Genomic DNA, 72,089 nt, shown 5'->3' with positions numbered 1-72,089 from the left:
GGCTGAGCGACAAAAAAAACTCAATATATTAAGTACACTAAAATATAATGAGTGAAATAGAAGAGAAAATAAAGTTCAGTTACTAAATTTGTAATTTACCCTAAAATTATCTATTTATTTCACTACAGGCATACATTGGGCCTCAATTGAGTTATTTTTTTTAATTAAAATTACATGTTTGTGAGTTATTTGGTCTTGTTTGTTACTTGGATTTAGTTAGCCTGTGTTCATTAAGGTCAGAAAAACCTCATAAACAAATGTGTTTATTCTAAGTGTAGAGGAAGGTAAAAAAAAAACTAATATATCAAATAAGTCTTTACATTTTCTCAATTTATTTAAATAAGCTCTTAAATTTTTCTCATATTCAAATAAGTCTTGGTTTATATAACCTTGAATAGAAATATTAATATAAACAATATTTCATCTGAAATAAGGAATAACTCAAATACAACATGAATATAAAACTATACGTTAAGAACTCAAAAAGCGTACAAACCACTTATTTCAGTAGTTAAAGGAATCGTTGTTGTTTTAAGATGTCACATGTTTGAGCACCAACGACTGCAGTAGGGTGATTGAGCGTTAGTTAATTGCACTCTTGGCTTAGCATGGTGGATGGATTTCCTCTTAGGCTTGAATTTGAAAATAATAATAAAAAATAGAAAACAAGAACAAAAGAATATTGAAATTAAAGAACTCGAAGAACATGATATATGTATATTACATACGACGACATCTCTTATTAAGACGTTTTAAAAAGAATAAATGACAAAGAATATCTTAATCTAAAGATATTCGAATCTCATCACCATGAAGTTCAAAAGCTCTTTAATTTTTTTTACCATAAATATATTGAGAGAATCTCTCCACTTTGTTGTTTATTGAAGTTGCAGTTGAATGAATGGTGGAGTGTACTAAGTTCTTGTTTGACATAAAAAAGCAAAAATCGAGTCAATAATTCCTTTTTATTTCGAAAGAGAAAATTCAATTTAATGTGAGATTTGCATCTAGGGATGGGCATGAGACCCGAACCCGATCCTATTGGGTTGGGTTTTTTTTTAAATTCGGGTTAGGTTTGGGTCGGGTCTAGTTTTTTTAAATGTGATGTTCGGGTCGGGTCGGGTCGAATTCAGATTTAGGGTGAAAATACTCGACTCGACCCGACCTGGAAAAAAAATAATTTTACGTTATATATTTAGGAATAATTATAATAATACCCCTCTATATATTATTTTTTCAATTAAATCATTGTTTTTATTGAATAAAAGAAATGTCCGTCCAGCTCAGTTGGTAAAGCACAATGCTCTTAACCTTGTGGTCGTGGGATCGAGTCCCACGGAGGGCATTCCATAATTCGGAGGTCTCCACGGAAACTGCTCTAAACCTAGCGTTGGGGGCAGCCTACTATCATACCTCCCTCCTTACCTCATTAATATATGGGGAAAAAGGGTCAGCTAATTTAATTTTTTTATTGAATAAAAATAATATATTTTATTATTTTGGATCGGATCGGATCGAGTCTAATTTTATTTTAAAAAGTCATGTCGGATTCGGGTCGGGTGGAGGATATATATTATGTGGGTCGGGTCGGATTTCGAGTGGTGGAGTCATTGTTCTCAGGTCGGGTCAGGTGGACAAAAATCTGACCCAACCCGACCCATGCCCATCCCTATTTGCATCATAAAAACTAATTTATAGTAATTTCTTTGACTAAAGGGTTATCTACTTATAGGTTTAGTATTATGCCCTGCCTTGCCGTTGGCATATTTCTGTATACGGCATGTCAACAAAGTGGCGGAAAGGCACCCCAATGCTCGTATGAAATATAAAACTTCAATTATTTGATAATAAATAATCCTACATCTCTATAAACGTCATGTTTAGACTCGAGATCTGAAGGGTTAACAATCAAATATTTATTTTTGAATAAGGAAAACTTTTACTTGTTGGATGAGTAAAACGTTTTTAGAAGTCACTTAGTTTATTAAAAAAATAAAATATTTTGAATTACAATAGAGATTTAAAATTATAATTGTAAATTAAGCATATAATAGGGATATTTTTCTAAAATTATTGACACAAAATTAACAGCTTAAGATCACATAAAGACCATACAAGGAAAGATTAAAAAACCTAACTAAAACTCGAACAATGATAGATACAAACAAATGTAATCACATCGGAGATTGAACTGCAAAAGGGGATCAAACTATTGAAAGATCACCGATAAAACAATAAATCAAAGTCGAGCGACGTGAAAAAAAAAACTATCCACGAACATAATTCAAGTATCCAAATCTAATTTGAGGGTCTAAAGTAGAAAAGATCGGTATGATAACAAATAAGCGTCATCTTGATCAATCGTGATGATGTCGAATCAACTTTAAAAAAATTAATGAAAAAAATGTCAAACGACAGAAAACGTGTCAAAAGGCTGAGAAAAACATACCATAAAGACATGAAATCGAGTCACAAAGGTAAACTTACTGAAAATTAAAAACAAGAAAAAAAAAATAAAAATATGATATAAAAAAATAAAAAAAAAACAATAAAAAATACCGACGAACGGCGACCAACGTCAAGATGGCCAAATCAATGAGGATTATATGAAATAATTTACATATATCTTTTAAACACATCATTAAATATAAAATAATATTTTAAAAAGCCACTATCCAATTCGAATGAAATAATAATAAAAAATAATTTTAAAGAACTATGATTAATTTAGTCGGCCGATTCTTTCACTCGATGAATATTAACCTTTCACTCAATAATAAACTCAAATGCAATAATTTATTGCAAAAATGTTTGTATGGATTGATTACGTTGTCTGTATGAGTTTTAAAATTAAATAAAAAAAGTGGGAATGGTTGTCAAAAAAAGCATAATGAAGGTGCTTTGTGAATGTGCTTACTTCAGCTGTGAATTGGATTCTGGTCTTTCTTAAAAGGTATTAATTATAATAATTAGGTTATGCCAAATATTTATTTATTTTACCAACCGGGTTGGTTCAAGTGATAAGCAACTTAATATCGCTTGAGCAAGGTAACGAGTTTGAGTCCTTGTGTATGCAGAAAATCTCTATTAGGAGACTCACCCACCAAAGGCAGGTATATGACGTGGGTCGATTCGAATTAGTCAATACGAAACCTAGGAACAGAGAGGACAACCAAAAAAATATAAATTAATTTAATCAACTTTAGGCTCCACTTCATTCCAAGCAAATATGGCCTACTCTTGCTTAATGCTCTACACTACTAATCAAAATAAATAAACACATTATTAAAATAATAAAATTGTATTATTATTCCTTTTAAGTGAACAAAAAAGTAGATTTCAAAATCAAAGAAATCAGATAGATTCTGATGTAAATATTATGCTTCGATTTGACTTTTTTTTTTAAATAATCTTCAATGTACTATATAAATTCATAAAGCTTTTAATTTTAGTAAAATTAAGATCTTAATATTATGTAATCTAAAATTAATATTATATAAATAATTATCGATAAAATATTTAAAATAATATATTTTTTACTATGAAAATCTTTAGAAAATTATCACAATATATTGATTTTTCATTCTCAACCTAAAGTTATAAAAACATGGACGAAATCATGATAAAATTTCAAGAGGATATATATAATAAGTAAGCATAAAATCATTATCATAGTCTAATTCTTGTGTCCTCATTTTAAAGTTAAAATTGAGTGGTTAAGATCTAATTTATCTAACTTTAAAATTGAGAGGGGACTAAAAAATATTTAAACAGAAAAATTGGGAGACTATGATCTAATTCACTTAATTTTAGTTTAAAAGGGCCTAAAAATTTTATAAATTTCATTAAACAAACTTTTAAAATTTTGGGTAAAGTATACAAATGTTCCTTCGAATAGGATACTGCTTTATTAGGTCCCTCAATTATTCAAAGTTATAAAATGGTCCTCTGATTATAGAGTGTTGTTTTGTTGAGTCCATCTACTATTAAAAGTTACAAAACGGTTATCCCACTATTCATTATGTTCTAAACTCGTCTCTTTTCTGTTAAAAAAATTGAATGTCGCCTGAGTTGAACGCTAACATGATGACTGTGATATGATAGTTGTTTGAGATTCTATGATCATATTTTATCATATCACAAGCAACATGTTAACGTTCAGCTCATATTGACGTCAATTTTTAACAGAAATTGATGAATTTGGAACATGATAAATAGTTGAGTGACTATTTTGTAATTTTTAATAGTCGAAGGACATAATAAATAATACTCTATAATTGGAGGATCATATTGTAACTTTAATAGTTGATGGACTGACCAAAATATCATCCTACAATCGAGAATCATCTTTACTTGCTTTATTACATAATTTCTTTTCCTAATACGGAAGTTCCATAATATTTATATATCAACCACCCTTATTAAAATGGTATATGGATTCCATAATCATCACCCAAAAGATGTAAATGAGTTGAGACATCTAAACTTTTTGCCTAGTAAATCTAATTATTAATAGATTTTTTTATTTATCTGATGCGATTATAAAATAATATATATTTATAATTTTTTTAATCATCAACAATACACATACACAATCAATTATTATTCCAATTAAATTGTCTTCAAAGTTCAAATCTAAGTTGTCTCCTAATATATGGAAAATGATTGAATTTCACCTAGGGGTGGCATGACCGGGTTGGGTCGTCAACCTCACCTGAACCAAAATTTACGCATCCTCCATCCGACCTGAATTCGACCCAAAATTATACACTCTTTATCCGACTCTCCCTTGCCAGATATAATCCGAATCTGATATGAAATAATATTTTTATAAAAAATAGTTTTATTCAATAAAAATATGGATTTAATTGAAAAAAATATGAGTTTTATTGTAATTATCTCTAAACATATAAGGTAAAATTATATTTTTTTGGGTATGATCGGGTCGGATATTTTTCATCCTAAACCCTAAACATAATCTTTAAACAATTCCGATCCGAACCATTCTTTTTTATTAAAATCTGACTCGATAAAATCGATTTGGGTTGAGATCCGTTGAGTTCATGTACTGTGCCCATCCTTAATTCCACCGATTCTGCCTGCTTGACAATCGCCGTAATATTTGTTTGAAATTTCATATAAAAATTGTAACCTTTTGTATCAAAACATCCACCACACATTTCATAGAAAAGTTATATGACTCGATTCAACTTCAAACGTAATGAGATTACACGGTCTAGGACCAATAGAAAAGAGACGACAACATCAATGTCAGTGCTGAAATTCCCATCGTACTTGTCAGGCACAATCGAGCATAAAACAGCAAAGCAACAGCATGGGGCAAAAATGTGTGCTTGTTCATGCATGTGTGATAAAAAAAAGGCGACATGTGAAAGAGCCGAGGCAGCTTTTCTATACCAGGAAACCCACAAGCCGCGAAACCCTCAAATGGCAAAGACCAGCTTGTTTTGCAACCTCATGGAACCCTATTTTGCCATTAGTTTAACCATTTATAGGGTAGGTCGTTTGTTGACCGCCCACATGGCCTGGGTCATTGAGGCAGATTCTATATTTAGCAGTCATAGGTTAGCGCCTAGCGGACAAAGCTAAAGGGGTGAGTTAGTGGAGAATCATGCCATTTATGGCCCGAACATGGTTTTCCTTTTTCTGTTCAATGAAAAACCATAGCCAAGGACCAAATAGAAGAATGATGCTCTCAACCTGGTGTTGGAGGTAATCTATTATCTTACCTCCTCTTACCCTATTACATATGGGAATAAGGATCAACTAATTTATGCTAACTAAAACCAAACTCAACCAACCTTAGACTAATATTTTTAAAACATATAGTAATATAATTTGATCTAACGATTTTATTAATATGGGATGTGATTAGCGTATACCAATGATTTGAGGTGAAATTGAAATATTAAAATTTATAGAGACTAATTTAGAATAAAATCATAGTTTGTAGATGAAATTAAAATATTTAAAATTTTAGGGACTAATTTACAATAAAAGTAATAATTTGTGGATGAAATTGGAATTCTAAAAAATTTAAAAGATTCAATTGCATCAGGGAAACAACTATGTATATTTTTTTATTGTCGTCCTAGTTCTCGATGCTTTCTGGATTTACTCGCGTCGTACACGTGATTTTGATAGATTAGTCTTCTGACGAAGCTTTTTTCATTACACAAAGACTCGAACTCAAGACCTGATTAAGCGATATCAAACTACTTAATACTTGAACTAACCGGTTGATAACTGAATATTCTTTGAACGTATGCTCCATTGATAAGAACTGTAAACTGCGAAAAATGTGGAGTAACATGACCTAATTTGAATAACTTTTTGTCTTTGTGGGACTCACAATTAGATTTGCCATTTGTTTAAATATTTCCATGGTTGGTGCGGAGGCTGTCGGTCCAAACACCTTTCGAGGATCTCAAACTTTGATGATTTGACAAATTTACCCTTCATCGTGTGGGTATGCTGGGGCCAGGGCGTGGTGTTTCAGCATAAAGAAATTGTTGTTTTGGTCAATCCGCAAAATTTATTCTTGCTATAATTAATGTCCATTTCTGCAACTTTAGCCCCTGGAAAATCCAAAGGCTGTGGGCTAATGGTACGGATGATTATTCCTCTTTTTTTAATGCGATCAACTTTGGTGTACTCGTAAAACATATGAATCATACCTGAAACAATTGGTTATTTGTGATTTCGGTGTTCAATAAAATATTGGGTAAAATACATAAATTGTCCTCTAACTATAGGATATTATTTTATTAAGTCCTCCAATAATTAAAAGTTACAAAATTGTCTTCCAACTATAGGGAGTTACTCTGTTGAATTTTTTTACTATTAAAAATTACAAAATGATCAATCAATTGTTCATTATGTTCCAAACTCGTCCTTTTTCGTTAAAATTTGAAGATTTTGTTTTTTGGATAATTTAAAATTTATTACCCAAGATAGCAGCGAACCGCTACAAAAATACAGACAAAACCAAGAAGGGGATCCTATTTACAACAAAATTAACTTATACCTCAATGTTCACAAAGATCAGAATCAATCCTATCTAATCTATTAACATTTCTATTGCTTAGAACAACTCCAACAATCTACTTAATAGTGTTAATAATATCTTCTTCAGTTCTGCAATTTCCTTTGAAGATCCTTCGATTTCTTTCCTCCCATATGATATAATTAAATGTGCACCAAGAGAGCTTCAATACTCTAGTGATCAGTGATTACCTTTCCAGGTATTGGATGCCCATTCCAACAGATCAGTCCAAGTTGAAAAGGATCTGTTAATACCAGACAGCTGTAGAATTGATTTCCAAATGGTAGCAGTCTTCGTGTATTCAAGAAAGAGATGGTTCCGAGATTCTGTTGTTACAGAGCAGAATGTGCAGGTATCATCGATAACAAGGCCAAATCGAAATAATCTTTCTTTGGTAGGCAGTCGATCCAAGATAATCATCCAGGAAATGATGTTGGGCTTCGGTATATGGAGGGGGTACCAAATCAGATTTTGCCATGAAACTTTAGCATCTTTGGGTCTGATTTCTTCCTATATTTCTTTCGTGCTTTTTGCAGCTGTTGCAAGGACTGGTTGAGCAATACTTCTTAATTTCAGTAAACGCCTGAAGCTCCAGCTGAATCTCGTTGAATCATCCATGGTCCAGTAGTCTTGTTGCTTGATTATGTAGCTATGAATCCAAGCCACCCATAAAGAGCCTTCCCCCGCAAGTAATTTCCTGGTTAGATGAATTAGGCAGGCATTATTCCAGGACTTAATGTCTTTCAATCCCAGACCCCCCTCTGATTTCGATTTACAAATGTTACCCAAACTCACCCTTGCTCCTTTAGTAGGAATATCCGAGCCTTTCCATAAAAACCTTTAGCACAATTGCTCAATTTTCTTGATTATGGACTGTGGCAGTACGAGTTGTCTGCACCAAAAACTAGCAATATTATAGAAAACCGTTTTAATTAGTTCAACCCTACGTGCATAGCTCATTGTCTTCCTAGACCATTGATGGAGTCTGTTCTTTATGTTGCCTAGGAGAGCATGACAATCTTTATCGGCTAACTTTATGGTGACAAGCGGTACCCCAATATATCTAACAAGTAAATTACCATGTTTAAAACCAGAAGATGAGATAATAGAATCAAGTCTTTGAGCAGGAATTCCAGCAGTGAAAACCTCACATTTACCTGCGTTTAGCTTCAGTCCAGAAAATTCATAAAAACAATCCAAGACAGTGATGATACCCAAAACAGACTCAATGTTTCCTTTGCAGAAAATTAATAAATCATCCGCAAATGACAGGTGGGTAAGTCCAATATTCTTACATTTAGGGTGGAAAGCAAAAATCCTTTTAGAAGCAATATTGTTGAGAATATTGGAAAGGACGTTCATGACCAGGACAAATAAAATAGGGGAAAGTGGATCCCCTTGCCTAATTCCCTTGGCACCCTTGAAGTAACCAATCAAACTGCCATTAAAAGCAACGGAAAATCTTGCATCAGAGTAGCAGGAAACAATCCATTCAGTGAATTTGGGAGGTAATTCCAGAGCTTTAAGAATTGTAGAAATGAAGTCTCAATTGATGGAATCGAAAGCCTTTTGTAGATCAATTTTCAATGCACACCTGGGGGAAATGTTTTTCCTACCATATCCTTTCACAATTTCCTACGCAAGTAGGGTGTTGTCCGTAATTCTCCTACCTTTAACGAAAGTTGATTGATTTGGAGCAATAATTTTAGGACGCATATTAGTCATCCTATTGACTAAAATCTTTGTAATGGTCTTATATATAACAGAACAGCAGGATATAGGTCGGAAATCCGAAACTTTACTTGGATTTGGCATTTTAGGGATCAAAGCAATGGTGGTTACGTTAAAGGCCGGATAAATGTACGAGTCTTAAAAGAAAAACTTAATAGCCTTAATAACATCATTACCGACTACTGGCCAGGCTTTCTTGAAGAAGAAAGAAGTAAAACCGTCTGGACCAGGAGCCTTATCATTACCCTGACTGAATAAAACATCTTTGATCTCTTCGCTGGTGACTTCCTTAACAAGAGCTTCAGATTCTTCAATGGAAGGAATAGAGTGCATCAAGTCTTTAAGCATTTTAGAAGAGCAACCTTTAACATTAGGATAACGGGAGCCTAAAAGTTTTTTAAAAAACTCGATAACTTCCGTGGACATTTCATCATAAGATTCAAGTCTTTCCCCCTGGTTGTTAACAAGGACCCTTATATTCTATTGTTTGTTCTTTGTAGCATTGACGGAATGAAAGAACTTTGTGCATTTGTCGCCATCTTTTAGCCAATGCAATTTAGCCTTTTGCTTTAGGAACATGATTTCGGCTTCTTCTAAAGATTTGAAATGTCTCTGCAGCTCAATTTCTTTCTCAATGGGCTCCGATCCTCTTAGTGTAAAAATTTGTTGCCTTTCAAATTCTTCTCTCTTGAGTCTGACACGAGCAGAAATGTCACTAAAGCATTCATTATTGAGAGTTTTAAGACTAACTTTGAGACGTTTGAGCTTTAGAAACAAATACTTCATTGGATTACCATGGGCAACCTCATTCCAAGAGTTACTAACTATGTTAAGAAAATCAGGGTGAAGAGTCCAACAGTTGAAAAATTTGAAGGGTTTTGGTCTATTCAATTGAACCTTTTTGTTGAGGTCCATCATTGCCATACAATGGTCCGAAGGACCCGGAGCCAAGAATTCCACAAAAGAGTTTGGAAAAGTTTCGAACCACCTTGGATTGACAAACACTCTGTCCAACTTCCGAGCAAGGTAATTGTCACTTTGTTTGTTGCTCCAAGAAAAGGTTGGTCCAAAGAACGGGTGGTCTTGCAATTGTAAATTATGGGTGACTTCTTGAAACTCTATCATTTCTGAAGACAAAATCATACCCATATGCTCATAATCAGAACTTTCGTGATTGTGCAAAATAACATTATAATCTCCTCCCAAGATCCAAGGGAGGTTACTAAAATTTGAATCAAGATGTCGGAGATCTTGCCAGAGTTGTCTTCTAATAGTTCCATAGTTATTGCCATAAATTACAGTAATAAGAAAGTGTTGATCATTGAATATACCTTTGACGGTGATACTCTGATCCGTGATAAAACATGATGATAAATCCAAACCCTTCTTACACAAAAACCAAATTCTTCCATTCCTCGCAAAATCGTAGTTGGTGAGAACATTCCAATTTTCAAAAGCTGTTGTAAGTAATTATGCTGATTTTTCAACTTTCACTCTAGTTTCCAACAAACAGAGAATATCAACATTATTCTTTTTTCCCTTCCAAGGACTCGACCTTGTTTGAGAGGATTATTTAAACCTCTCACGTTCCAGAACGAGATAATCATTTCCCTTGAGATGAGGAGCATGAGTCCCCTCCTTTACTACCTATTGAATTTCCCTTAGATTTATCAATATGAGTATTCTTTTTTTATTTGAGTTATTTGATTAGTTCTGCAACACATGAAGCTGCAGCTCTAACTTTTTTCGCTTGATTTTCTGGGGCAGAATGAAGCTCATCCATTGAGTTTAAAACTTTAAATCTATTGATGGATCCTGTAAAAACTTTATTTTCTTTAGGAGGCCTTCATCTACCTCTTTTAGTAGGGGATGGAAGTACATGAGTAATGTCATTAGGAATGTCAATCTGATCAGGTTGCTTTTAGTTTTTAACTAATGTCTTAACAGGGACAGATTCTGGAGCAATAACAATAGATGAAGAGCATGCTGGAAATTTGGGATCCCCCAACGCAGCTAAATTAGTGCCAGATTGAGATAATTCTGGGCATGTTTGATTTCCTAATTCATTGGCTGTAGGAAATTTGTTCATAGAAGAATCCAAGTCGGTCGTCTTATTATTCTGACTAACTTCAATACTAGCAGGATCATGAACCAGAGCAGAGGAGGTGATGGTATCTTTTTTCCTCCAGACTAGCAAATTAGCTTGAGAGGAACTAGAGTTATGTTTGCACCCTTTAGCACTATGTCCAAACACATTACAATTCTTACAGCTAGATAGAAGCCATGGTACTTCAACAGCAATCGATGTTGTGTGACCATTGTTAAGAATAACTTCAATAAACTTTGGGATAGTATCAGACGCCCCAATTTCGACGCAAACCTTTGTGAATTCGAGTCTAGACTTATATGCAATGATAGTATCCATAGAGAGGGGAAAACCTATAGCACTTGCTATATAACTAAGGCCTTCACCAGAGAACAACTCAAAATGGACATTATATAAATGTACCAAAATAGGAATTCTAGATAAATTAAAATTTAGCTTTTCCAAATTTGGTTCCCATCTCCTAAGGATCAAAGGTTTGTTAAAAATATGCCAAGGACCATTCTCCAGTACCCAGTCACGAGCTTGTTCAGAATTAAAGGAAAATAGGTAAAGATTAGTTCCTGCGAAACTAACCTGTACAGTGGCACCTTGCAAGGATTTCTTCCACAGATTTCCGATTATTTGTTGCAGGGAGGCAATTTTGGGAGCAGCTCCAAGGAATTGCCCAATGAGCGAAAGTCTCCATTCTGCGATCCCCTCTTCGAATACTTCGGGCGGTGGATGAACCTTCAGAACCCCATTGCTCGAATTAGGGGGAAAATACTTTAGCTGGTTTCCAGAAGAACACGAAAACATCTTTTGCCAGTCCATCAAAAGGCTTTCAATACTTTGGGAATGTTGAAGAAGAAGGAGAAGAAGACTGTTGAAAGGTCGATCAATCGTTTCGTCGGAATCGCCGAAGCAGTTTCCTCAATTTCCATTAGTCCCGCTAACGTATGCCGAGAGAAACCCCAAAAAATTTGAGGATTATTTGAGTTGTACGTTAACCTACTGACTGGGATACGATAAAATATGATCTCATAATCTTGAACGACTCTCATAACTCAATCAGTATGTTAACGTCCAACTTAGATGATCATTAATTTTTTAATGGAAAAGGACTAGTTTGGAACATAATAAGTAGTCGGTGACCATTTTGTAGCTTTTAATAGTCAAGGGACTCAATAAAATAACTTCCTATAGTTGATGAATCATTTTATAACTTTTAATAATTGGAGGACTTAATAAAGCAATATCCTATAGTCAAGGGACCATTTATATATTTTGTAAAATCTTTGAATCCAATTATAAACATTTTGATGGGAAAAAAATTTATATATTTTTTCTAATTAATTATATTCGTTTCATTAATTTAGATAGTATATTATATAAATCTATTAACAATTTATTAAAAATTTTAAAACTGACAACCAATTACTAGTTGGTTTAATACGATAAAGTTTTAGATCTTTTAAAAAAATATGGACCGATAAATTAGATATCAGTGGTTATACCTCAAAAAAAAATATTAATAGGTAATCGGCTCTCATTAGGTCCAGTTCATTGTCCCCTAGGTTTGGTATAATTGTTCTTTTGACCCTAAAATTATAGAACTTTTAATTAATAAAATGGTAAAATTTCTCGCTGTGTCCCTAGTTTTATGATTTTTTTTGTTGGTTTAAAAAGTTGTACTTTTAGACTTTTTGGTAGTAAAATGATAAAATTATGTTTGACCTCCCCCGAAAATGTATAATTTTGTCTTAAATCACTTAAGTATCTGATTTGATTTAACTTTTATTGGCAAGTAACAATTCATTGTACTAATTTATGCACAGTACACTGAATAAAAGTAGAGAAGGATAATTTTATGTTACGAATGTCTAATTTAAGGTTAAAAAATGATAAAAAATAGGTGCGATCGAAAATATTATAAAAATTATAATATTTTAAGTTGAGCGTAACTTAAAATGTTAATTTTTTAACATTTGGGTTTAATCGAAAATGTTATACAGAAGTTAGCATTTTCGGTTGTCAACCGAAAATGTTATAAAGAAGTGTTTCAACCGAAAAATGTTAAAAAAATAACATTTTAGGTTGCGCCCAATTTAAAATATTATAATTTTTATAACATTTTCTATCTCGCTATTTTTTCTTACTCATTTAAAGTGATGCACCAAATTGAAAATGCTTCCTTTTTTTGCCATTTTTCTTTGTTGCCTTTTACCAGTGTGACAGATTTAAGATTTGTATAATCCAAGTGGTGTCATATGCTGGCACTTTTTGAGTACTACAAATTCACATCCCCCTTCCCACCCCTTTACCTCATCTCACTCCACTTTCCAACTTTGTATTATTTCCTTTGTATTATGGCGACGATCGTTTGCCACCACCACCAAAGCCTACCCTCGTGCCTCGAGTCCCTGATGGTCGAGCCGACAGCGTTGAGGCTAACTCTATCTTCGTCGAGGCCCCATTCCGTTAATTTGAACCCTGAACCGGGTGGCTGGAGTGTACTCCAAGCCATGTTCGATGGCCCTCGGTTGTCGATTGAAGGGAATGGGCATACTTATGTACATCCTTTAGTCGAGCGTTCTTTGTCTGCTCTGAGTGATAAGAGCCTGGAGTTGTGCACCGAGAATTTGGGCAGCGAGACGGGAAGTGACGATGTCCTCGACGATGGCGACGACATTTTCTCTTTGTCGCCTTCGTTGAATCCTCCGACATGGAAACAACATAAATCGCGACGAGTATCGGGCGGTAAGAAAGCAATTGGGGTTGATTTTCCGCCTCCGTTGACGACGATAAGCGGGGCCGAATCGATTCGAGTTCGGCCCTATCGCGAAAACGGAAGGTTGGTAATAAAAGCCGAGAAGGCACCGTATAACAACAGAATCTTCCGAGCCGAACGAAGTAATGGCCGCCTTCGGCTATGCATTATGAAAGACTAGGAAGAAGAAACAGCAGCTGACGAGGAAAATGACAATAACGACAACATTGATAATGAAAACGATGAAGAAGAAGAATTTAGAAATGATAGCAACACCATAGTCGTCGAAGAAGAAGAAATGGGGAGGACAAAGTTCGAAAGGAGGGAAAGCATAGGAGGCTGTGGTGGCGGCGGCAGTGGACATGGAGAACAAAGGATGGCTAAATTGGGTGGCTACATCCGTAGTTTTGTTCTGGATTTGCCTGTATGATATAATTATTATTATTATTATTCCTTCACAATTTTAAGTTTGTTTTTGTTAGTTCTTTTCGATTTTTTTTTGGGGGTATATTGATTTCCTCTGTTTATCTTTCAAGGAATGCTGTTTGTGGTGGTTAGGTAATTTTTATCGTTATTCGTGTCCTGTCCCTCTCTCCTTCTCTTACATATAAAACACAAACTCCATGACTGGTTCTCTCCTCTTGTCCTCAATGGTTAGGTATTTGTCACTTAACTGTTGAGTAGGTTTTAGAGCTGGTAAACATGTATAGCATGCTTGGGTAAATAACTGTTGTAGTTTGCAGATCATATGATATTCACTAGAGTTTGACAACGTTTCGGTTGATCAATGTGATGTTTATTTGTTATCTTGTTATTTTTTTATTTCGAACCATTAGATTGAATTGGGATATTCAATTTTCTTTATAGATAGTTTTTTCACGTCCCTCGACTCTAATATGCGATTTTTCGGTGGTCTTTCTGTAGCTTTATGTCATATCTACCTTTGGTCAAGTATGATGCTTGGATTTTTAACTTTTTCATTACATGATCGTTGTATGATTCCAAATGTCTAGTTTATTGTGTTAATGGCTATAAGAAAATACACTAATTATATATTTAATTTACGATTATAATGATAAACATTCATCGTAATTATGAGTATTTGTATTTTAATAAAACTAGTTTCTTTTATAAGAAAATAATAATAAGATTTGAATAGTTTGATAGATTCTAAACCAATTCGTTTTGAATAAAAAATGATTTCATAAACAAGAACTGAATCTATGAATATGGTAATATTTTCAAGACACTAATTACACACATTGAATTTTATAGGAAATAAAGATAGAATTACTCCTATAACTGATTATAACAATCGTAGTACGGATCAAGTCACCTCCATGATAAAAAAATTATTGATAATTTTTGAAGATTCGAGTTCGAGCACCAGAATATAAACGTTCAATATCAAAATTTTCAATTTATCTTTAAACAAATATTATTTTTTACTTACCCTATGTCAATAAAAGAATCTTAATTTTTAACAGAGATTGATCGAAAAAAAAAATAAAACGTAACTTTATTTATAATTTAAATAAAATAGATGAGTAACTCAAACAAAAATATGAAAATAGATAATTAAATTGATAATTTATTTAAATAAATATTTAAAAAAATTTGAAAATATACATCACGAGAGGTTCGACTGTAATGACATAAAGAGATAAAAGGGTAAATCTAAACCGAACCAAAAGAGAACAAAACTGTGTCTAAGGAAGATTCGAGTCCGTACGGTACCCTATGACAATATCGACGTAAGCATATTTTGGTTCTTTTATTATTTATTTAATTAACGAGTATGGGGCCATAACAAGTAGAGTTCCCTCAACTTGGGGACGCCTTGGCCCATAATTAAACAACCCTAAACAATTTTTTAATTAATAAAACAATCATTTAACTCTGATAATATATTAAAAAAAACATTTATTTTATAATTGAGCTAATCTAATCTGTATAGGTAATGAAGAAAAGGCCTTTTGCTCTCAGAGTTGCACATGAAGGTCCAAAATGAGTCACTGCATGAAAAGTGCCAGCAAATTGATTTTACCTTCCCTGTATATTATATAGAGTTAAAGTACAGTAGTAAATTATTAAATTTAAATAAATAATTAATTAAAATTTATAATTCATAAATAAATATTTGTTTGATTAAGAAATGTATGGAACTAAACATTTCTTTAACTCGTAGTAAAATAATGTTTTTAGGGTTAGGGTTTATGATTTAAGTTTTAGGGTTTAAGATTTAGGGTTTAGAGTTTAGGGTTTAGGGTTTAGAGTAGGATTTGAGATTTTGGTGTTTAGGGTTTAGGATATGAAATTAAGGTAAAAAGAGAGATTGTTTTATTGTGAGTTAAAAGATATTTATTTATGGATTATAAAATTTAATTAAATCTAATTCATTTATTTAATGATATCTAATGACTATAAATTAATATAAAACTTATTTGTTTTATATATTGTAAGTGGATCCTGTCCCTATATAATATTCTATTAAAATGTGAAGTGAAATCATACATTAAATTTATCTAAATTTCAACTCAGATTTTATTTTATTTTTTAAAGTAAGTTGATGGTCTAAATAATAAAATTATGGTTTTAGATTTTTTTTTAATTGGATAGAGAATTATAATCGGTGATTGATCTTAAAGAATATAGAAAAAAATTAAAGAAAATGGTGAGCAGTTGGTATGGAATTGAAACTTCCTTCTTCTTTTTTGGATAAATTAAAATTTATTATCCAAAGAAGCAGAGTTATGCTACAACAAACATCCCAACCTGGGAACAAAAGCAAACTTACTTACAACAAAAATGGTTAGTCTATACCCCAATAATTACATGGGTTAATATTAACATTATCAACTCTATTAATATTTCTACCTCTAAGTTGAATTCTAACGAACTCCTTAATAGAGTACAAAATCTGATCAACTGTTCGAGACCTTCCTTGGAATATTCTTCTATTTCTTTCCACCCAAACCGAGTAAATGAAAGCATTCCAAGCAATCTTCATGACGATGGAAAGGAGGGATTTACCCTTCCAAGCGTCACAAGCCCAATCAAGCATGATATCCCGAGACATGTGAGGTCTGCACGAGCGAGAGAGATTCAAGATAGCTTTCCACAGGGATTTCGCGAAGTTACAAATAAGCAAACAGGTGATTCCTTGTTTTAAGAGCTTCATCACATAAGACACATAAACCATCATAAACTTCCTTCTTTCAGTCTTGCTTATGCTGTTATATATATTTCATGACACCAAATAGTAGGATGGTTGATGTTAGTCCTATGGTTGATGATTATTTATGAGTTGATAAATAAAAAATTTAACTATTAAATGATAAATTTATTCGATAATAAGATTAATAATGATCATGTCAAAAGATAGTAAAAATAATATCAGAATTATCTCTAAATGAGTTCTAAGACATCTTAAGAAAAATTAATAAAAATATAGTTTGTAGAGAAGATACCACAGAGTACAATCCAATCCACAAATAGATCTAAAGAATCTGCTTTCACTTTATAAACTAATGGTGTTAAAGGGGAAGGGGGGAAGACAGTGACAGCAACGACAAGGGAGACATCAATGTTTGCTTGTTTGTGTGTGTATTTCCATACATATGGATAATACGATAACCACCTTAATAATAAACAAAACATGGTCCTTTATTAAGATAGTTTATGTTTAATTAACATAGAGAGGCTATATTTGATTGCTATTGTTCGAGGATTGTGTTTGGGGTTGAGAATGTTATCTAAATCTCACGAGTTTTGATTTAGTTTGATTTTATAGGACGAAAAACACACACATACACACATATCAGATCAGGTGTAGTGCGGGCTTTTATCAAAACATGGTCGGGTAGAGCCTCTCAAACTCGAGTTGAGCCGACTGACAAGTGAAAGGGTAAAATGATTGGATCAAATTCAGGTTAGTCAAAAACCTGACCCGACTCATACACATCCTTAATAATGTTTGAAATTTATCTTTGTTTCGATATTTGAAAAGATTCAAATAAAATAACGGTATAATTTAAAAAATTACTCTTAATATTAACAAAATAATTACTTTATCCTCCGTTTTTTTTTTGAAACAGTCTAGCCCTAAACATTTTTTTGCTAAAATAATTCTTTTCAAGATAGAAATCGTTAATTAACTAATGATTAATACTTATTATTGACGTGACACTTCCACACGTGTTTAATTTTTTATGTAACATCTCTTTTGATAATGCAACACATACATCATTAATAATTAAGTACATATGAAAATATCACGTCAGGACGTTAATAGTTATTTAATTAACAATTTTCATTAAAAAAATGTTATTTTGATTGTTCGAATAAATATTAAGGACAAATTTAAACACATATTCATTAACTAAGAAGATAATCACAACTCTAAAATCGTCGTAAAAATATTACATATCTGCATATATCCATCTTCACTTTTCGAACATCACATAATCAAACACTAAACTAAGTTCCAAACAGCTCATACAAGTGAAAAGTGATGCACACGAGAGATTTAACAACTCCATGAACAAAAGGATTCTTCTCTTTAAAAAAACAAAATCTATTTTTTATTTCCTTTTTCACTAAGTAATTGATTTTTTTTTCTCATTGCAATCCTACAAATCATTCTTTGATCTGATCCATAACAAAGATTGGTAACCAATCATAACACGCCACTTGTCGAATGTTAGGTAAATTCAACAATGTTCTTTATTTAAGAAAAAAAATGCAAAGAAAAAGAAGTTGATATATTGCATTTAATTGTAGTATTCTTAGTTCTTAAGGAGTTTCCCTATATGTCCATAAAAGAAAGTTGCCACTATCTTAAAGCCAATTCAATTGTCATTCAACACTTTAGGGTGTGGGTTAGGGGAGTTTATCTCAATCATTTATTACTAATAATAAAGAAGAATGGAAAAGGAGAAAAATCATGGGAAAAGAGAAAGTAAAGATTTGTGGGTCAACTTGGTTGGTGGCGTAAGCAACAAAAGCATGCACCACAATGATGGAAAAGCAAGCAATGATCCTCCATTAGACGCCGTCACCACCAATATATATTGACTACGACGCCCATTTTTGGTGCATACCAAAAATGACATGAAAAGCATTGGTCGCAAAGTGATGATCATAAAACATTGACTCATTGTGGATAACATCATTCACCCTTTACCAATGAATAAAACATGTTTCAATTATTAAGTTATTTCATGTTATAACTTTATGAAAGAAAGTTTGTGTGTATATAAAAGGACAAGATCCATTTATACTATGTAAAACTAGTAAATTTTACATTTTATATTAATTTATAACCACTAGATTTGAATAAATAAATGACTTTGATTGCAACCCACTTTGATACCAATTGTTAGGATTTGAGGCTCTGTGAATTAACCGAAAACTGACCAAGAGGGGGTGAATTGGTTTTTTGAAAATTTGGGAATTAAGGAGAGAGGATATGAAAGATTTGCACAAAGATTTATAGTGGTTCAACTTCCTCAATGAATTCTACATCCACTACCTTAGCTCCTCACTAAGGATTTCTAATAAATTCACTGATTTGTTCTTTCTTTTTCTAGGCTCAAGAGTAACCTTTACAAATTCTCTATCTTTTCAATGGCTAAGATAGAACCACACCCCTTTTACAAAGGATAAAAATTTGTGTAAACAAGAAAACCTCTACAAGGTATGTGTTTACAATTTAAGCTCACTAAAACACTCTATTTACAAGAGAAAATGAAAAATAAGATTGAAAGAGCTTTTCTCTATATGTGAATTGCTTGGATAGGTATTGTAACATTCTTCAAATGTCCTCAACTTGTTTTTATATGTTGGAATGTGTTTGTGATCGTTTCTAGCCATTGAGGACTTAATTGCTGCAAAAATAAAACTGCCCAAACCAGGGAGTATCGGTACTCGGAATAGGAGTATCGGTATTGCCCTAATAATTTTTAAATAAAATAGTTGTTTATGACTGTTGAGATACAATAGTATATATATTGGGGTTATGGTATCGATACTACTATGTAAAGTAGTATTGCTATTCCTTTGAATATATGTACAAAAAATGCCTATTGAAATTTTAACACCTTTAAAAACAACAAATAGTATCGATACTACCATATGAGTATCGATACTTCTCTTGCCTTTGGTATCGATGCTACACGAACAATATCGGCACTGTTCAAGTGGTATCGATACAATATCAGTAGTGCTTTGCCAGAAAACTATTTTTTTGTTCAAATTATTGTTAAATGGACTTTGAATTATTTTTGAAAACTTTGAATAAATTCAATCAAGTCCAAAAATATTTTACCCTTAATTTGTTATATCAAAATAGATTCAACAATATATAATTAGATATTTTAAACTTATTTAAATTTAGATACGCATAATTTGTTTAAATAAAATATGAAAGTTAATAATAGTATTGTTTTTTTTATTAAGTAATGAGAGTATTATTAAATTATCATTCCTAATAAAAATTATGAAACCATATATAACTCAATTTTATATTGATGTAGTTAGAGACAACTATTTCTTCGGTTGGGAGCTATTGCCTCTTAATTTTTTTATCAATAAAAATATAAAAACAAATATTAATTTAGAATTTAGAATTTTAGTTTATTTTTATTTTATCTTTAATTTTTTATTGTTAATTATACTTTACCCCTCGAAGTAGAATCATGGCTCCATCTATGTGGGTGGGAGGGGTTGCAGCTCTCTAATGTTTATATATATATATAATAGTGTGTTAGGTCCGTATTAGTTTAAATATGAGTAAAATAAGGTTTTTACTCTTCTCATTTTTTTAAATTTAAATCCTTAATAGATCATTGTCTGTCATAATATTTGATTTTAACTCTGTCCCTCGGTATAAATGACTCCCTCCCATCTGCAACATGTCTATGTTCTTGTACCCAAAATCGAATTTGATTTAGATTAAATTTTTACAACGTAACTTTAATAGCTTTTAGAAATTTTATTCTTTCAATAATTCTAAAAAATTTAATAGTTTTGTTTGTAAAATGAAAAAAAAATAGAGATGAAATATATGTGTCTCTTTTCTCGTTCTTTGCTACCTATTCTATAATTGGGCTGAGTTCTCCGCCAATATTTGCATATTAGAACTAAGTGGCCCATCCGAATGGATAATTTCAGGTTAACTTGGCCCATATATAAATAAGGTTTTCAGCACATGAGTTGGTCAGTTTAGTATGGTTTAAAAATAATTTGAAATATATTTAATTTTTTTAATTGCTAAAATATAAAATATTAATATAAAAAGTCAAAAAAAATTAAATCAATATAGTTTGGAAAATAACCGGAGCCGCCATCGACCTTTGGGTTAGGTAGTTCGAATAACTAAAGCCTTAAAAAATATAAAATCATTTTTCTAAAACAAATTTGATATGCATTTACCATAAATCCATTTTAAGGGATTCGGAAGTCTATTACGCACGGAAAAAAGGGTAAGCACCACCACAGCTCCCAAAATCGGTACCTAATCACTTATACATCATTGTGGCAGTGGAATTAAAAATAATAAATCAAAAAATATTTCACGATTTTTTATTTATTTTTTCATTAATTAATTCATTTCAAACTTCAACGAATATTCTCTATTTTGAGAAGAGACCACGAGATTTGCACATTCTCCATCGGGAAGATTATCGTATCTATCTCTTCCTTATACGAGAATATTTTTTCATTATTTATTTAGTATCTCATATTAAGCATGGATAGAAATTAGAAATTAAAGTAACATCTCAAAGATAAATAAATACAATGTCATTATTAAAAGATAATTAATGTTTATTTTTTATTAAGACATACTCGATTATTTTCAAGTTCATTTTCGTTCGAACGCCGTATTGAATCGTACTACCTCGACACTTTTCACGCACATTCTACGAAATATGTTCTTGAAAATTTATTTGAGTATTAAATAAATCTAAGAATATAAGTTTTATCCGATTTTGGGGTATTCTATCATTTTAAAAAAGGATACTTAGCTTGTGAGTCATATTATTGTCTTGATATATACAAGCAAAACATGTATACTAAATAAATAAAATTAATAGACTAAATTAGGACTAAACAAGAATTACAAGGACCTATAGGGAATAATTTCATTTTTTATTTTGTAATAACTAGACTAGAAAAGTGACCAGGATGAACACTCAACAAAATTAAAAGGGTCACTTTGTATTAAAAGAACTCTATTCTATATGATGCTTGACTCAAGTTAGTGGCTAAAATATGAGCTTAGCAAATCATGGTGCCTTTAATTGGAATAACACGTTTTCTGACATAATCTTACAAGAAGAATTAAAATGTAACAAATGAAATTTTTATAGTTATACCGGGCATTTAACCCACGTAATCCAACAAATAAATAGTGATTAAAATGTAAGCTAATTAAAATATAAAGCTCGAAACGATATGATTAAAACACTGCATTTGGTCCACCGCTCATCGCCTTGTCGGGGTGGCTGAAAGCTTCCGTCCACCGCTCGTCGGAGCTCTTCATCGCCATACATGGCGGCCGGAGCACGAAACCTTACCCCAAAATGACGTCCTCCCTCTCTTATACCCACAAATGACCTCCATTCGTCCTAAAAACTTTCCCATGGTCCTAGATCTAAATATTTACCATCAAAAGACAAGCTTATGAAGCGGAAGATTCACCTCCAAACTCCAGTAAGCTATAGAGGGGTTACTTTAAGTACACTAAAACATTTGGTTCTGCAACTTTTTTCACCACTTTTTTTTTTCATTCAAAGATGAAGAGCGAGGTAGGGTCCTTTACTGCATTCTCTGGGCCAGCTTGTTGCCAAGTTCAAGGATTGGCGGAGCAAATTTCAAAGCTTGAAATGCAACCTGATATAAGATAATGAAAAATTATAATCTTGAGAGCAACGTAACTTGATTCATTTGTTGACTGATGCCAACGGAAACAGCCACTAGCAAGTACTTACTCCTGTGTTTCACAATAGCCTCACTGGCTCTTCGGTACTCGCGATTGAAATCCAAACACAACTGGTAACCCATCTGTCGAAATCGTCTTTCGGTTAAGATCGGAATTAGGCTACGACTTAGGAATAAATGGGTTAGAGTCGTAATCGACAATTTTAAATCGAATTTAGGTGGGTCAGACACCATCTTATCTGATTTGCGTTGTATCAGAAACGTGTCGGGTTCGGGAGTCGGTTACGGTCAAGGAAGAATTAGCACCCTTGAATCGTCCTTTCGGTACCAATTAATTTATCGGTTGTCTTTAATTGCGAAAATTAAGAATTTAAATTAAAATTAAAAATCTGATTCAAATTACTTACCTTTGATCGATTGAAGTTCTTCTAAAAGAGTCAAAAAAATATTAAATAAATCAAATAAAAAACGTAAAAAATGAAAATAATAAAAAAATAAATCAAAAGGAAAAAGTAAAAACAATAAAAAAATAAAATAAACAAATAAATAAACAAATCAAAGGAAAAAAACTAAAACTTAACTATTATGGTACTTATGATGTATATGTATTAGTAATAAAAAATAAATAAACATTACATGCTTTAACCGATCTCCACTGACACAAATTTGAAACTTGGATGGTTGATGTATGATTGTGAAGTGGGGCAAGTGTCATGGTGGTTGGGTCCATTGGCGAAAATTGTGTGATTTGTGAGGCCATAATAAATTAATAATAAACAATGATAAGAGTCATGTGATGGTGTCAGGGAGAGTAAGCGTGGTGGTAGAAATAGGACCAAAATAAAATCATTCAAAACTAAAATGGCTTAATGTAGAAATGACCCATTTATTAGGAAATGTATTACATATTTAAAATCCAAACATAAATTAAAAGGGAACCCACCCTTTTTCTTTTACCAGATTAACACGAGAATGAGAGAAAGCTTTGCCACCCTCTCACCGGGAAGGGATAACCGCTTGTCGCCAGTCTCCAATGGTCGTTTAACACCAAACTTCAAGGGAAGGTTCGCCTCGATTCTAGGAATTCGGATCCGACCTTGGTTTTATCGAGAAAACGCTTCTATCTTCACGAATCGAATGAAAACCGTTCAGTTTTGTCACTCTCCGATCTCCTTATCCGATAGTTTGATCGGTTCTGTTTTGTAATATGTTGGTCTCTTCACCGTTCAGATCTCTTCACCACTCAGATCCCTCGTCTGATCACCGGAACTACTCCCGTTGAAGACCCAACGGTAAGCTTCTCTTTTTCTTTTTCTTTGTTGTTTTTTTCGAATCTATTGCCCCCTTTGCTTTATTTTTTGCTTCGAAAATTGAAAGTTTGCTGCCTCTTGTGTGTTTCGTATGAATTTTCTGAGTAAAATCCTCGTTTTTGAATGCTTCCCGTCGAATATCTCTTTATCTTTTGCTTCCCCCTTTACATATTGATTTTACACTTATTTATAGCAAAACAAAAGCCTATTCCGTGCGATTTTAGAGTTCTAATGAGATTAAAACTCTTTGCTTTGTCTTCGGTCTTCATGTGGTCTTCAAACGCCGAGAAAAACGGAGGATGTTGCCATCGGAATCGGGGCTCTCCAAGAATCGTACGGGGTTGACTATGTTGAGGGCTTGCGGCGTCGTGGAGACTTGGAACACTAGGGTTCTGGAAACCCTAGTTTCCTGGAGGGAATATGTTTTGGGTCTTGTGTGGGCCAACAGTTTGGGCCTGAAACATGTAATAAGAAAAAGAATAAATAATTAATATAATACGTGTTTAATGTAATATATGAATGAATATGAGATGGCACGAAATAACGTGTCTACAGCTGCCCCTCTTTGTCATTTTTCGTGGAATGAAAAATAGGGCAAAGATTAAAAGACATAAATTTCATCACTATCGAATGTCCTCTGTCGTATAGTGGAAATCTGATGTTAAGACTGGCTTGTCAGTTTGGATTGGTCAACGAAATGACTCTCTCGTCGTGAGGTTGAGTTAAACTGGAAAATCCTGAGTACGATATCATTCATTGTGAAGTTGAAACCGAACTCAAAGCTTTGGCAAGTAGCTCTTGAATCCTCTTCAAGATGCTGTAAATTTGATTTGCCTTTGAGCTGAACGTAGTCGAACTCGAAGGTCTATGATGAAGAGTTCTGGTCGTCTAATAGGAAGGTTGATAACATGGTTCAGATGATGCTTCAAGAGAAGTTGTCTCAAAAGAGACAAAATTCGTTTCAAGGGAAACGATCTCAAAGATATTTGTTGTTTCATGAGAAACAGAAACAAAGTTTTGTTTTAATGGAAATAAATTCAAAGATTTTGTGTTTCAAGAAAAATTGTCTCAAGGGAGACAAAACTTGTTTCAAGGGAAATAGATTCAAAGATTTTGTTTCAAGGGAAACTGTCTCAAGAGAGACAAAATTTCTAAGAGAAAATGTCTCAAGAGAGACAAAATTTGTTTTAAAAGGAACTGTCTCCAGGGAGACGAAATTTGTTTCAAGGAAAACAGATTCAAAGATTTTGTTTCAAGGGAAACTGTCTCAAGAGAGACAAAATTTTTAAGAGAAAATGTCTCAAGAGAGACAATATTTGTTTTAAAAGAAACTGTCTCAAGGGAGACGAAATTTGTTTCAAGGAAAACATATTCAAAGATTTTGTTTCAAGGGAAACTGTCTCAAGATAGACAAAATTTGTTTTAAGAGAAAATATCTCAAGAGAGACAAAATTTGTTTTTACGAGAAATTATCTCAAGAGAGACAAAATTTGTTTTAAGAGAAATTGTCTCAAAAGAGACAAAACTTTGTTTTGAGTAAATTAATCTTGAGCAAGACGACCCCTTGTTTCGAGAGAAACAATCTCAAAGGTGATCGATAATCTGCTTGTTCATGCATGTTAAAGAAATCCTTTTAGAAGCTTTAATCGTTGACTTAAGGAAGTCAAATATGTGGATGGCATGTTTGTTGTGACACTAAATCACTTCATCGGGCACAATATCCTTCTTCGTGAAGTTGAAATCGTGGATGACTCATTTGCTGTGAAATTGAGCTTTTAATTGGATGTCATTCTTTGTGAAGTTAAGATACACACTTGTAAATTGCACTTCTTTTGAGTTCAATATCTTTCATTGTGAAGTTAAAATTGACTGTAGCATGAATCTGCAAAATTATGCACATATGCGATGCTATGGATGTGATGCTCTTATGTATGCCTAAAATGAATATGTGAAACATATTATTTTAAGGTTTGGAGAGAAATCTCAATCTCTGGTTATCAGTCTCGACGAATCTTGATGCTGGAATATTGAATTTCTTATTCTTGATCTTAGATTCTTCAATATGCTTAAATTCGATGTACAAAATATTGATATGTGAAGGGAATAATTGCGTGAGCAATCTTCATTTTCTCAGTTTGTCTTCATTTCCACCAGGGTATACTCTTGCAAACCTCAACCTAAGACAATTTATTTTCTTTGCTCCAACAAATTTTACCCCTAAAATTTGGCTTCTCTTGCCCCAGCTTCAATCTTGAGCTTCGGAGAGATATTCGTTGATTTACAAGACACGCTTCCAGAGAACTTATCTTGTTTGAAAATGCTTTTCTTCCTTTGAATTTTCAAAATTTTGAGAAATATCAAAAGGAGTTTTGAAAATATTGCCTCATTCTAGGTTTCATAATTAAAACAAATCATAAAACAAGAGTTTATATCAAAAGAATCAAATTCTTTTTTAAGCTTTGATAGCTACAAATCTTTGACAAATATCAAGACCGAAAAGTTTGTTTAGAGGTGGGTTATTTAAATTAAGGTTTGTTTCATCGATTTGGTCATTGTGAAGACCATGTCATGTCCCTCTTTCTTGATTTGGCATTTTGATCGGAGGCGAACAAAATGACACAACTAGCAAAATCAATGGCTAGACCTTTCAGAACAATTCTGTTTCAGTTCTCTGAAATCTTTCATTTGTTCAAGTTTTGTAGGCTCCTCTAACAAAGGTAGTGCAGAAATATCGGTCTAAAAATGAGATTCTTGAGTGCTCGTGTATATTTGACTATAACAGGTGTTCCTTAACTCCCTTAGTCCATTTTTACCAAAACTCCTTATTTAAATTTGCCATTGTCTGGCTAGCTGGATCCATAAAGTCAGGGCGTTTTAACCAATTGCTTTAGAGGGCCAGCTCAATATGCAAATACTTTTATCAGGTTAGCTGAATCTTATCCATAAAGTCGGGGCATTTAACTAATTGCCTTAGAGGGACAGCTCAAGTTTTATTGTATAGTATAATCACCTTTATTAGGCTAGCTGAATATTATCCATAAAGCCGGGGCGTTTAACCAATTGCTCTAGAGGGACAACTCAAGCTTTATTGTATATAAATAATATTATAATGTGGGTATACGGGTCCAATTTCTTAAGTTTGTTAAGAAGAACCTGTTATAGTCTAGGTGTTTTTGAAGGTCAGAAAATCTCATCGTCAAAGTTCAATTCCCAAGCAACTGACCTAAACTAGATTCACCTACTTGACCATTCCATCTGAGATCATGATCATCATTGAACTTCTTAAACAAAAGTATAAACCAATTAGTTTTGCAATCTCATGTGCTAGTTGCTCCATTTTGTTCGCTCCTAACACATACCTGAATACCAAACCTTTGATGCACTTTTTTTTTTCATTCAAAGATGAAAAGCGAGGTAGGGTCCTTTACTGCATTCTCTGGGCCAGCTTGTTGCCAAGTTCAAGGATTGGCGGAGCAAATTTCAAAGCTTGAAATGCAACCTGATATAAGATAATGAAAAATTATAATCTTGAGAGCAACGTAACTTGATTCATTTGTTGACTGATGCCAACGGAAACAGCCACTAGCAAGTACTTACTCCTGTGTTTCACAATAGCCTCACTGGCTCTTCGGTACTCGCGATTGAAATCCAAACACAACTGGTAACCCATCTGTCGAAATCGTCTTTCGGTTAAGATCGGAATTAGGCTACGACTTAGGAATAAATGGGTTAGAGTCGTAATCGACAATTTTAAATCGAATTTAGGTGGGTCAGACACCATCTTATCTGATCTGCGTTGTATCAGAAACGTGTCGGGTTCGGGAGTCGGTTACGGTCAAGGAAGAATTAGCACCCTTGAATCGTCCTTTCGGTACCAATTAATTTATCGGTTGTCTTTAATTGCGAAAATTAAGAATTTAAATTAAAATTAAAAATCTGATTCAAATTACTTACCTTTGATCGATTGAAGTTCTTCTAAAAGAGTCAAAAAAATATTAAATAAATCAAATAAAAAACGTAAAAAATGAAAATAATAAAAAAATAAATCAAAAGGAAAAAAGTAAAAACAATAAAAAAATAAAATAAACAAATAAATAAACAAATCAAAGGAAAAAAACTAAAACTTAACTATTATGGTACTTATGATGTATATGTATTAGTAATAAAAAATAAATAAACATTACATGCTTTAACCGATCTCCACTGACACAAATTTGAAACTTGGATGGTTGATGTATGATTGTGAAGTGGGGCAAGTGTCATGGTGGTTGGGTCCATTGGCGAAAATTGTGTGATTTGTGAGGCCATAATAAATTAATAATAAACAATGATAAGAGTCATGTGATGGTGTCAGGGAGAGTAAGCGTGGTGGTAGAAATAGGACCAAAATAAAATCATTCAAAACTAAAATGGCTTAATGTAGAAATGACCCATTTATTAGGAAATGTATTACATATTTAAAATCCAAACATAAATTAAAAGGGAACCCACCCTTTTTCTTTTACCAGATTAACACGAGAATGAGAGAAAGCTTTGCCACCCTCTCACCGGGAAGGGATAACCGCTTGTCGCCAGTCTCCAATGGTCGTTTAACACCAAACTTCAAGGGAAGGTTCGCCTCGATTCTAGGAATTCGGATCCGACCTTGGTTTTATCGAGAAAACGCTTCTATCTTCACGAATCGAATGAAAGCCGTTCAGTTTTGTCACTCTCCGATCTCCTTATCCGATAGTTTGATCGGTTCTGTTTTGTAATATGTTGGTCTCTTCACCGTTCAGATCTCTTCACCACTCAGATCCCTCGTCTGATCACCGGAACTACTCCCGTTGAAGACCCAACGGTAAGCTTCTCTTTTTCTTTTTCTTTGTTGTTTTTTTCGAATCTATTGCCCCCTTTGCTTTATTTTTTGCTTCGAAAATTGAAAGTTTGCTGCCTCTTGTGTGTTTCGTATGAATTTTCTGAGTAAAATCCTCGTTTTTGAATGCTTCCCGTCGAATATCTCTTTATCTTTTGCTTCCCCCTTTACATATTGATTTTACACTTATTTATAGCAAAACAAAAGCCTATTCCGTGCGATTTTAGAGTTCTAATGAGATTAAAACTCTTTGCTTTGTCTTCGGTCTTCATGTGGTCTTCAAACGCCGAGAAAAACGGAGGATGTTGCCATCGGAATCGGGCTCTCCAAGAATCGTACGGGGTTGACTATGTTGAGGGCTTGCGGCGTCGTGGAGACTTGGAACACTAGGGTTCTGGAAACCCTAGTTTCCTGGAGGGAATATGTTTTGGGTCTTGTGTGGGCCAACAGTTTGGGCCTGAAACATGTAATAAGAAAAAGAATAAATAATTAATATAATACGTGTTTAATGTAATATATGAATGAATATGAGATGGCACGAAATAACGTGTCTACAGCTGCCCCTCTTTGTCATTTTTCGTGGAATGAAAAATAGGGCAAAGATTAAAAGACATAAATTTCATCACTATCGAATGTCCTCTGTCGTATAGTGGAAATCTGATGTTAAGACTGGCTTGTCAGTTTGGATTGGTCAACGAAATGACTCTCTCGTCGTGAGGTTGAGTTAAACTAGAAAATCCTGAGTACGATATCATTCATTGTGAAGTTGAAACCGAACTCAAAGCTTTGGCAAGTAGCTCTTGAATCCTCTTCAAGATGCTGTAAATTTGATTTGCCTTTGAGCTGAACGTAGTCGAACTCGAAGGTCTATGATGAAGAGTTCTGGTCGTCTAATAGGAAGGTTGATAACATGGTTCAGATGATGCTTCAAGAGAAGTTGTCTCAAAAGAGACAAAATTCGTTTCAAGGGAAACGATCTCAAAGATATTTGTTGTTTCATGAGAAACAGAAACAAAGTTTTGTTTTAATGGAAATAAATTCAAAGATTTTGTGTTTCAAGAAAAATTGTCTCAAGGGAGACAAAACTTGTTTCAAGGGAAATAGATTCAAAGATTTTGTTTCAAGGGAAACTGTCTCAAGAGAGACAAAATTTCTAAGAGAAAATGTCTCAAGAGAGACAAAATTTGTTTTAAAAGGAACTGTCTCCAGGGAGACGAAATTTGTTTCAAGGAAAACAGATTCAAAGATTTTGTTTCAAGGGAAACTGTCTCAAGAGAGACAAAATTTTAAGAGAAAATGTCTCAAGAGAGACAATATTTGTTTTAAAAGAAACTGTCTCAAGGGAGACGAAATTTGTTTCAAGGAAAACATATTCAAAGATTTTGTTTCAAGGGAAACTGTCTCAAGATAGACAAAATTTGTTTTAAGAGAAAATATCTCAAGAGAGACAAAATTTGTTTTTACGAGAAATTATCTCAAGAGAGACAAAATTTGTTTTAAGAGAAATTGTCTCAAAAGAGACAAAACTTTGTTTTGAGTAAATTAATCTTGAGCAAGACGACCCCTTGTTTCGAGAGAAACAATCTCAAAGGTGATCGATAATCTGCTTGTTCATGCATGTTAAAGAAATCCTTTTAGAAGCTTTAATCGTTGACTTAAGGAAGTCAAATATGTGGATGGCATGTTTGTTGTGACACTAAATCACTTCATCGGGCACAATATCCTTCTTCGTGAAGTTGAAATCGTGGATGACTCATTTGCTGTGAAATTGAGCTTTTAATTGGATGTCATTCTTTGTGAAGTTAAGATACACACTTGTAAATTGCACTTCTTTTGAGTTCAATATCTTTCATTGTGAAGTTAAAATTGACTGTAGCATGAATCTGCAAAATTATGCACATATGCGATGCTATGGATGTGATGCTCTTATGTATGCCTAAAATGAATATGTGAAACATATTATTTTAAGGTTTGGAGAGAAATCTCAATCTCTGGTTATCAGTCTCGACGAATCTTGATGCTGGAATATTGAATTTCTTATTCTTGATCTTAGATTCTTCAATATGCTTAAATTCGATGTACAAAATATTGATATGTGAAGGGAATAATTGCGTGAGCAATCTTCATTTTCTCAGTTTGTCTTCATTTCCACCAGGGTATACTCTTGCAAACCTCAACCTAAGACAATTTATTTTCTTTGCTCCAACAAATTTTACCCCTAAAATTTGGCTTCTCTTGCCCCAGCTTCAATCTTGAGCTTCGGAGAGATATTCGTTGATTTACAAGACACGCTTCCAGAGAACTTATCTTGTTTGAAAATGCTTTTCTTCCTTTGAATTTTCAAAATTTTGAGAAATATCAAAAGGAGTTTTGAAAATATTGCCTCATTCTAGGTTTCATAATTAAAACAAATCATAAAACAAGAGTTTATATCAAAAGAATCAAATTCTTTTTTAAGCTTTGATAGCTACAAATCTTTGACAAATATCAAGACCGAAAAGTTTGTTTAGAGGTGGGTTATTTAAATTAAGGTTTGTTTCATCGATTTGGTCATTGTGAAGACCATGTCATGTCCCTCTTTCTTGATTTGGCATTTTGATCGGAGGCGAACAAAATGACACAACTAGCAAAATCAATGGCTAGACCTTTCAGAACAATTCTGTTTCAGTTCTCTGAAATCTTTCATTTGTTCAAGTTTTGTAGGCTCCTCTAACAAAGGTAGTGCAGAAATATCGGTCTAAAAATGAGATTCTTGAGTGCTCGTGTATATTTGACTATAACAGGTGTTCCTTAACTCCCTTAGTCCATTTTTACCAAAACTCCTTATTTAAATTTGCCATTGTCTGGCTAGCTGGATCCATAAAGTCAGGGCGTTTTAACCAATTGCTTTAGAGGGCCAGCTCAATATGCAAATACTTTTATCAGGTTAGCTGAATCTTATCCATAAAGTCGGGGCATTTAACTAATTGCCTTAGAGGGACAGCTCAAGTTTTATTGTATAGTATAATCACCTTTATTAGGCTAGCTGAATATTATCCATAAAGCCGGGGCGTTTAACCAATTGCTCTAGAGGGACAACTCAAGCTTTATTGTATATAAATAATATTATAATGTGGGTATACGGGTCCAATTTCTTAAGTTTGTTAAGAAGAACCTGTTATAGTCTAGGTGTTTTTGAAGGTCAGAAAATCTCATCGTCAAAGTTCAATTCCCAAGCAACTGACCTAAACTAGATTCACCTACTTGACCATTCCATCTGAGATCATGATCATCATTGAACTTCTTAAACAAAAGTATAAACCAATTAGTTTTGCAATCTCATGTGCTAGTTGCTCCATTTTGTTCGCTCCTAACACATACCTGAATACCAAACCTTTGATGGACTCTTCATGGGAAGAGAAACTAGCTCGGTCCCTGTAAGAGATGAGCGTGTAGTCTGATGTATCTTTTACATTAGAACCAAGGGGTTTTTGTTTTGCAGGGTTCAATCTTGTCATTTGTCAAAGATTTACAACCTCAATTATTAAAAGCTTTTAATTAAGGTGATATTTAAGGAATTTAAGATTAAAATTTGCTCTTTTCCTCAGAAGGAAGCATTTTATTTAAAATGTTTGAACGTCAAGTGACATTTAAACATAAGAAGCACAAAAGAAAAACAATTTCAAACAAGATGAGAACACAACAAAACTCCTGATGGATGCCCTAATCAACTTGATCAGAATGCCCCACTACATATTGAAAGTCACTGCCCCTGAATCGATCAGATCTTGGACCTTACGTTTTAATGCCCCACAGTTCTCAGTGGTGTGCCCTGAGCTCCCGATATGATAACTGCATATGGCGTTAATATCATGGCCTTCAGGATATGGGGCCTCTTTAGGTTTTGATTGAACCGGAGTCACAAGATTCTTCTCAACTAGCGTTGGGAGCAACTCCTCATATGTCATTGGGATTGGACTGATGTGAGTCTTTTTATGGAATACATTATGAGGTCTAATCCCCAGATTAGTCAGGTAAGATTCCCTTTCATTTCTTGGTTCTCTCTGAGTTCTTTTAGAAGTACCGGATGATACAACTGCAATGGTTGAGATCGTAACACCTTTGTTAGCGTTGTAAGTGTTGACATTATTGATCTCTTGCTCTTTGTTTTTCATGGGAGGCCTCTCACTGGAGTCCCTTCCCTTGATTTTTCCTTGTTTTATAGATAGCTCGATCATCTCACCAGTCATAACTAGATCTGAGAAAGTTCCCGATGCAATTGTCACCGGGTGCCCGAAGTAAGGCGTCTTCAAGGTCTGTACAAACAGCTTTCTAGTTTCCTTTTCATCTAAAGGTGGATGAACTTGTACAGACAAATCCCTCCATCTCTGTGCGTACTGTCGGAAACTTTCGTTATGCTTCTTTTACAGGCTCTGCAGCATAACTCGGTCTGTTCTCATATCATTGATATGCTTGTACTGTTCTAAGAAATACTTGGCTAAGTCTTTCCATGTCTTGATATGAGTTCGACTGAGCTGGTTGTACCACCGGATAGCTGAACCGAACAGGCTCTCTTGAAAGCAGTGAATTAGGAGTTGGTCATTTCCCACATATCCTGTCATCTTTCGACAGAACATAGTGATATGAGCGGAAAGACAGCTGTTCCCGTCGAACTTCTCGAACTCCGGGACCTTAAACTTTGGTGGAAACACCAAATCTGGAACCATGCTCAGCTCCGTTGCATCCACTCCATAGTAATCATGGTCCCCTTAGACCATCTTCATTTGTTCTTTTAACATCTTGATCTTCTCTTCCATCTTCTTTGCCTTATCTTCATCGTCAAAATCCGAGATATGATAGTCTTCCGGATGATTGTTAGTGTTGGTTGTGGAAGCTTGTATATTTGCACCATATATAACGGATGATTGTCAGTGTTGGTGGTATAGTGACTCTTTCAGATGAACCTGCCCCTGGTATACTGGCTTGTTAGAGACCCGATAACTTGGTCATAATTTGATCGACCAATGACTCCTGATTCTTCTTGATAGACTCCAAGGTACTTTGACTGTTCTGAGCCATCTTATCCTCCAGCTATTTCTACAATTTTGCCATATTTTCTTCGATTTGAATGATTCTGGCCTCCATTCGCCTCTTTTTCAAGCGGATGGGGTGTGTCCAACGCTTGAGGTAGTGTATCCAGTATTTATTCCTTTTATTGAAGCATTCTTCCGTTAGTTAATACGAATGCAAAGAAAATAACAAAATGAAAAATATGTCTAAATGCATGATGCATGAAATATCTGAGGCATTGATCCAAAAAACGTGCATGTTATTATGAATAATCCTTATTGGTGACAAAACTTTTTTATCTTTTAAGAGACAAAAAATATCCTGACAGCTTCTGACAGTTTGAATAGTCTTCTGCCTTTGTTAGTCACCGATTGAATAATCTGTCGAACCGCTCCGACTTCTCTGGATAAACCGTGCAAATGTTGAGTTTGTTTTTTGTACTGGCCCAAGAAGTCTCGAATGACTGTATCTCGGGAATTTATCTTTTGTTGAGCATGAATACGTCATTGAAGCCCCTAACTGATAGGAACTATATAAAGTTCATTTGTTTGCTTCTTGAATTCATCAACAATGGTCTCCAATTTCAGCTAGCGTTTTGCCATTGTTGTCTTTAAAGAGACTCCCAAGATCAATAACCTTCATCTTGCCCCTGCAACCTATGTCAGTCAGTTCTTCCAAGATAGAATTTCATTGTGCTTGATGTAGACCCAATTTATTCTAAGTCCTTTATAACGCAACAGAGTGATATACTCTTCAATTGTGGACGCCGCATCTTCGGGATTGAATGTGACACATAGTCACCTTGTAGACTGTCCTCTGTATTTTCATCTCTTGTATTACAACCCCTTTGTCCATTAATGCAAATTATTTATGTCTAACAAATACGTTTTTTGGTGGATCAACATCTCTTTCGAATGGTGTGAATGATAAAAAAACAAACACAAAGGTAAAAGAGTTAGTAAAAATAAAAAGTAAATAAAAATGATGAAAGAAAAAGAGTAAAAAGATAAAAAACAACATGGTTAGGGTGAATATTGTATGTTTTGGAATGTGATTTCGGGGTAAGCTCTAAATCTTCATAGTTTCCCTGTTTAGGTTCTAAAAAAAATGGTACCCGAGTTCTCCTTGCCGGCGCCCCCTTGGGCTTACCAAACCCTTAGTCCTAAGCCTATTATAAGCTTATGTGGACTAAGTTAAACTCGAGATGACACATTTTCTTATGCCCATACGAAGAATAAATTCACACGAAGGCATAAGTTATATGAATCCCGAAGGTTACTTGCTACGCCCATACGGTGAATAAATTCACATGAAGGCGTCGCTTTCACCCCCACTTAAAAGGGTTCGGAGCTCGGGTATAGAGCTAGAGATTACAATTTTGAAAAATCTGAAATCATTAAAAAACGTCAATACAACTATTTACTTAAAAAATAATCAAAGATGAATAATTAGAATCGAATAAATAAATTTAAATTTATAACTTTCGCTAAAAAAGACAACCGAAAATTAATTTCGGCCTGACTCACTTACCTGTCCCCAGTGAAGTCGCCAAGCTGTCGGAACCGTCTTTCGGTTGAGCCCGAAATTAGGCTACGACTTAGGAATAAATGGGTTAGAGTCACCACCGACCATTTTAAAACGAATTTAAGCGGGTCGGACACCATCTTACCTGATCTGCGTTGTACCAAAAACGTGTCGGGTTCGGGAGTCGGTTACGGTCAAGGAAGGATTAGCACCCTTGAACCGCCTTTTCGGTACCAATTAATTTATCGGTTGTCTTTAATTGTGAAAATTAAGAATTTAAATTAAAATTTAAAAACCTGATTCAAATTACTTACTTTTGATCGATTAAAGTTCTTCTAAAAGAGTCTAAAAATATTAAATAAATCAAATAAATACGTAAAAAATGAAAATAATAAAATAATAAATCAAAGGAAAAAAAGTAAAAACAATAAAAAAACAAAAATAAAATAAACAAATAAATAAACAAATCAAAGGGAAAAAACTGGAACTTAACTATTATGGTACTTATGATGTATATGTATTAGTAATAAAAAATAAATAAACATTACATGCTTTAACCGATCTCCACTGATACAAATTTGAAACTTGGATGGTTGATGTATGATTGTGAAGTGGGGCAAGTGTCATGGTGGTTCGGTCCACTGGTGAAAATTGTGTGATTTGTGAGGCCATAATAAATTAATAATAAACAATGATAAGAGTCATGTGATGGTGTCAGGGAGAGTAAGCGTGGTGGTAGAAATAGGACCAAAATAAAATCATTCAAAACTAAAATGGCTTAATGTAGAAATGACCCATGCATTAGGAATTGTATTACATATTTAAAATCCAAACATAAATTAAAAGGGAGCCCACCCTTTTTCTTTTACCAGATATACACGAGAATGAGAGAAAGCTTTGTCACCCTCTCGTTGGGAAGGGATAACCGCTTGTCGCCAGTCTCCAATGGCCGTTTAACACCAAACTTCAAGGGAAGGTTCGTCTCGATGCTAGGAATTCGGATCCGACCTTGGTTTTATCGAGAAAACGCTTCTATCTTCACGAATCGAATGAAAATCGTTCGGTTTTGTCACTCTCCGATCTCTTTATTCGACCGTCTGATCGGCTCTGCTTTGTAGTATGTTGGTCTCTTCACCATTTAGATCTCTTCACCACTTGGATTCCTCGTCTGATCACCAGAACTACTCTCGTTGGGGACCCAACGGTAAGCTTCTCTTTTTCTTTTCCTTTTTCTTTGTTGTTTTTTCGAATCTATTGCCCCTTTGCTTTATTTTTTGCTTCGAAAATTGAAAGTTTGTTGCCTCTTGTGTGTTTCGTATGAATTTTCTGAGTAAAATCCTCGTTTTCGAATGCTTCCCGTCGAATATCTCTTTATCTTTTGCTTCCCCCTTTATATATTGATTTTACACTTATTTATAGCAAAAACAAAAGCCTATTTCGTGCGGTTTTAGAGTTCTAATGAGATTAAAACTATTTGCTTTGTCTTCGGTCTTCATGTGGTCTTTAAACGTCGAGAAAAATGGAGGACGTTGCCACTGGAATCGGGGCTCTCCAAGAATCGTGCGGGATTGACTATGTTGAGGGCTTGCAGTGCCGTGGAGACTTGGAACACTAGGGTTCTGGAAACCCTAATTTCCTAGTGGGAATGTGTTTTGGGTCTTGTGTGGGCCAACAGTTTGGGCCTGAAACATGTAATAAGAAAAAGAATAAATAATTAATATAATATGTGTTTAATGTAATATATGAATGAATATGAGATCAAAGTGTTGAAATTCCAAACCAACCTCAACATCCCGACGAGGCCGAAGAGGAAGAGGGCGAACAACCAGACCTTGGGTTTGGAAGATGGAAGATGGAAGAAAGAAGAATAATATGAAGAAAGAAGAAGAAAAAGTTGTTGCCACATCATAAAGTTAACGGGTTAAGTGTCATATCAATAAAAACTAACAGGAGATAACGACATATGAAAATGAAAATGAATTAAAATTTTGATGACTGTATTACAATTTTCAAAAGTTGAGAGACCAAAATGCAAATATCCTAAAAGTTTGATGACTATTTATATACTTTACTTTTATTTTAATTTATGAAATACTAGTATGCTAGTCTATGTTAGAAATCTTTTACTCAAATATTTCAAGAACACTCGTTGTAGAATAGGTGTGAAAAATAGCGTTTATCAGAAGTAGTGTGATTCAATATGACATTCGAACGAAAAGTGAACTTGAAATCGGTCGAATCTATTTTTGTTTAATTTTGTGGTTTGAAATAATTAATCAATGTTTGATAAAAAATGATCCTATTTTAATTTTTGACTCAAACGTACAAATTCCACCACTACGATAACGTATAAGCGACTAGGTACCGATTTCGGGCATTGTGGGGGTGTTTATCATTCTCACGCGTAATAGACTCTCGAACTCTTAAAAATGAATCTTTGACAAACGCTAACTGATTTTTCTCAAAAAAATTATTTTTCTTAAAATTGTTTTAAAAGACGCTTTTAAGTATTCGACCTACCTAACCCAAAAGTCGATGGCGACTCCGATTTAAATCGATTCCGAAACCACCATCATTTCATAAAATTCGACACCTACTTTTATTTTTATAAAAAATGGTTACAACAAGTATTATTGTAATTATTCTTAAATATAAGGTAAATTATCTGAATAGATCATGTTGAGGATTTTTCACCCTAAACTCAAACACAAATTGATCTTATCCTTTTAAAAAAAATTAACCCATCTTGATCTTGAATTAGAAAAACCACATAAGATCAGGTCAAGTTGAAACATATAGAATCCAAATCTCGTGCCCGTCTCTAATTGTTAGTTGCATTACATTATTATAATCTTAATTAATTTTTAAAATTACCCATAAATGATTTAGAACTTGTAATTCTTTTTTAAATAGTCTTAGGTGATTACAAGGTATATTCATTCATTATCTTTCTTTAACTATCTACAATGTGCTCATATCCTACAGACATAGTTGCTTGAACTCGTGATCTTAATTGTTCTTATCAATGAGTTTACTCAATAGATTCTAAACTCGTAACCTTTTTTATAGAAGCCACTAATTTTTATTCAAAATATGAAACATCTCGAATTACAATAAAGATTTACAACCAAAATTGTAAATTAAGCATATAATTAGGAAAAATTACTGTAATCATTGAAACAAAATTAATAACTTAAGATCACATAAGGATCTTACAAGGAAATATTAAAACCTAACTAAGAAACTTGAACAAAAATAGATACAAACAAATTTGATCACATCGGCAAAGGAACCACAAAAATGAATCAAGTTGTTAAAAACTATTGACAAATCGCAAATCAGACTCGAGTGACATGAAAAACTATCAACGAACGCATAACAGATATTCAAAATATAATCCAAGGGTCCAAAGCATAGAAAATCAACAATATAACGTATAAGCATCATCTTGAATAGTTTTGAAGATGTCAGATTAACCCTTAGAAAAAGATAAGTGAAAACAACGGTCAAACGATAAAAAAGTTCCTAAAGAAAGAAAAAATGTGTCATAAAGACATATGAAAATGTGTCATACAGACAGACTTATTGAAAAATTAAAAGAAAAAAAATATGTGATATAAAAAATAAAAGGACAATGATATAAAAAAATAAAAGGACAATACAAAATACTAAAAGTTGACAATTAATATTAAAGTTGGTATCGTAGTCGTTCAACAAAGATCAAAAGAGAAAAGGACGACATATCAATAAGAGAAAAATTAAGAAAGAAAAAAATTATGCAGAGATTAAAAATGATATCATCCTAAACTTGTAATATTTTTTTTTTGTAAAGAGTGTACTATTAATACAAATCATACACGAGAAATATCATGTGTGTCTTATTAAAAATCTCTTTACACCTAAGTGAGACAACCGGCGAGGAATCCAATTGATGAAGTTCAAAGTCACCAGAACAAGCCAATTTAACCTAACTGTCAGCCACACGATTTCCTCGACGGGAGACATACTGGAAGCTAAGTTGCCAACACCCCTGGACGAGCTCAGCCATGTGACTCATTAACGAGATCGTAGCACGATGGAGTCCAATGGATTGGAGAAGGCGCACCGCTTCCAAGCAGTCAGATTCGACCACCACACACATAGACCCCCGTTTCCACGCACACCAATGACCACGAATTGAATTAATGACAGTTTTTATATTATTATTCTCTTAGTTTCATTAAATGTGTTCCTTTAGAGTTTTAAAATTATCTAATTCAAAATGTCATAGTAAAAAATTTAACAAATAATATTTTCAGATATATATTATGTATTTTTTAAAAAGAAATTGAATCAAATTAATATAAAATGTAAATACAAAAGGTTGAATTTGTTAACACAAACTAAAGTCATATCATTAATCTAATTCTAATTCTAAAAAGACAACAAATTTTGATTAAGCAACAAACCACTGAAAATTAAATTTAGTAATAATAATAATAATAATAATAAATTATTAATATTTTTTAATGGGTGGAATAATTATAAATTATTTATTGATTCCATCAAAAGGAATCGGATTTATTTATGTTTTCCCCTCGCATGGGGTTTCTTTGCCTCTTTTTCAGCTCTTTATTTATTTTTTAATTCTCGTAATTATTATATAAATAAAATAATAAAATTCTTTTGCTTTCGGTATTTCACTTTCTTTTTTTCAAACCCCAAACGCTTCCCTTTTCTTCTAGGGCTGCTTTCATTCGATTCTTCTCTTTTGCACAACTCACGTTTCTCCTTCTTCTTTGCTCTGCCAAACAAATTTTTGCTTTCAATGGCTGATTTCACTTCCTCTCCTTCACCTTCTACTGCTGCCGCTGCTTGTTCGTTGTTCGAGAAGCCGATCGCATTAACGGCGGCTTCATCTTCGTCTCAGTTTCCGCCGCCGTCTGCTTTTGATGGAGCGCTTGACGAAGGTGTCGAAGACGGATGCTGTATCTGTCTCGAGCCTTTCACTGTTCATGACCCTACCACTGTACGATTCATCACTCTTTCTCGTTCTCCTCTTAAATAATTGATTTGATCGTTTTCTTAACTCTGTTGTTAGTTGGTGATCGAGCTGGTACATTACAGTTTAGGTTGATTGTAGTTCTTTGAGATTTTGTGACACCTTTTAATTAGCATTGGTTGGACTCGTTGCTTGGTGATGATTTTGCGTTCACTGTCGTGATTTATTACTTGATTGTTTTATTGTTTGATTTTGTGACCTTTTAAGCTTTGAGGTTAATTTTTATACTTGATCGCTTACTTTTACAGTTTGACTCGATTTATTATTAGCTCTATTAACTTTGAAGTCTACTGTGAAATTTCCCCTACTCCGAGGCTTTGTATATGATTTTAGCAATCTGTTTAGTGCAGTTGAACGACACATGTCTTATGAATATTGATGCGTGGATTCTCTACGTTTTCCCCCTCTTTGGCAGATAATTTGCTCAAAAACACACATAGAATAGAGATGAATTTAACTTTTCCAGTTCTGATTATTCGGATGTTGATAAACTTTTGAACACAATTTTTAATCTGTCCTGTTTTTGAGGGGGAATGATTTTCTGTTAATTCTACAATTCTGAATATCAATGCCAACAACATTCGAGTATGTTTACTTGTTTTCATAATGTTATTCCCTGCTGTTGCATTATGATGAGTTTTACTCGTTTTGTGTCATAGACCTATATTATACGCCCTTCTATCTTGATTTGCACTGCCTCTAGATGGTTGTTTGAAGGGTCGAGCTTTCTGAACCTTATTTTTCGTTTTAGGTTACCAATTGCAGACATGAATATCATCTTCACTGCATTCTTGAATGGTAAGCATCTTTCTAACTTTAAAATTAGACTTGTTTCTTTCTTGGAAACAGAGCATCTTCCATGGTTTTCCTCGGAATGCAATAATGTTGTAGTTATATGTTCTTTAATGCTGTCAATCCTAACTGAACTCGTTTTTCGACTAGGTCACAAAGAAGCAAAGAGTGTCCAATATGTTGGCAGTCATTTGTCCTAAAGGACCCTGCCAGGTGTGTAACATGTTAATTTCCCTGCCTCTTCTCTGATTCTCTCCGTATGTGTATTCTTTTTAGTCTGATGCTGATAGGCAGAAATCATCAGCTAATCAATGAGTTTGGTTATATACTATGCATCTTTGCAGCCAACAGCTTCTAGATGCTGTCAGAATTGAAAGGAACTGCATGTCAACGAACACACCAGTCGTGCCCACAGATTTGCATTACTTCTATGACAGTTTTGGTGTTGAGGAGGTGATTTATTTGGTTCTTTTGAAGTTTTGCCTGTAATTTAAACTCATTATTCCACTCTATCAGGAGTATTTATTGATGAAATGTTCTTGCTGTCCCAGGATGCATTTCATTCAGATGACTCAGACTTTGATGAACACATTTTGCAGCATTTAGCACTTGCTGCGAGCAGAGTTCGTTACGCTCGCAGAAGGGAAAGACAAATATCTTCTGGACTTGGCCCTTCGCAAGTGTTTTTTCCACCTCTCCTGAAAACATGCCAGGCACGCTACATTTATATCCAAATTCACCTGATGAAAGCCAAACCATGAGTCATGGGTTACCCCAGTGTGATTCACAGGCTTCAGGCATACCATCAGTTAATACTAGCCCTCAGTCACCTGTGACTCCATCTGTTAACATGGTATCTAGTGCTGCTTGCAGTGGAGATGAAGCTATCAAGCTGAGGTTCATATTTGTTTTACTCTCGTAGCTTGTTAGAAATATGCCTTTTGTAACATGTCTTACTGGAAGGTCATCCTTAAAATTTGCTTCCATCAAATAATGTGTGAGATTTATATTATGCATACACTAGAGATCTTCTGACATGGCTTTTAGTTGTCACCTATCAAAATTTATTAAACTATAATAGTATTTATATGTTATCTTATCCTGTTTTGAACCTGTAAATGGTATTTCTCTGAAGTGTTCTATTTTTATTGGCAATTCATATTGTTGTATTAGTATTATCTAGTCTTTAACACCATGAAATTTTCTGATTTTCTTCAGTCAACCACCGGTAGGTACTCCAAGTAGACCAAGCTCAGTTGAATCAGTCTCTTTCTCCGAGTTTATAAAATCTAAATGGTCCAATGCTTCAGCCAGGTATTTCTGTGTCCATTGAGCTTTTTAGACAGATCTACTTGTTACTAAAGGCATGAATGTATTTCAACAGATATAAGGAATCAATTTCTAAAGGTACCAAAGGTCTGAAAGAGAAGCTTCTTTCTCGTAATAACTCTGTTAAGGAGCTCAGCAAGGGAGTGCAGCGTGAGATGAGTGCTGGGGTTGCAAAAATGATTGAGCGACTAGATATTTCTTCGAAAAGACCTGAAGCCTCCAAGCCTGCTTCTGGTGGCACAGGCCGCACCTTAAACATTTTATTTAAGGGAAAGGCCGTGGAAGAAAATGTTATTGCTCAGGGTCTTTCTAATAACCGTGTAGAATTTGCTCATGGTTTAAAATCAGAAGCACCGTCTCATCTCTCTAGTGTCATGCCTGACAAACTAGAAGCTTCTCTCCACCAGGTATCCCAAACATTTCTTTGAATGTAAATTATTTCAATTCATTGCTCCTGATGGTTAATCGTCTGATCTAGCATCCATGATTGTAACCTAGCAATATTCCTTTAGAAACATGGGCGTCTTCTTTAACTTCTCTTTTTCAGTAAAATTTTTTCATATATGCAAATCGAATATTCCTTGGACATGGGTTTTAGGTTATGTGAAGTGCTTAACCTTGATGATATTGTTTGTGTTTCAGAGGGATCAATGATGCATTCGTCACAAGGCATTGGCTGATTGGTGGTGGCGATAGATTTTTCGTTATGGGTGAGATTATCTAATGCAAGTGGCGTAAAGTGAGGACACTGATTTAGCGGGTTGTCTCGCGTCCTGCATTGCTTATTTCTTTATACACGTGCCAAGTAAGTCTCAACTTTAGTTGTCAAAATCACTCGGAAAAGCGTTTATTTTTCTATCCTATTCACTATTCAGTGTGTGCTGTTCGCATATTTGATTACTCACAACACAAGCTTGACAGTCGGCTTTCATTTGGGCCTGTTGATATATATGTGAAAATTGATTCAGTTGTAACAATTCGCTATATTTGGTTTCATGCCACTGTTTGAACTGGTCGGATCATAAGTTTCAGTTTCAGATTTAACTGATCTGTTCGACTTAAATCCGAAAAAGCTCTAATTTGACCCATAAGTCATACTCGTAATACCATCACCAATGGTAGTGTGACCAAGATCCTGACTTCCCAGTGCTAGACTTGCCTGTCTTCGGCCCGAGCTGTATGACAGAAACTTACCCCATGTATGGTTCTGTGGCTGGTCCCCATGCCGGACGAAATCGTGTGATTAACTATAAAATTCCTAAATCGGTTCACATTCGAGTTGACGAAACGAAGTTTTTTTACACGACCGGTATTATAAAACTTAAAAGAGACGTGCACGATGATGATAGAATAGAAGTACCACGTGAACCTTCAAGTTAAAACAAATATACCGTTGAAAGCAATTTGGAACTTAAAAGTTCAAAATGTTTAGTATGATTTGGGAAAAATTTGAAAGTTTAGATACTAAAAGATACCAAAATTGATAGTTTAGGTACTAAACACGTAGTTTATCCAACTTTCTTTTATATATAAACGACTTTATATTATGCATATACTTGAACCAAGAGAACTCATTATTTAAAAACAATTATAATTTTTTGGGTTTCTGATTCGAACATCACGTATATAGAGGTGTATAAATGTTCAATGTGAAATAATTGAAAATCTTTAAAAAAATATTACCATTTATTCACTTATACTAATAAAAAAGTGTAAAATAAACAAATGATCCTCGACTTTAGGGTGATACTTTGTTGAGTCCCCCGACTAGTAAAAGTTACAAAATAATCACTCGACTATTCATATATTTCAAACTCGTCATTTCTTGAAATATTTTGTGGATCGAGTCTTTGTTTACATTATGTTGTCAAGCCAATGTTTGAAATATTATGTCATCGAGTCAATGCTTGAAAGCAACAACGATGACAGTAGACATTGTTAAAATATGATTTATCATATTTCAATTAGCAGATTGACGTCCAACTCAGACAACCATCAATTTTTTAATGGAAAATGACTAGCTTGGAACATATGGATAGTGACTATTTTGTAATTTTTAATAATCAAATGATTCAATAAAGCAACGTCTTATAATTAAAGAATTATTTTATAATTTTTAATAGTTGAGAAACTTAATAAAGCAGTACACTATAATTGGAGGACTATTGTATACTTTACCCTAAAGAATATATATTACTCTTCATCCGTAAATTATATAAATTTAGCATTTTATTAAATTGTTTTTAAAACTATTTTTTTAGTTTTAAATATTTAATTTTATTACTATAAATTAAGAGTAAACTACATGTTTACTACCTAACTATCACTTTTATTCCATTTTGATCATTCAACTATTTTTTGTTTCAAAATCATATCTAATGTTATGTTATGGTTTCATTTTGGTCACTTATCATTAAAAAACTAACGATGATACTAAAAAATTTATGTACCAGTATGAATCAAGAAGTCAAGTTTAAATGCATCATTCAATCTAAAACAACACAAGTGCTAAACCGAGCTAAAAATTTAAGTTCAAGTTAAGTACCTTTTTGTAAGTTGATTTTTTTTTATTTTCTTAATTAAACTCGCAAATTTAGATACTAAAAAAAATTATGAATTCGAATGAGTTTAAACATATAATGTATAGATTAGAAAATATAAAAAATCCAAATATATAAGCAACATTTTATATCAAACTAATAAATAAATCTATAACGATGCAAAATATGACACGTATGTTTTGAGAAGCTCAGTATTTCTCAACAATGCCATTGGTTCAACCATGCTTCTCTTTTCATCCCAGACCGGAAGAAAATCAACCGTCTTCTTCACTAGCTCCGTCCAAAAGCCAAGGAGTGGCTAAGCATGTTGCTGTCGGGCGAGGAACCGGAGCCGCAGGCTTGGTCGTGGAGATGCAGAAATTTATACACGAGGGCTCCTAGGACAGCTCCGATTATGGGGGCCGTGAGATAAATCCAGATGTTTTCGAAGTTTCTCGAGACGATCGCCGGTCCTATGGACCTCGACGGGTTCAGCGATCCTCCCGAAACGGGCCTGCAAGGAAGATCGAAACCGGAAAGTGTTGATCACCCTCGGCAATTGGCCTAATTGAAGGTAACCAAGAGCTTAATTAATGTGTGTATATGTACCCTGAGATCAGGACCGCAAGTCCAATGGCTATTCCAATAACCAAGCCAGATACTTGACCAACCTGCAAAACTCCAGGGTCATGGATCCCGATTTGTATTTTCATTTTGGTCGAAATATGATGTCGATCCTTGTACTTAAATAAACTCGATTCGGAAAGTAATAGTTCGATCGTTGACGCCATTAATAAGTTTAGAGTTTAGGGTTTAGAGTTATCTCTCTACTTCATTGAACTACATATCAAAACCGTCTTGTCCCGCCCTGTGTCCTTCCGTAAAAAGAACCACATCAAAATTTATCAAATCATAAGGACTGATGACATGCTTTACCCATCGTTTTTATTTATATATATAGAGAGAGTTAATTGCATCATACGTCTTTACACTATGATTCTCTTTCTAATTAGTCCCTAAATTTTTAAAATTTTCAATTTCATCCCTAAACTGTGAATATCATTCTAAATTTATCCTCAAACTTTTAAGTTTTCATCCCTAAACTATATCCTTCATTCTAAATTGATCCCTAAAATTTTTCAATATTTCAATTTCATCCCAAATTTTATGTATATACTAATCACATTCCATGTAATAAATCGTTAGGCCAACCTATATTATTATTTGTTTGAAAAAAATAAGTTCAGGTTAAACTATGATTAAAACTAATGACATATTTGGATGAATTTGGGGATGAAATTGGAAGATTTAAAAGCTTGGGGGCCAATTTAGAATACGGGTCATTGTTTGAGGATGAAATTGAAATGCTCAAAAGTTTAAGGACTAATTTAGAATGAGTATCATAGTTTGAGGATGAAATTAAAATATTCAAAAGTTTAGGGACCAATATAGATGAGGGCCATAGTTTGGCGACATATGATTCCGATTAATATTGGAGTAAATATGGGCAGTTCCCTTACGGATTCTGATTGTTGAGTGACTGCCGCAACAACGAAAACGACGATGAACGTGGAAATGAGCTCAACCATGAACGCCGATCGACACCCTTGGCTCGGTTGCGTCAACATTAGCTCCGATTCTATGCCATAGATGAACTCTCCCATCAACGTCGCCAATACAGACCCCAAAATCTGAGCCAATACGTAAAGCGGCACCTGTTCAAACCAGACAAATTTCATGCATGTTGTCACCTACAAATTACGTAAAATATGCCAAGGTATTGTTAAAAGCACCCTGGACCAAGGAAAATATCCAAATGCTGCAATGGCAATGGTGAGAGCTGGGTTCACATGAGCACCAGATATCGAGCTGATTGAGAAGATCAGCACGACGATCGTTAGCCCGGCCGTGATGGCATACTCCAGCAGAGCTTCCCCTCCTTCTGGTTGCTTAGTGCTGGCAATGATCCCACTTATGCAAAACATTAAAATGAAAGTCCCCAACATCTCAGCCAATATCTGTAATGCACATGTACATGTACATGTACATGTGTGACAGTAAGTAACATCATCGTGTAAATAAGCCCGATCCCGAGTCGATTTTCTTACCGCACGAGCAGAGTTAAGATCCTTGCCCCGAGGGAAGCAACGGAAAGCGGCGTTCTCGATCGAGATATCCGCATCGGGCGATGTAGGGCTAGAACCCGTCTCGTGACCGATCGATCCGTTGTCGGGAATGGAGGTGGGGAGATCATTGTCTTTGAAGAAATGTTTCATTCTGATGTGGGAAGCCTTCAAGACAAATCAGTGTCATGTTGTGGTAGTACATATATAGAAGTATAAAAGGGGGGATAAAGCCTAAAGGCAAGGGTGTAAAGAAGATGTAATACTAGAAAAAGGGTGAATTAAAAATAGATTCTTGGGCACAGGTAATAGGGGTCATTGATATAGCAAGGGGGGGTTTTGAATGTGGTTGAATTGTTTGTTGTTCACGCAGTTTCAGCTGGCGATGTGGGATGGTGGAAGTTTGACAAGAAATTGTGCCATTTGTGAGGTGAAAACACTTTCCCTGTGCTGCTTGGGATTGGCTCAACTAAATATACCAATTTGTTTGTAATTCTCAACTATTTTAATTCATAAGATTAAGGTAAAAAGGCATGAGACTTCCTATACTTTTGAGAGAAAAATAATAATTTGGTCATCGTATTATTATTTTTTTAATATGGCATCCAACTCAGAAAACAAACTCAATATAACCTTTTCTTCAATATTTTTCGTCGTTGAACGTTACAGTACCGGCTTACCAATTCACTGTATTGACGTGGCAGTCCATGGTACTGAGACTGCCACATTTTAGTTACCAATTTAACTAATCTGTCATGTCATCTACCACCTTAGACTGCCATGTCAACATCGTGAATTGCCTCATCAGCACCTTAACGGTCAACGATAAAAAACCGTTGGTCAAAAGGTCACATTAGATTTATTTTCTGAGTTAAATAATTATATTAAAAGAAAAAATAATTCAAAAGTCGTATTTAATTTTTTATTTCAAAAGTATAGGTACTTTTGATGTCTTTTCACCTAAGATTAATAAGTATTCACCCTGGATTCCATAGGTTAATATTTTCTTTTATAACTGGAGAAAAAATATAAATGACTTAAATCTTATTAAAATTTATAACTTATAAATAAATATCTTTAACTCGTAATAAAGTAATTTTTATCCTAATCATAAATCTCAAAACCTTAAACCTTAAACGTTAAATTTTAAAGATTAAATCTTAACCCTTAAATCAAACCTATTAATTTACAACCTATTAATGTCAGAAAAGGTGAACTGTGAAAATCAACACAGCCCCATTCCTCTAATCGACAAATTCGAACATGAAAAAAATGTTTATTAAAAGAATGGAATGGATAAGAATGAAAACGACTTCTAAGAAACTATAACAATAAACAAAGGCACCTATTAATAAACGATGAGGATAAAGAAACAAAGTAAGGGGGTGATGCATAGGGCATAGAGCATAGGGGCATGGGAATTGGCATATCATTTGTTGACAAATGACAAATCTACGTGAAAGGATGGGAGAGGGCCCCCCCCCCAACCAAAGGATAGTCCATTTGACAGCTTACCGGAATCATGAACAATGAACCCATATAAATAAAATAAAAATAAAATACACAAATGATCTCCTCACTATAGATTATTGTCTTATTAAGTTCATCGACTATTAAAAGTTTTAAAATAATTATTCTTTTTATTATGTTTTAAACTCGTTATTTTCCGTTAAAAAATTGGTGATTGTCTAAGCTGGACGTTAATATGATGGTTGAGATATTGTAGTTATTTCAGACTCTAGGATCATGTTTTATCACATCACTGTCAGCGGGTTAAAGTTCAACTTAGAATTCTGTCAATTTTTTAATTGATCAGTTTGGAATATAATAAATAATTGAGTAACCATTTTGTAACTTTTAAGAGTTGATGGACTCAACAAGGTACAACAACAAAACCCTATTCCAATATGTAATAGGGTAAGGGGGAGGTAGGGTAGTAGGTTGTCCTCAAACACCAGGTAAATGGACTCAACAAGGTAATACTCTATAATCGAGAGACTTAATAAAATAATACCATTAATCAGAGACCAGTGGGAATGTAAGATTACCAGGGAATATGATTACTGAGAATTTTGTATTTTGTGTTTGGTTGGTTTAACAGGAATGTAAGATTACCGTGTTTGGTTAAAGGAATAAAATATTATTAGAATGTATATTTGACCAAATTGTTCTTATTATATATTTGTTTTTAAACAAGTTGGAAAATATTTATATATTTTCTTTAAAAAATTTAAATTCATAAAATTTATATTTTAAACAAATTGAAATATAAAAAGGTTTAATCTAAGGGTAAAATTTTATTTTAACCCCTAAACTTCATATAAAATTTTAATTATAGATTTTTTTGTAAATCTAAAATAGTTTAAGGATAAATTTGTAATTTAACCTTCGTATAAATTTTATTATTCAATGACATAATAAATATTTTTTAAAGAAATTTTTTAAGGATATTTTAGTCCAAAACGTCGGTAATTCAACAATACCTAAGGAAATGGAGATAATGACATTCCCGATAATATACCCCAAAAAATTCACTATTGGAAATATAAAATTATCGAGAATGACATTCCCGACCAACCAAACGGGATAATGTGAATTTCATTCCTATGAGAATCTCACATTCCCCAATCAATCACACCCTAAATATAAAAGCAGGGTGGGAAGCAATTAGCAGTTAGTTTTGGCCTAATGCTACGAGCCGCATGCAACTTTATTGCGTGTTAATTTTATATGTACGCAGTTGGTGTGTTGCTCAGCCCCGAATGTTTTCTCGTCCTTTTGCTATCAATTCTAATCTATTGTTTCTGCATCAATAATATAATATGTAGGATAAACTATCCCACATGTCACAAAATTCTAGGGTTTATATTGATTTTAGGATAAAATACACAAATGATCCCTTATTATAGAGTATTATTTTATTAATTCCTTCTACTATTAAAAGTTACATAATGGCCCTTCGACTATAGAGTGTTGCTTTGTTGAGTTATTCGATTATTAAAAGTTACAAAATATTCGTCCGACTATTCATTATGTTCCACACTTGTTATTTTCCATTAAAAATTGATGTTATTTTGAGCTAAAAGTTAACATGTTGATTGTGATATATTAAAATATGCTCCCAAAATATCAAACAACTATCATATGTCACTCATCATGTTACCGTCTAAGTTAAAAGATCGTCAAGTTTTTAACGAAAAATGACGAGTTTGGAACATAATAAATAGTTGGGTGACAATTTTGTAACTCTTAATAATCGAGGGAATCAACAAAGTAATTTCATATAATCAGATGATTATTTTATAGCTTTTAATAATCGAAGAACTTAATAAAATATTAACCATAGTTAAGACTCTTGTATACTTTACTCTCGATTTTATTATTCAACTTTGAATTGATTTAATTTTAATATTAAATTTTAGTTTTGAATTCAATTAAAGCATTAGAACTTTAAATCATTGATAGTTAGATGATGTGACCGTTTGAATTTTTTTCTCAATCTTTTTAAAATTCACATAATTATATATAAAAATCTATCATTTCTTTTGCTTTGAAGCTTTCTGGGTTTTGAGCGGTTTGAGATGCTTGTTCGAAGACCAGAATGGTGAGAAATATTCTTTCGAAAATAAGAACAATATATATCAAAATTAGTCCCGTCGACTGCCTTTCAGAAGAGATTGAAGCATTAGAACGTCGAATCTTTAAGTAAAATTTTATCAATTTTGAGTAGATTTCGTAAAAGGTATATCTAAAAATCCGTCACTTATCATGATAATAGAGTAATAATGGTGTGTGCATTCATCCATCAACAGTTGCTTTGTTCAGCAACGCAGTGGAACTTGTCAATCAGGCTGTCAAAGGGGTAGTTTAAAAATGTTTTTGACATTGTCTGTGTGGTAACTTGAGTACACATGGATACCCCATCTTGTGTTTTTTGCTTCTACTTTTGTGGTAAAACTATGGTGATTGATTTGGTAATTACATCACACAACACACTCTCCAGTACCATAATTATCAAAATGGCTACTTTTTAGACTAATATGCATAAAAACAAACATTCAAGGCCAAGTTTAAAATAAACATTAGTAAAAGTATTGTATAGGTCGTGTATTTAGGAATGATTACGGGTTGGATTAGATCAGGTTATTGGCTCACTCAAACCTGATATGAGTATTATATCATTTCACCCGTCACTTGATCTAATTTGAGTTTAAGAATATTTCTCATGGTCTAATTTTTAGTTCTTGGGTCACTCAAACATGATCTGAGTATTACATCATTTCACTCATCACTTGATCCAATTTGAGCTTAAAAATATTTCCCAAGATCTAATTTTTAAATAAAAAATCATTAATTAAATATAATAATTCAAAGATTATAATACATTAGATAAATTTGTTCGTCAAACTATTAAAAAGGACAATTTATTACAATAATACTTATTTTTTAATTTTTTTTAATGATTCTAAAAAATATTTCTGGATTCACTAATCACTCAAATCCACTTTTATTTCTTATATTCCGGCGTGGGATTTTGGGCAGCAATGGAGACAAAATGGAAAAAAGAAAAAGGAAATTAACCGTTAGGTCGCGGTCAAAACTAAAAAAATGGTTAATTCTGATAAAAGTCCTTAAACTGAAGCTCAAATTTAAAAATGATTCTTAAATTTTAAAATAATCTAATTGAATCCTAAAAGTATAAATGTTGTATTAATCAAGGATAAGAAATTAGTTCCTTTTTTTTTTTCGATTTTTCAACTAAACTGATATAACTGAACCGAATTAATTTATCATTCTTTCGTCATATGTGTCAGTTTAGATTTTTTTTTATTAATTTAGAGTATTTGCAAGTGGTAGTATATGTTTTAAATACTAAATATTATTTAACAATGAACATTCAATTATTCTGCAGTCTCTGATACTCGAACTTGTGACATCTAAGAATAACAACCAGTAACCATTGAGGTAGTTTTGATCGGGTAAAACTTTAGAAATTTATAATTGAATGAAATAACCAACAAAACTAACTCCACAACTGGGAGATCGATCGAATTGTACAAAATAGAATCGAATTAATCAAGGGTGTTAATTTTGTCAATTTAAATCGAAAAAATGACCTATTTCGTATTGTCGTATTAAAGTTAGGTTTGGTACGAAGTGAGTAATCTCAGTGGTAAATGAATTGTTATTTCTTGAAGTTTAGGGTTAGAGCATCAAGAATGTCAGGGGTGTGAGCGTTCAATGTCAAATAATAAATGTTAATATTATTAATAATTGTTAATATATTAGATCTCTCGAGTTGCTCGTGATCTTTTCGAGTCGAGTATTAAATAATTCGTTTCGATTAGTTAAGAACTCGAGTCGAGTTCGTTTGAGTCAAATTTTTATCTAATTTTGATCAAATCAATCTCGAATGACACATTATCTGCATCGTCTCATCTATAATCCTATTGCGGTCTCACGTGGTGAAGTTGAAGTAGCAAAAGCAAAGACAGTAAAGTGGGGTTTAGGAGAAAGGACATGGATAGTAAAAGCAAAGACAGTAAAGTAGGGTTTAGGAGAAAGGACATCGATAGTCTCTGTTGAAGAATCGGGTAAAGAAAAATAAAAGAACACAAGAATTTTAACGAGGTTCAGCAATGTGCTTACGTCCTCGGTGCCTAGGTCGCGCTAGAAGTTTTATTCAATATCTTATAGGTTTAAGTTACATCTCTGTCCTCTTTACTGATATAATTATGAGTCATACCTAACATCTCCCCTAAAAGACATTCTACTTTTTCACGCCAAAGCAAGCTCCTTCTCCCAATCTTACCCCAAATTCCAAATCCCCCAGACACATTAATGCGTTATATTTGCTTTTATGGTTGGTTGGCAGTGTGCAGTCAACTTTCCAAGGATTTGGATCGTTGATCCTACCATTGCAATATTACGCAAAGTAGCCTACTTTAGCTATGGGGATCCAACTTTAAATTTCTTCAATTTTATATTTGAACTTAAGTTTTGGGTTCGATATAACCTCTAAGTCGTTAAATTATTAATAGTTAGATGATATGATATTTTATGGAGAAGATAACATTTTCGATTCAACCTAAAATGTTATCATGTCCAACCCAAAAAGTTACGTTCTTGATAACATTTTTTTGTTACAATCGACTTATGCCTTTTTTAGCCTTACATTAACAAGTTGTATTTTAGACTTTGGCCTTGACTTGAAACTTTATTTTGTGTATCTATTTTGTAATTAAACTTTAAAACTCTTTAGTTTTAGACATTGAACTTTAATTTGTGTATCAATTCAGTCATTGTCGGTTAAGCATCGTCCGTCATCAGACGATATTCGTGACAAGATTGATATCAAAATGTTTCTGTTTCACTCACCTCTTTTATCCTTGGATTAATTTCCCACGAAACCCACTCAAAATCAACAAAAATTCATCTAAATGTTCAACATTCCAATGCTATAATCTAGGGTTTGGGTTTGAGATATTTGTTCAAAAATCCGAACGATTAGAAGCATTTTTTGAGAATATGAATAACATACCTCTTTGCTAGTCTCATCAGACTGTCCTTGAAGGACATTAGAGCATTAGAACATCGAACATTTATATGAAATTTCATTAATTTTAAGTGAGTTTCATGGAAAACCAATTATAAGATAAGAAATATGAGTGAAATGGTAACATTTTAGTATTAAACTTGTCACAAATGACGATTAATGAAAGACGATGATTAACTTACATTATAGAAGATTTGACTGACGATGATTAAACTGAAGTTCAATGATATTTAGTGTACCCTACCAAAAACTAAAAGATCAAAATTTGTATTACTTTTGTTGACTTAATTCCTTTATTATATTAGTAGGTAGCATAGTTAAGTATATGGCTTATAGGGAGAGTATATATGTAGGGATGTACTTAGGCGGGGCGGGTGGGGACTGTCGTCTCCCCTAAAAATTTAAAATTATCATATATTTAGATTTTTATGTATTTTTTATTGAAATATGTTTTCGCCCCCTAAAATTTTATAAGTTTAAGTACACCCCTAACATAAGATCATATGTACATCCTCCTATATATGTGTTGGCATAAAGTTACTTGGAAATTGGAATTATTATTATTAGGGTACCCTAATTAGTATTAGTTAATAATATTCATTGGGTTTAGGGTATGACATGAAGTAAAATTGCATCTTTCTTTATGTAAAAAGGCTAATTTGAATGCTAAATGTCAAACACTTAGGGTTGCAGTTTGGGGTTTGAAAGCAGCTCTCCTCCCCACCTCAACCACAGTGCTCTCCCACTGTCCTTTACTTGCTAACCTTAATCTTCTTAACTTTACTTTTTTTTCATATACGCCCCTCTATTATTTATAACCCATTAATTTGAATTTGTGCTCTTGTTGTCTAATGCAGTTGCTGTTTCTTCCCCTTCCTATTCCTCTTATCTCTTGTTTTTAGATTCCTTTTCACCCCCAACCAATACCCTTTTTTATTATTTTTAATAAGAACCTTTCGGTGCCCGACGTACATTAAAGGTTTAGGTTAAGTTTGAAATCGAGTCGAATCAGATCTCGTTTGAGAAATATTGTCGTTATCATTCAAAAATTCAATGAGGTCTGAGTGGCCTCAGCTCTTTCATTCACGGACAAAGTCAGGATGAAGCTTTAAGGAGAGCAAATATAAATAGTAATAAAACGAGGGTCATAATCTAATTATTAAATAACGAAGTGATATAAAATTGAAAAATTAGGGTGTTATGTTATAATTTTTTATTTTAAAATTGATAGAGATTTAAGAAGTATCCGGAAATGGAAATTGGGTATGGGTTATGATAAGAGGGACTTAAAAATAATTGAACCAAAAACTGGAGAGTCAAGTTTAATTTCTCTCATTTTAAAACTAAGAAAACCTAGCAAACAATTAAATTTAAAAAGATTAGGAGGAGTCCAGACTGAATTTTGCCAATAATTATGGCCAGGAAGGGAAATAAAAAAAATGATAGTCTACCCTACAGTAATTTTGCAACTTTCCAATGTGTAAAGTTCCGTTGACTATTTGTATCTATTAATGGATTATACATACAAAATTGTACCTTGGTTTTGTAAATTGAAAAAGAATTTAGTGGTATAGCAAAAAATAAATTAGCAAATTAGTTTCTTACATTTTATGTTTATTTTATAATTTATATTCGAGATTTATGATTACTTCTTTTGATAATATTATTTTTAAAATCGCAAGTTTAATTTTTGTTTCATTTTGATAATCTTATTTTTAAAATAAATTAGTAAAAAGTTTTGAAAAAACTTGTTTTTAACGATGGGTTATTAAAATGAAACCAAAACTTAACATTAAATATGATTTTGAAAAAATTGAAAGTTTATGTACTAAAACGACCAAAAAACTGATAATTTAGATATTAAATGCATAATTTACCCTATTTTTAATTATAATTTCTTGCTTCCAAGAGAATTTATAAAATATATTTTAATTTTATAAATGCACTTAATTTTAATATTAAATATTAAAATATAAGAGATGGAATGAAAGGGATCCAACATACGTACTATACATTTGCAAAACCAACCAATAAAGTATCCCTACTAAGCAGATCATAAACTATATTATTAAATTCCACAATCCATCTATATTTCATTTTCATGTATGATAATGATAGTAGTCTATTTTCATAGGGATTTTTTTTTTCTTTTTTATGAGTTTTTAAATTATTTTTATTTTTATGGTTAGATCAAAAAAATCTAATTAGTTTGATCTCAGATCTAAATCTTTTGAACTATGATATTATTTTAGTGTAATAACAAAATTATTTCCTACGTTTATACAAATTGTCACTCTATTCTTTATCATTTTTAGATTATTTTAGTCATCAATGTTTTATTTTGGAGCAAATATCCCGTGGTTTGATGAAAATTGTTAGTTAACTAACTGTCAATATTTCATACGGACGTGGTAAGTCTACCTGTGATACCACTTCAGCAAAAAGTTATTATTATTATTTGTTGCCCTTTCAGCTCCAAGGTTTTGCCTTAACTAATCCGGATCGACCCGTGTTACACATCTGGTTTTACTGGGTGATTCTCCCAGCAGAGATTTTCTGCATACACAAAAACTCAAACTCGAGACCTTACTTAAGCGATATCAAGTTGCTTACCACTTGAACCAACCCCGACAGTAGCAAAAAATTTATTTTAAGAGTAAACTATATATATTTAAAAATAATTTTAAAATATTTTTTGATGACGTGACATCACACATTGACATGCCACATCAACAGGAAGTGTTGACTGTTAGTCAACTAATGATTTTTATCCACTTAGGGGACATTTTACTCTAAAATAAAATGTTCTAAAAAAGAATAAGGGATAAAGTGATTATTTATACGAATGTTGGGGTAATTTTATTATTATACATTTATTTTAATATATTTTATATAAAAAAGGTTTTAATCTCGAATATAAAGAAAGACGTTAAGAATTGATTTTCAAACCTGTTGAATGCAATATTTTCAATTAATTAAAAAAAAAGTCTTACTCTCTTAGACATATGTTTTTAAACCTGTTGAATGTAAAAATAAAACTTATTTAAATTATTTTTTAATTATGAAATAAAAATGCTAATTATATATAGCCTTTCTAAAAAATTAATTAAATTAATTAGTTTGATTAAGAGATTCATAAGTCAACCAACTCGGTCAAATTCAAACAATTAGGTCATAATCGAGTGCTCTTCATCCTTGTAGGCTATCATTTATAAGTATTTAATTATTTTATTTAAAATCGATAAAAACCTAAAAATATATAAAATATATTGATTTTTATATAAACACGATACCACCGCACATTCACACCTCACATTGTCAACAACATGGTTTTCAGAACCGGATCGGTTAGTGAACCGGTTATACTATCGGTTCATTGGTTTAACTGGTCGAACTGGTCTGACTGGTCGGAAGAATCTGATGACGTCATAATTATTTTTAAAAATTAAATAAAAATACCAAAAATATTGAATAAAAATAATTTTTTATATCACAAGTCATATTCAAAGCAAGTCATAACATATATAAGTTAAAACCATAAAATCAAGTGAAACAAAATTATTCAAATTAACTACAACATAATATTTAAGGTAAAACATATTAAATAATAAATATAATTATATAACTATAATTAAAAAATAAAATTGGGGCTAAAAAATCATAACAAAATGATATTGTTTGGTTTAATTTTTTTTTAAAAACAATCTCACATGGCTAAGAAACATAGAAGAGCATCTCAAAAGTTTAAAGAGTAAAAATATGAGAACAAAACAATCCCACATGGCTAAGAAACATAGAAGGGCATCACAACTAACTTCTATAAATAATAGAGGTAATTTGGCATTCAAAATCATGAAGCCTTTTGGTGAGCATAGAGTTAATTATTTTTTCACTTCAATCAAGCTCGAATTTTAGGCTTCAGTCGAGCTTCTAATTTTTTTTTTTGAGTTCGAGCCTTTTCGAGTTCAAGTTTTTATATTATATTTCGAGATCTAGTTGAACTTGATAATTTTTAGCTCGTGAGTTTGAGTCGAGTTGAGCTTACTTTTAAAGTTTTCAAGTTCGAGTCGAGCTTAGCAATACTCGAGCTCGACTCGGCTCGTTTAACAAACGATGTTGTTTGGTTTAATTTAAAAAAAAAAAATTGGCGGTTCAACCGGTTTTCAATTGGTTCACAGTCCGGTCCGGTTCGAACGGTTCAACGATTCTGTCCGGTTCAGTAGTAGCAGTTTAATCGTATTACAATGAACCGGACCAGACAACAGTTCCCGGTTGAACCAGCCGATCCGATCCAGTTTTCAAAACACTGGTCAACAATGTAGTTCAAATCTTTAAATTAAATTAAAAGATATACTCTTATTGATCACTTAAATATTTTTTATATACGTTTCGTATTAATCACTTAAGAATTTTTTTATAGTTTATAACATAAACTTTACAGATATAAGTGTTCGATTCTAAAATCTTTAAAATCTCAAAAGAAAAAAAAAACCATCTCTTCATTAAAATCGTTTGAGTTCATATACTGAAATTTTAATAAGAATAAATTAAAATTAAGCTAAACTACACACATTTAGTATCTAAACTATCACTTTTAGTTCATTTTAATACTTAAACTTTTAATTTTTTTCAAAACCATACCTAACGTTTAGTTTTCATTTCATTTTACTACCCGTCATTAGAAACTTAACACTTTTAGTACCTAAACTATTAGTTTTGATTCGTTTTAGTACATGAACTTTAAAATTTCAAAACTTAACGTTAAATGGAATGTGATACTAAAATGAAACAAAAACTAAATTTTTTAACGACGATGTACTAAAATGAAACTAAAACTAAACTTTAGGTATGATTTAAAAAAAATAAAAGTTTAAGTATTAAAACGACTAAAACCGATAGTTTATATACCACATGTGTTATTTACCCTTAAAATTATTTATATCAACTTATACCAATACAATATCAATTATTTTTTTGAATACTCTATGTGATTAAGGTATTATCTGTTCAGAATACTATTTAATCATTAACAACACATATATATATATATATCCTACCAACGTAATTTGCTCAAACTCAATATCTTAAAGGAGAATAATATTTTCTTTAATCATTATGATAATTTAATGAGTATTTTTATTAAATATAGTTTATATATTGTCATACCCACCTATATAAATGTGAGTATTTTTATTTTAGGTAATAACATAAATGTTAGTAATTGAATGATAACAATAATTGCTTATATATTTTGGAAGTGACAATAAATTCATGCACCCATCCCCCACGAACCATTCTCCTTCTTCTTCAAACCCTCCATACTTGATTTCTCCAGTTCTTTTTCTCCAACGGCGTTCCCATGCATTAAAGTATTCATCTTCCATGGGCTAAACTCTCGAGGCCGTAGGTCGCCATGCCTTCCGAGCGACCTATTACGTGGCCAGCCATGCACGTCCCCAAGCATAGGTCGCCATGCCCTCCGGGCGACCTTGTAGGTCGCCATGTAATCCGGGCGACCTTATAGGTCGCCATGCACTTCCTCTTCCTCGTGTGATTCCTCTTGCCCTCGGATGCCCTCGCATAGCTCGCTCGGATAGTCTCGGTCGGATGCCCTCGGATGCCCAGCGTGTTGGAACGTGCATGGCACATGCAATCTCTCTCATATCTCGCCGGAAAGACATGGCGACCTAGTAGGTCGCCCGAATAGCATGACGACCTACGGGTCAACACTGTAGATTTCACCATATTTGAGCAATTAATCTTGGAAGAGCATTATCTCGTGAAATAATTTGTTCGATAACGTTATCTCGAGAGTTTAGCCTCTTCCATGAGATGTCGCGCTAGCTATCTTGTTTAGCCCTGAGTTTAGAGGAATCCCAAAGCTGCTGTCCTTGTTCTCGTACCATTTTCTGCTTGGATTGTTGTTATCATCGATATATATATAATCGTACTTGTTGCAGTAGAGCTCTGTCTGGTTTTGTTTAGATGAGGATTGAAGAGTGATTTTGTTGTTGTTAATGGCAGCTTGTGATTTGGTAGGTGAGAATGGAAGAGGAAGAAGGAACAATATTAACAGCAGCAGCATCGAAGAAAACCCAGTGAGAAGCGGCACCATGAGGAAGAGAATGGCTTCTGAGATTGCCGATTGCCAGAGGTTTCCTCGCCGGAGCAATCTTGGTTCTTCCGATAGCAACATGGTGTGCTCTTTCATGGCGGCTAGTAATAACCCTAATCCACCCTTCAACTACTCCACTAATATGGATAATAATAGTAGTGCTGTTATCAATTGTACGAATTTCTCAGCCTTGACGTCAGCCGGGCCACCTGCTCTTTTATCTTCGAAGGCCTCGAATTTTTCTGCTGTTATCGACACCGTCTCTTCCCCTAGTCCTCAGCATCCCGCCGTGTGTGGGTTCTCGGGTTTGCCTTTGTTTCCACCAACGGACAGGAATCGAAACGGAAACGCCAACATTTCCTCCACCGTGGTAACCGTCACGTCGGCGAATAATACCGTCCCTGCTTCTTTAACTCCGATCTCGAATTCTATGGATGATAATTCGGCGACGGCGTGGATAGACGGCGTTATACGGGACCTTATCCACATCTCGGCTAATGTTTCCGTTCCTCAGCTTATTCACAACGTGCGGGAGATTATTTACCCTTGCAATCCGAACCTCGCTGCTTTACTTGAATACAGGCTCCGTTCTTTAATGGATCCACTTGAAAGGCGAAGAAAGGAGGCGCCGTCATTGCATCTGCAGGAGGTGACGTTGCCGAGCCAGCATGGTCAACAACAAGGCTCATCTGGGTTGACGCTTAACATGGACTCCGCCATAGATTCCGGTGACATGAGTCAATACTTCAGTTGGGAAATAACACCACTTCTGATCTCTTCTAACAATCAGATTAGCAGTAGCCCTTCGGCGACGACTACACCGCCGGTTCCATCGTTAAACCAACACCAGCTCGCCGAGGAGCAGCCGTTGGTACAAGAAAAAGCTTCACCGGTCGAGAAGACAACGACTTCGACGGCGAAACCGGCTTCCACCGTTCAAGCAGTCCAAGCATGTGGCGGTAGAGACCGGAAAGAGGAGCTCCGGCAACAGAAGAGAGATGAAGAAGGGTTGCACCTCTTGAAATTGCTACTCCAATGCGCCGAGGCGGTTTCGGCTAATAACTTGGAGGATGCAAATAGGATGCTGTTAGAGCTCTCGCAGCTGTCGACGCCGTTCGGAACGTCGGCTCAGCGCGTGGCGGCGTATTTTTCGGAGGCTATCTCGGCGAGGCTCGTCAGCTCTTGCTTGGGAATATGCAGCGGATATCCTTCTTTTCCGGCGAGCCATACTCAAAAACTGGTGTCGGCTTTTCAGGTGTTCAATGGGATAAGTCCATTCGTCAAGTTCTCCCATTTCACAGCAAATCAAGCCATACAAGAAGCGTTCGAGAGGGAGGAGAGAGTGCACATTATAGATCTTGACATAATGCAAGGCTTGCAATGGCCTGGACTGTTTCACATTCTCGCTTCCAGACACGGCGGACCACCGCACGTCCGCCTCACGGGGCTCGGAACCTCCTTAGAGGCCCTGGAAACCACCGGTAAACGTTTAACTGATTTTGCAGACAAACTGGGGATTCCTTTCGAATTTTTCCCGGTGGCTGACAAGGTGGGGAACATCGAGCCTGACAGTCTCAACGTCGGCAAGACGGAGGCGGTGGCGGTTCACTGGTTGCAGCACTCGCTTTACGACATCACCGGTTCCGATACCAATGTATTGTGGCTGCTTCAGAGGTGATTAACATTTCACGATTTATATTCAAAATTTCGATTTGAACACGATTAATGCATATTCATTACGATTATACACATACATTAAGGCAGGATGATCATGCATACACACATTCATGTCGTCTTCTGAAGCATATAACTGGCCTGTCCCTGTGACCAAATATCTGTGGTTTCAAGGGCTGTTTCGTATATAATTTAGCATAAGTTGCAAGCTTTTAGTACCATTGGACTTCTGTTATTTATATATTAAAGGAGATTTTTCGTATTTAAAATTTTCTACTCATAAATAGATGACAGATTTTTTTTTTTTGGATAAGTAAGGTTTATTATCCAAGAAAGCAGAAACTTAATACAAAAACAATCCAATGAAAGGAACAAAAGAGGGGAACCTATACAACAAAAATCAAGCTATACCCCATTGATTACAAAGAAATAAATTAGTGTTATCTAATCTATTGATAGATCTATTGCTTAGATAAAGATTTATAGTCTGCTTAATAGATTGAACTATATCATCCTCTGATCCGCTAATCCCTCTGAAAGTCCTACGATCCCTTTCTTCCCAAATGGCAAAAATGAATGCACACCACGACAGTTTAAGAATGACAGTAATTAAAGATTTTCCCTTTCATTTCGCTGTCACCCAAACCATAAGACTGGACCAAGAGAATGGAGGTTTTCTGATGCCAGACAGCAGAAGAATGGAATTCCAGATTGAAGAAGAAACTTTGCATTCAGCAAAAAGATGGTTTCTAGTTTCACTACCTTCAATAGATGACAGATTTATTACGTAATGTGTAACACTAAAATCATGCAGTGAAATTAGTGTAGCTCAATGGCTTAATCTAATAATAATAGAAGTTAAAATGGCATAATTTGATTAAAACTAAAGATTTGTGATTTAACATAAATATTGTTATTAAGTTCTTAATTTAGTGATTTGAAATTTTAGTTATCTGTACGTAGGTGATCCTAATATATATAGAGAGAGAGTATTGTAATAGTATATGGCCTAACAGGTGCTGTTGTGTTGGTATGAATAATGTAAAACGTGTGTTTGGGATTCAGATTGGCACCCAAAGTAGTGACGGTAGTAGAACAAGACTTGAGCCACGGCGGTTCATTTCTGGGAAGGTTTGTGGAAGCCATACACTACTACTCCGCCCTGTTCGATTCACTCGGAGCTAGCTACGGCGAGGAGAGCGAGGAGCGGCATGTGGTGGAGCAGCAGCTACTCTCGAAAGAGATACGAAACGTGCTCGCTCTCGGCGGCCCTTCCAGGACCAGCGAGGAGGTCAAGTTCCATAACTGGAGGGAGAAGCTGCAGCAGTCCGGGTTCAAGCCCATCTCCCTCGCTGGTAACGCCGCCACGCAGGCCACGTTGCTCTTGGGAATGTTCCCCTCCGACGGTTACACCCTGGTTGAAGACAAAGGTGCACTCAAGCTCGGCTGGAAAGACCTTTGCTTGCTTACCGCTTCTGCCTGGAGACCCATTCATGCCACCGCCACCGCCGCCGCCGCCGCCACGACTCTACTCCGCTAGCTTGTTTTCTCCTCTCTTTTTTTCTCTATGTTTCTTCTTAATTTGCTCTGCTCTTTGGCCATATATTTGTATGCCTTTGACTTGTTGAGGAAATGGTGCTTATGCTTCAAGGGATCCCACTCTGTTGTGCCCATTGCCCATTTACGTTTCACATTTTGTATTATTATTGTGAGATTAACATATGGTTTTTCTCTTTTGCTAAATGAATCAGAAAGGTCATTATTTGTTTTGTTTAGTAATTAGTATTGGTTTCTAACTTTGTAAATGAAATGAGACAGATTGTGAGCTATTCGAGATTTATTCGGTTAACATTTGATAAATATTCGACTCGAATTTCTATTGAGCCAAAATGAACTACTTAACTCGAAAAGCTCAAGAATAACTCAAAAAAATTATATATGAAAATTTTATTTTAAAAAATTAAATTATTAATAATATTAACACGTGTTTATTTTAAAAAATATATATATAATAAAAAGATTTCATGTACTTAAGATTCAAGGTCGAATTTGATTTTATGTTTCAAAGAGTTAAATTCAATATTTTTTTTTATTTTGAGTTTTGACGAGCTTTTTCGAACTTCAATTCATGATTTCATGTTCGATTTGAGCTTTCAAATTTTTGAACCGAGTCAAACTCCATTTTAGAATTTTCGAGTCGAGTCAAGCTCAACAATACTCGAACTCGACTCAGTTCGGCCCCAACTACTTTCAAGCTATTGGTGAACGTAGTAACATATGAGGCTTCCCCTACACCATTCAACATGCAACGATGAAGCATCTATTTTCGACATTTCGTTCTTCAAAAAAGAAGTTGAATTTTATTTCATTCATTACAGGATTCTATTATTTTCATTAAAAAATCAAATTTTTTTACCATTCGAGTATTGATCCTATGATTCATCATTTCATGATATAGAAATGGAATGCAACATGACAACCACTAAATAAATGAAGATGGGAGTTTCAACCTTGTTTTCTTATTTAGAAAAGGTGTAGAAAACAGTAAGGTTGTCAAATGTTCTAACCCACTCGCTTTGGCTTAAAAACAAGTTCAATTGTCAATTGTCAAACCAGTAACAATCAAGAAGTTCAAAAAGAAACGACAATTTTAGCCATAATCGTGTCAAGTGAGTAAGATCCACAGGTTAGACAATTGACACATGAGGGAAGATGTAAAAAGTTTTATTAAGATAAGGGCAGGGAAACATGTGCACACATTCTCTTAACTTGTAGTTCCCAATTATGGCACCCTTTTGACTATTATCTGCATGACAAGTCTCACTAGCCCACTTATTGCTGTTTCAACCTTTCCATCTATAAACCGGAAGACACATTTAGAACATGATACTATGTGTGGCAAAACGACAACCATGTGTTTGCCAAAATTCAAAAGTACCATTTTACCCATTTCTCCTGTCTTCACTTACAAATATCATTGCATACGTGGTAACCAAACAAGTGCAACAGTTACCGAGTGCTAGATCAGTCGGTACTGTTACTATTGCAAGAACCTAGAAACCGTAAAATCAAGTACGTTTAAATGTATAATGTTCTCTAATTGGATGAAAAGTTAGTGAGATAGACAAAAAATAATAATAATGAAATAGTAAAATCCAAAAAAAAATTGAAGGGCATGATAGTAATACCACATTCGGTTGACACCAACAACCATGGATGCATGCATTTTCTTGAACTGGGAATGGCCATTGAAATTGAAAACCCTTGGAACAGATGCAAATCGGACCCCTTCTCTACGTATGTTAATTCACAAAACTAGACGGAAGAAGATAATGAAAGCTCACTCTATCTGTGTGTATTCTTGAACAATCACTTCAATACCCCAAATCCATCTTCCCCTAGCAGATTCAGCCACCCCCAGAGGGTTTGAAGTTCCATTTTTTTTTATTTACTGAAAAAATTTCAGAACACATACACATATATGCACCCGTTGAGGTCATCGCAGCTACAATTTTTGTTGCCATCTAATACCCTTCAAAAATCTAGGTCGGTGTCAGAATTCTCACCATTTAGGTCCTTGAGCCCTCGAATTTTCCAAGGATTCGAAGTGTCAATTCCATCTCTGGCTCATTATGGATTTACATTGCATTCATTCAGAAAATGATTTTCGCGGTTTAGAAACTTCCTCCAGAACACCTTATATTTCGGAATTCCCAGCTCAAGCCAGGGTTTCATATTTCCATTATAGTGCAACACCGCAGCTTTCTTTATGCTTTGAATACTAATCCCATAGTTGTGCCCAAGGCCCGATAAAATCCACTCGCTGTCAAGAGCATAGATTAGGTCCTGAAAAGTAAGCATGCTTGCCAGCAGAGATGATTCCTCCTTCACGCCCATCTGTTGTCACAGAAATGAAAGTGACACTGAGTTTTACTAGTTTAATTGTTGCAGCTCTGCATCGTTCTATGTCAAATGGATTTAGGATAGAGGTTGAATACAGTCGTGCAATATTAATGTCATTTTTAAACAGTGTGTTGCACATGTAATTGAACTGATACGAGATATTATCTACATTACATTCACTTACCTTTTTTACCAACTTCCAGTAGGTTTCAGAAATGCCTAGTTCTCTCCACCTAACCAGATCAATTACATTCAATCCAGACATCCACGAGCATGAATTTTCGTTGAAGCTGCTTTCGCCCAAATAACTCTTCAGCTGACCCAATCTCACAGAGCAAATTTGGACAGCACCCATCGGTTTCTGTCCCATGTTAAATTTCCAGAGTGTTGACAAGTCTTGGCGGACGACAACATCATCATCCAGAATCACTATTTTTTCCAAGTTTTTGAATACCTCAGGGAGAAGATAGTGGGAATTAGAAAAGATGGATATGTATTGTGTTCTGTTATGGATTGCTGGTGTTTTGCCACTGTTGTGAAAGGAAACTCGGAACTCCAGAGGTGAGTTGAGGTGATATAGAGTCGTTTTATCGGAGTAATCCAGAATAAGCTGTTCAATATTCAAAACCTGAACCACAGCATCCTTGAATGTATTCCTGAGAAACCAGTATTTCATTGCATAGTAATTCTGTCCATCAGTCAGCACGTGAAAAACCTGGTTCGTACTGTCCTGAAATATTGCAGGATAACCAGTCAGTCCAGCCAGTAGAATTCAGACATAGAACAATGACATGATATCAAAGAAAGACTAACACATACCTTTGCATGCATGACAGTTGAGTTTATTACAACTGATGATGCAATGACGTTACTGGAGAATATAACATAGTGTTGTAATGTGGGATCAGAGAATTTTTCTGTCAGCTCTTTATCAAATGAATCGTCTCTGAAATATTCTACAGTTAGTCTCATATATAGGCAGTGATGGCTCTTGGGCATCGTCTGGACCGCAAGTTGGTAGAGGAAGGCACTCTGCTTCATGTGAAAATTAGCTTCATCCTCAGTTAGGTCAAATTTGTCTCAATTTCTTGTCAACATTATTACAATCTGCAGTGACTGATTTGGCTCTGGCTATTGCAGCTTCCATTCTTGCCGACTTCTTTTGAATCCTGATACAAACCAATAAAATATACTTTGTGCTCAAGCATGAAATATGAGCATTCAAAATAACATAAGATTACTGTGACCGCTATTTACTCAACCAATCTACCAAAAGGAAAGACTTTGGGGGGGTTCTTTGAAAATTTATAATTTCAATGATTTAATATTTTGAGCATGTTTGATAATCTAAAATTAAACCTGTCTGTTATAATTTTTTAAATGAAAAAATGTGGAACATGTTAAAGTAGACAAGAACCTACTTTTCACTTAATGTAGAATATTTTCAACACTTTTTATTTCTTTTAACTATATTATATTTTAAAATTTATATTTATCAAACAATCTAATTATATCCGGTATTTAATTTTAAGTAAAATACCAAACAAATTTATAATTTATTTCAGCAATTAATTTTTTCAGTTCATCAAACAACACCCAAGTAAATCAAAACTAAGCTATGTAACTCAGAATCAAGTAAGAATGTCGGATACAAGTGTGCATATGACATAGGTATGTTCAATTTCCTAAGTTCTTCAATGTATTTGGAAGATCTTCCCAGGGTCATACTCATACCCCCATCCCCACGTCCAAATATGTGCCCGACATGTGTTGGACACTGATACTTTCCAAGAGAAATGAGTCAGAGTAATATATACGAACCTTGCTCTAATGTGCTGAGGTTATATTAATTTACCAGATATTATAGAAATATGGTATAGTTCTACCCAAAGCAACACATTAAAATATCAGATGAACAAAGATAAACACCCCATACGGAATAGTACTTCTGGACAAGATATGGCACCCAATTAGTAAATGCTAGATCTAAGTAAGCTACAAGATAGAGCCCCTACTCCTGCATCAGGACAAAAGCAGCATAAAGGAGAGAAAATGAACAAACAGATCAGACTGCAAAAGAACAAATTGTCCAAATATTGCATCTGTGTGAAACTTCCCAATTTTTTTCATTCCCGGCTTCAATAAAGTGTCTAGTTTCCCTAAATGAAAATACATTTTTCCAATGTTTCCTTCTGGTGAAATACTAACTTAAGGTGGCTCCTCTAGTTTTTCCGACACTTGAAGGATAAAAGTTGGAAAGGACAATTACCTCATTCCTAAAGCTTCTTGCTAGTGGAAGTTCAAATGTTCAATTTGAAATGGAGTACAGTATTTCATTGTAAACTAACATTTCTAGTTAGTAAATGAATCAGTATCCTCACAGTATCAAACTGGAGTAGTTGGCCTTATTCATGGAATTTTATGAAGTAGTGAATGATGCACCATAACTTACCCTGGAGGAAGATCCGCATCTGTAGTGCTTTCACTAAGGACACGCTCTAGTTCTTGAATATTTTGTTTCAGTTCACGAGACAACTTGTTCTGGGCTGCCATTTTTGCAACACTAGGAAAATATGCCCTGGCTACAAAAAGCCGGTCCTTCAATTTCTTCACTGTGGAATCTTTCATGTCTTCCCTATTTTCTTCTTGCCAAATGCAGTAGCTCCCATATTTCAACTCACATAATTCCACACTTCCATCAATGCCACCTTCCTTTCCTGCTTTGCCACTATCTTTCCTAACCTGCGAGAGAAAATCAAATTATTTATAGAGATGCTATATAGTACTAAAAGAATTTACCGAATAGCATGTAACAAACTTTTGAGAATATGCATACATTCTTATTGCTGTGTGGTTGCATCACAACTTGAGGCGGAATTGTAATACCTGTTGAACATTAAAAAATGTTCCAACCAAAATTTAATAGAAGGGATTGGTTAATCATCCAACGTACAGTTAAGAAAAATGAGTTCAACCATACCTTTCTTCTGATAACTTTTACGTGTGGCACTTGTACTGCTGGTTTCATTTTTAGCTTCATGTACAATGTGTTTAAGAATATCCTAAAGTGAAAAGAAAGAGTTAAATGCGAATATGACATACAGACATAGACTACTGTATTATGGTTGTAAAGATCATTATCAAACAAAACCATATGAGGTAATTTTGCTAGCCTAATCAGGAGCCACAAGTAACTTGGAATATGTGTACCTTAATAACATAACACATAAAGTTGAGCACTATTATTAATGTGGTTAACTGATAACTGTAAAAACAAGTTAAGGTATTCACATTAGATTACATATTAATGGATAGATGGAGGAGATGCTACGAAAAACATGTGTTAATGCGTAAGAGCCTAAAACTATGGGATCAACTGCTAAAATGATATAGACTACAAAATGAGTGTTTTATCCAATATCTTAATCCCCAATAATTAGCGAACATATTATATAACCACAAGTTTTTTAGTACAAACCCAGAGTATATACTAGCAAAGATAGATGATACCCTTAGGCCATATAGTGACCTTCACACTCAACAGATGCAGAATATGGCAGACACTGCTACTAATGGCGGCAAATTTCAATTTCTCCAAATTATTAAATGATAAAAAAAAGGATTCAAGATGAGGGAAAAATGAAGGTCAGAGCAGAAGCCCTCTAAAGCTAGCACACTAGAAGCAAAGTACAGAACCTACTACCCAGAATTAATATGCCAAATCATAGTTTTTGCTTATTAATGTTGTTTCATTTGAAGAAAAAAAACTTATTTCCTGCCCATTGAGAAAAAAGCTCTGAGTTGACCCTGAATATTGGGTTTCAAGAAGAATGGTATGCCCCAAACCTATACTTTAATCATAAGCAAGTCTCAGATAAAATGATAAACTTATAGTTCTGCTGTTGAGATTCCATTTATGGCATATTGGAGGTTTTTGCCCCAAACCAAAATATTTAATTCTTTGTTTCATTCTTGCTTGGATTCTTTTGTTTAGGCATTAATAGTTATCAAAGATAAAAAAAGCCAGTGATTAGTTTGCAATAAAAGTGTAATAAGAAGAAAAATGAACACTTTATGGAGTTTTTGCATGTGAAATTTCTATTCAAGTGAGACTTTGGAACTTGGAAGAACTCAGGTGAAGAACGATGATAAGTAATGAAGTTACAGCACCATAATAAGAGACACAAGCATAGAGAACCAAACATAAATCTATTCTATTTGAAATAAGACTGAATTATTGAGGTTTTTGATCATACAGTTAAAAAGTTTGTTCATTTCATTTTGTTGATGCACAATAAAGATACCAATCAAGAGGTGAAAAAAGGTTCTATTCTACCTTTGTCTTATCTGTCTCAAATTAACTTCATTTTCCATACCCACTTCTCTTAGTATCGTTCATTGATTACAGAACACAATACAATAATATTAGTGCTATGTCAATTCCTTGACCATAGCATCTATAGTCTTGGTGAAAAAGGAAATCGTGCAAGGACTGGGATAGGTAAATTTTGAAACTAGAAGTTTAGATGCCAGCAAGTATTTTATGTCTTAAGTCTGAGTAATTGGTAAGACTTATGAGACCAATTCTCAGTACTTAAGCCAAAAGAAAACATGTCCTAATTTCTGTAAATCGATCTACAATAAACCCAATGTATATCCTCAAACAATCTACAGCTAACACAAGAATATAGCAACTTGATCATCATCGTATAATTTCATTGCAAAAAAATTCAAGCCTCATCAACACCAATTATATATGATAAAAATTCAAAGCATCGTATTTCAGAAACAATACACAAATAAAGGAGCATAATGAAAAACCAACCTTTGGTAGAGTAGGTCCTAATTTTCTCACAAGGTTATCTACATGTCTTGTACGATCCCCCTATAAGAAAATTCAAAGCACTAATTATTACGACTAAACAATTTCCTCAGAAGATAAAAATTGATTAGCACATTTACTACTTTAACTTGATGTTTCGCTATTTTCTGGATAAAATAATACATTTGCATTAGAATCAGGAAAAATAAACTACTTACAGAAGGTGAATTGTGTTGAAGAGGCACAAATCCTGCAGGCATAGGTAAAGCACAAATGAAAACGACTAGAGCATAGATGAGTGAGTACAATCAGAGATCTGGTTCAAATTGCTAAAGAAAAAGACCGAGTGAAATCTAGATCTACAAATCCGACTCACGATTGCATACAGTGACCTAATCGGAAGCAGATCTAAAAGATTTGGTAACAGGCACCTGGAGAGTGAAATCCATTGTGTAAGCCAAGCAAGAATCCAAGGGGAACCAGCATTGATAAGATCACAAGGAAGAGAACGCCAAAGGCCAGACCTCTCCATCGCCGCTTCGCGGGACCGACTCCACCACCACCTTTCATTTCCTTCCTTCCCTCAACTTCAATGCGGCGATGATTATTGTTCTAATTTGGAAAATTAAACAAAATAACTATATTATTCACGAATTTCAGTGCAGATGCAGAGACACGGTGAGCAGCTGTTTTTACTCCGTCAATTTAGTTGCCTCCGCTCTCTAACGGCTAACGGAAACCGCTATTATTGAGATTCCGGTATCTGTGACAGCTTTTCTTGTGATTCGTGATTTGAGATTTAAGCCGGTGGTGCTGCGGTTGCTGAATCTTTACTCGTCAGTCTGGTGTACGCATCGTATTAGTACTAAGTGTAATAATAGGCCCAAATAGGCTCCAGTTAAAAAATAAAATAAAATACTCACTCAGTGCAGCAATGCCAATGCCAAATGGAGACGAAGCTAGTTGTACGTGGGAGATTTACATTACCCCATTTGTCACCATTATCTTCCTTTCGTAATTTGTATTTGATGGCGATGTTATCATGTACCCTCCCCTAATTTAAAACTTGAATGTTTGTTAAATTAGGAGAAAATTAACCCTAAACATAGAAAATTAATTATACTATTATTTTCTGATCGAATCGGGTCAAATATTTTTCACCTTAAATTTGAACAACCTTATCCTTTAAAATTTTTACTCGACCCAAACTGATTTAAAAAAAACGATCTTATAAGATCAGATCAAATATACATCATGCGCTTTCCTCTTATTAAGTATCAAAAGCACATCTTAGAATATAAGCTCTCACTCGACATGGTCTACTCAATAAGATTAGATCTTCAAGATCTAGATATCAGATTACATTTATTATAAACATGTAGTATAATATAGCATATACAGCATATTAAGATCTACTGGTGCTAGTACAGTAGAGTGGGATAGAAAATGCCGTTCATTGTACTTTAAACCTAATACGATGATCTAGTCCAGAATCTTCTGCTATGTTTAGCCATCAATGCTCAAACCAGCACCATTCAAGACGATGCCCGACTTCCATTTAATCTTTAACATAATGTTATGTTACGCTACGATGTACTCTACATCGTGAGACCTTAACCTATATCGTATATCTAATTTTTACGAGTTATTTTTTTAACGAGAACATTTTACATATATAAAAACTCGAATTCGAGACGTGCTTAAATGATATCTATTTGCTTACTACTTAAGCTAACCCATTAGTCGAAGATTGTATTATTGATTCGAAATAACTATGACAATAAAATTATCTGATTTAAAATAATATTAATAACTAAAGTGTTTTGGTACAGTTATATCAAAATCAATTAATTAATTAATTAA

General features: G+C 34.0%; 4 protein-coding genes and 2 pseudogenes across 4 annotated transcripts; 3 read left to right on the top strand and 3 right to left on the bottom strand.

Moving 5' to 3' along the window:
* Positions 1–7,576: 7,576 nt before the first annotated feature.
* LOC120213644 lies at positions 7,577–9,223 on the bottom strand. Its single transcript, XM_039211729.1, has 3 exons — positions 8,974–9,223; positions 8,014–8,586; positions 7,577–7,890 (listed from the first exon to the last, which is right to left on the bottom strand). Exons 1-3 carry the CDS (start codon positions 9,221–9,223, stop codon positions 7,577–7,579), a joined length of 1,137 nt encoding a protein of 378 aa, XP_039067660.1.
* Positions 9,224–13,139: 3,916 nt separating this feature from the next.
* Positions 13,140–13,934, top strand: LOC120213643 (protein FANTASTIC FOUR 3-like). The gene has a single exon (XM_039211727.1). It carries the CDS (start codon positions 13,151–13,153, stop codon positions 13,829–13,831), a length of 681 nt encoding a protein of 226 aa, XP_039067658.1. The 5' UTR covers positions 13,140–13,150; the 3' UTR covers positions 13,832–13,934.
* Positions 13,935–40,031: 26,097 nt separating this feature from the next.
* On the top strand, positions 40,032–43,413 carry LOC120213810 (annotated as a pseudogene).
* A 1,885-nt stretch (positions 43,414–45,298) lies between these two features.
* On the bottom strand, positions 45,299–47,884 carry LOC120213642 (probable aquaporin NIP7-1). Its single transcript, XM_039211726.1, has 6 exons — positions 47,837–47,884; positions 47,142–47,324; positions 46,827–47,051; positions 46,554–46,748; positions 45,643–45,704; positions 45,299–45,547 (listed from the first exon to the last, which is right to left on the bottom strand). Exons 1-6 carry the CDS (start codon positions 47,882–47,884, stop codon positions 45,325–45,327), a joined length of 936 nt encoding a protein of 311 aa, XP_039067657.1. The 3' UTR covers positions 45,299–45,324.
* Positions 47,885–59,729: 11,845 nt separating this feature from the next.
* On the top strand, positions 59,730–63,212 carry LOC120213808 (protein SCARECROW-like). The gene is made up of 2 exons (XM_039211875.1): positions 59,730–61,501; positions 62,567–63,212. The coding sequence occupies exons 1-2, from the start codon at positions 59,730–59,732 to the stop codon at positions 63,039–63,041; spliced, it is 2,247 nt and encodes a 748-aa protein (XP_039067806.1). The 3' UTR covers positions 63,042–63,212.
* Positions 63,213–64,635: 1,423 nt separating this feature from the next.
* On the bottom strand, positions 64,636–71,054 carry LOC120213809 (annotated as a pseudogene).
* Between the last annotated feature and the right edge of the window lie 1,035 nt (positions 71,055–72,089).

This window comes from Hibiscus syriacus, unplaced genomic scaffold, assembly GCF_006381635.1.
Source record: "Hibiscus syriacus cultivar Baekdansim isolate YM2019G1 unplaced genomic scaffold, ASM638163v2 tig00110044_pilon, whole genome shotgun sequence".
In the NCBI taxonomy this organism is placed as follows: domain Eukaryota; kingdom Viridiplantae; phylum Streptophyta; class Magnoliopsida; order Malvales; family Malvaceae; genus Hibiscus; species Hibiscus syriacus.
The sequence above is the reverse complement of the archived record's forward strand: the minus strand, read 5'-3'. Positions and strand labels throughout refer to the sequence as shown.

Coding starts and splice junctions, on each gene's coding strand:
- LOC120213808 (XM_039211875.1), top strand. CDS start 59,730: ATGGCAGCTTGTGATTTGGTAGGTGAGAATGGAAGAGGAAGAAGGAAC. Junction 61,502..62,566: donor GTATTGTGGCTGCTTCAGAG/GTGATTAACATT, acceptor TTTGGGATTCAG/ATTGGCACCCAAAGTAGTGA.
- LOC120213644 (XM_039211729.1), bottom strand. CDS start 9,223: ATGTCCACGGAAGTTATCGAGTTTTTTAAAAAACTTTTAGGCTCCCGT. Junction 8,587..8,973: donor GAAAGCCTGGCCAGTAGTCG/GTAATGATGTTA, acceptor CAATTCTTAAAG/CTCTGGAATTACCTCCCAAA. Junction 7,891..8,013: donor GAAGACAATGAGCTATGCAC/GTAGGGTTGAAC, acceptor TTTTATGGAAAG/GCTCGGATATTCCTACTAAA.
- LOC120213643 (XM_039211727.1), top strand. CDS start 13,151: ATGCTGGCACTTTTTGAGTACTACAAATTCACATCCCCCTTCCCACCC.
- LOC120213642 (XM_039211726.1), bottom strand. CDS start 47,884: ATGTGGCAGTCTCAGTACCATGGACTGCCACGTCAATACAGTGAATTG. Junction 47,325..47,836: donor CACGTCAATACAGTGAATTG/GTAAGCCGGTAC, acceptor TTTGTCTTGAAG/GCTTCCCACATCAGAATGAA. Junction 47,052..47,141: donor ATCTTAACTCTGCTCGTGCG/GTAAGAAAATCG, acceptor TGTGCATTACAG/ATATTGGCTGAGATGTTGGG.